Here is a 70,854-nt window from a genome sequence, read left to right as displayed (position 1 = left end):
TTTCTTTTTTCCATATTCATTATATATAATTCACATTCACCACTTATATAATCATTTATTACAAAATTATTTAAAGGATAAATCAACTAAAAGTGAAATCATTGATAAAAGATAATTAAATAAATATTACATCATAGTCAAATTTAATTTAAGTACAACATAAATATTCAACTTTCGCCTCTATTCTCCCATAAATGCTCGATTAATGCTTACGAAGTGCGAAATGCGCATCTTAATTTCAATTTTAATGTATCCTCCTTTGATGTACTTTAATTATAATATATTTTTATTTTATGTATTGTTAATTTTCTTTTTAAAATTTTAGTTTTTACTTTTCAATTTTAGCAACATTAGATATCTTACATTTGCAATTTTTTATTTTTAAATAATGGTTATTTTTCTTTTTATATAATTATAATAATAATAAAATTAACTTATAATTTTATATAAATATATATATATATATATATATATATATATACAAAAATTAATATATCAAAAAATAGGATATAAAATTAAAATTATAAAGATCTTAATATAAAAGTTAATTATATACACAATATATGATAAATTAAAAGTCCAAAAATAAAAAAAGTGAATAAAATAATATTAAACCAAATATAGAGTAATGAATAGTGTTGCACCAAATTTGGTGCAACACTATTCATGCTCTATAATAGAGCAAGAAATAGAGTGGCATTGGAGCAAGAATGCACTATTTCTTGCACCAAATTTGGATTTGGTGCAAGAAATAGAGTAGCATTGGAGATGCTCTAAGTGCAGAAGGGAAAATCTGAAAGGGGAGAGGGAAAAGGGAATAACTTAAAATCAGTGCACATAGGGGTATAGGGAAGTGGGGAATTTGCAAGAACACAAGAAGAGCAGGCTGATGGGCATACCTAGCAATGGGATGTGCTGGCATGCCCTCCAGCATGTTTTAGAGGTTAAGACCTCATTGATTCAGAACCCAGTTCATGGACAACAACTACTGTTGCCATGCCCTAAGTCACTACTCACAAACACATAGGGGTAATGGGATAGGGAGCAAATATTCACAGTAGAAACAGGCAATAGAACATATGCATGCTAAATTAAATATTGAACTCTACATAGACAGTAAAGTAGACATGGATATAAAGACTGTAAGTAAACACATTAGGGTGATGCTGAAACTAAAATTAGGACATACCAGTTTCAAGGAAACAAGTAAGAAGAGTAGTAGTCTTGTAAAAGCCAAAGTGCAGACAGGAAGGCAGAATACTTTTATGCGAGAGTTCGAAAGAGATTGTGAAATTTGTGTAGTTTGAAGTGTGTTCAATCGTGTGTGCTTTGTGAAAAGAGGGGTCGTGTATTTATAGTATGGAAGTCATGAGGAAATAAGGTAAGAAAATAATTGAAGACTGATTGTAAATCAATCACATAAGACTCCCTTTAATTAAGGGATTCAAATTCAAACGGGTATAAAACAATTAAGGAAAGAAACTAATCAAACACTTGTGTAAAGCATGCAATTGAGGGTAAATACATAAAGGTTATTTAAGGACAAGGTCTCTAAAATACGCGGTTGTACAATTTTAGGAAAGAAAATCAATTAACAGCCAAGAAATCACAAGGTCTGAGATTTGGTATGAATGAACCAAGNTTATAAAGATCTTAATATAAAAATTAATTATATACACAATATATGATAAATTAAAAGTACAAAAAAATAAAAAGATTAATAAAATAATATTAAATCAAATTTGGTGTTGATGAATAGTGTCACACCAAATTTGGTGGGACACTATTCACGCACTATAATGGTGCAAGATTTGGTGTTCTATTGGAGCAAAAAAACACCAAATTTAGATTTGGTACAAAAAATAGTCCACCCTTTGAGATGTCCTTAGAAACACTTTAGTCTTCTATATGAGACTTCCCCAATACGAATTTGAATTTGATCAAGTTTAAATATAGAAACGGAACAACGAACGAGAAACCGATTTAAATGCTTAGTAGGTGATAGGCTCAAATACTTAAATTTAAATGTAATAATAAATTGAAAACGATTGAGACACTCATACTTTGATAGTGAAGTAGTGGCCGTGTATACTGACGTTACGATACTTCATTGATTTCATTATGTTACTAGTTACTCACTTGGTGTAGTGTAACTACCTAACATTGCAATGTAATTGACTTGATCTTGGTGAAATAAAACATTGCTGTATCTTAGTATATTGAGACATTATAAACAATACAACTATCAAAAAGCTGTTATGTTAGACTGTATTTATTATTCTCGGACCCTACCACTAACTAAACAAAGAAGATGCTTTTTTTTTTTTGTTGTTGTTGTGGTAAAGTAATCTATCCGAAGAAGTTACAACATTATCTTTTGTTGTATGCAAAATACCTAACGACGGTAGTAAAAAAGCTGGCATTAACTTGTTTTCATAATAAGAAAAAAAAAATAAGAGAAAGAGAAATATTAAAATAATGCAGCGGTGGGTAAAGAAAGTATAATTAATTGAAGAATCTATTTTAGGTAGCTTGTCTAAAATTCAAAAGTATTTTTGTGTACGGGTAAAATTGGGGGCAATGTCTACCCCGATTCCCATATGAAAGAACGAAGGGGGACACAGATCTGTGAGATTGTCATCGGGGCCAGAGAACCATCGTATTGAGAACCGGGAAGGGTGAATAATATATCCGACACCGGACATGGTAAAAGGACGTACCCTGGACTGAGTATAAGTTCTAGACCTTGGGAGACACGGTGAACTGTTATGCACGGCAAATAGAAGACCGCAATACTCGCCCTCAACCAGATATCACGGCGAAAATTTCGCTCGATGTTGATTACGGATCAACAATTACTAAGAAAAGAAGATTTTTACTATTTTTTTTAGAGTTATCCTAGGATTGAGAGGTTCCTACTATATAAAGGTGAAGCTTTTATTATGACTGACACATTGTAACACGCAATCCAAGGCAATAAAAATTTACTTTGTTCTCTGGCTACTGTTAAAGACATTATTTTCTTGTTTTATTCTTTATTCGCGACTGGGTTCGAATCGAGGGTCCAATCGAGGACGGGGTCACTGTTCAATCTAAGATCACGCTTGCTCTTAATATTGCGAGTGGTTTGATCTTCATTTATCTACTACTCTAATTATTCGTGTTCAATTATACCATGTATCCTTTAAAATGCGAACAAATTTAATTGTTACCTAATTTGGGGAAAAATAGTTTGGCGCCCGCCGTGGGGATAAGGATAATAGTGGTGATTTAATACGAATCTCCATAACACACCCTATTTTACGTTTGTTCTTTGAATTCTTAATTTCTAGTCAGACTAAAAATGTCAAACTCGCAGTTGCGAAAATAATACTTTGGTGCCCAGCAACGATGTGCTTACTGCCGATCCTAACAGTGTCCCAGCTGCCGTCCCGACCGATGCTAACTCGCAGGTGGCCGTCAACATCAATTTGCCAATAGATCCCAAAAACAGTGTTCGTGGAGGACCCCGACCAACAACTCGGAAAGCGTCCGAAGGCGATGGTGATGGGGTGAGCCTACGGCTGATTTTCGAAATGCTGCATGCTCAACAAGCAGCAATAGCACAACTACAGAATCAAAGCCACGCCCCCAACAGCAAATGAGCTTGATCAACCCCCTTTGGAAGATTCAGGGACTTATAGACGAGGCAGATGGTCGAGGGAGAACCGAGGTGTTTTAGTATTGTTTACAAAGTGTTGGAGGAAAATTACGACCTTCCAAATGGACGGGTGAATCTACCCAAGGTAGACCTCGAACCTTTTATAGAAGTCGAGGATTATTGGGTCCATAAAGGCGAGCCTGAAGGGGTAAGTGTAAACACTTAAGTACCCATCTACGTGGGTGGTCATGTCTTTGTTGGGCCCGGGAACGACCACCTCCTTGCCCTCTCAATACGGTCTACCCAGACTGTGGGTAGTGTTTTCTTAAGAACGGAGCATATGTACCTCCATGCTCCCTCGCCTCGGTCATGTTGAATTGAGGCCTTCTCGACGTTGAAGTCGTTGCCGATGGAGCAGCCCCCCGGGTAGGAAGCTCTTCAAAAGAGGCTCCTGATCCACCTCAAGAATGGTCGCCTCGGCATCTGTGTAAGTGTTGGAAGATGAAGTGGCGATTTGCTAAGGCACAGATTTAGATGTTTTTGCTATAGGGATCTGGGAAATATGATGGTTTGAAGAAAATATATGAAAGTATGAAGATTGAGGATGAAGATATGAAGGTCTAAATGGCAATATACGAGGAATTGAAGAAGTTCAACGTAAGTAGGGAATTTGAGGGCAAGTCGAAGAGTTCTGGAGTCGAAAAATGGAGAAGTGAAAAAGGGTCGGAGTTTTTATAGGGGGAGAGCAGTCAATGTGCGAAGTTTCGCATTCAAGGACATTCAACCGACGACTGACATGATGTTCGAAGTCAGAACGACGCGTTTCGTTGACCCAACAACTCGGTTCGTAACATACGGAGGAAGGAACCCGGATTCACTTTTTGCTTCCCGTCGCTTCGATAAATCTACCTTCCGAAAAACGAGGGGACTATCTGTGTATGGGTAAAATCGGGGGCAATGTCTACCCTGATTCCCTGATGAAAGAACGAAGGGGAAACCTAGATCCGCGAGACTGTCGTCGGGGCCAGAGACCCATCGTATCGAGACCTAGGAAGGGTGAACGATATATCCGACATCAGACATGGTAAAACGATGACCGAGTATTTTTACGTGTCATGTCATGTCATATTTGTGTCTGATGTCATATTTGTGTGAGACTCTTCAAAGCGAGAAAGTTTTATGGTGTGTCTCACACAATTTACACTAGTTGTGTGAGGCTCATTTTTGTCTCACAAATTTGTGGACCCCAATCTTACACTTCTGAGTCCAAAAAAATGTGGGTCCACAAAACTGTGAGACAAACAGGATGCCTCATACAATTAATGTCAGTTGTATGACACAAAATAAAATTTTCCCTCCAAAGCTGGACATTTGGACTAATGGGTCCCACTTCTTCCACCATTTTCGTCTCCCTTTTAATTCGTCTCCCTCATCCCAAACAACCCCTTCTAATTTTTCTTTTAATTTTCCTTTCTACTCTACCAGAAAATTCTCCTTCACTCCCCCACCTCAGAACTCCAAGACATCACCCTCTCTTTCATTAGCCCAAAACTCGTCAGGAGATTGTTTTTCTATTTGCTCAACACTTTTTGAGTTTTATTTAAACATAGATTGTTCACTTTATTATTTTCAGAGAAGATTATGGATCTATATATTTTTCATTGTCATTAATGTGTCAGAAAACGATAACTCTTGGGGAATAAAATATGGATTGACAATGGAAAAAATATAATTTATGGGTAATGGGTTTAAAGTTTGTGAAGGGGTTCGAAAATAGGGTGAAAATGTTTCTTGCTTTTCATTCTTTTGTAAATAATGACGAAGAATCTTAAGAATATCAAATTTACAGCAAAATAATCTCTGTAATTTCATCAACTGCTTTTATCTCTTTCTGAAATAGAGTGAGGGAAGAATCAAAAGCGAGAGGAAACGAGTTTGGCTAAGGAAGGAAAATTGAGAGTGATGTCTAGTAGTTCTGATGTGGGGAGTGAAGGAAAATTTACTGGTACAGAAAAAAAAGGAAAATTAGAAGGGGCTATTTTGGGATGAGGAAGGTGAAATTAAAGAGAGAGAAAAATGGTGGTATAAATAGGACCCACTGGTACAAATGTCCATCTTTGAAGAGTCTCACACAAGTATGACTTGGCGTGTGAGACTCAAAGTAAAATTTCTCTTAGTTTTTCCAACCAAAAAAAATGAGCTTCCCTAATTTGTTGTTTATTACCAAAATTAGTTCCATCGGGTGCGACAGTGACAAGAGGCTGCCGACACTTATTTCCGAACCAACCATATTGCTTAGGCTCGGAATCAGGTTCAGTTTCGGGGCACCTTCCAAACCTCCGTCTACTTGTCTCTCAGTCTTCCTTTACTCTACTTACTCTGCTTCTTCTCTGTTTCTTTAAAAAGCATTTGCTTGCTCTGCCGCTTTAAAAAAATCCCATGCAAATCATACAAAAAACACTATAAATCACACAATTCATGTGGTTTTTTTGCATATGAAAAGAATTCCAATTTTCACGAGCTTATTCAAAATTAATTGAGTATAGTCTTGTTCAGAATTCTACTACTACAATTATACTAGGTTTAATTTGTTCGAAAAATGTTGCACACAAAATCAGAGTCAGATATAACAAGTTTAGCTCCATCTTCACCGTCAAGGTCACCAAAAAGGCCAGTTTACTACGTACAGAGTCCGTCCAGAGATTCACACGATGGGGACAAATCAACATCTATGCAACCGACACCCAGTTTCAATAGTCCAATGGAATCTCCTTCGCACCCTTCATTTGGACGCCACTCTCGTAATTCTTCTGCTAGTCGATTTTCCGGCATATTTAGGTCGTCGTCCGGTCGGAAAAATGGCCGGAAAAGGAATGATAAAGGGTGGCCGGAATGTAATGTGATTATGGAAGAAGGTAAGTATGACGAATATGATGAGGAAAAGGGAGTAACTCGGCGGTGTCAAGCGTTGTTAGCTCTATTGGGATTCATTGTTCTGTTTTCTATCTTTTGCCTTATCATTTGGGGCGCTGGACGTCCGTACAAGGCAGAAATTACTGTCAGGGTATGTTTCTTTACTCTTGATGAGCACAATTTATGGTCAAAATAGCACGGTATAGTCAGTTTTCGCACTGGTCAATCAAAAATAGCTAGCGTTTACTAAGTCAATGAAAAATAGCCACTATTTTGCTGCAACAGAAACCGGTCCCGTATAATATACGGGAGTTCGGTGCATTTGTGTACGAACTCCAGCATATTATGCTGGACCGGTATACTTTGCTGACTCCCGTATAATATACGGGATACTGGAGCACCGGTGTTCCAAACTCCAATATATTATACTGGACATTTATACTTGCTGGAACTCTCGTATAATATATACGGGAGTTCCAGCATAGTTATCATGGAACTCCCGTATAATATGCGGGAGTTCAAGCATACTTATGCTGGAACTCCCGTATAATATGCGGGCGTATTTTCCGGATTTTGAACAGTGCTTTCGCTCAGATTTATCTTTACATGAAAAGTGACTAAATTTCGATTACTTTTGAAACTGGGCTATTTTTGAATGATTATGTTAGGATTAGTTATATTGTGATTAGTTATTTTAGTATTATTTCTTATTGATTATTTTGTATATTAATCCTGGAATTATCAATTTAATAGTATTATTCCACCCTGTATCAAGTACTTCCTCCATTTCAATTTATGCGAATCTATTTCTTTTTTAGTCTGTGCCAAAAAGAATGACATGGTTATATTCAACAGCAAGTCCCCAATTAGTATGTTTCAATGGAAAAATCAACTATTCTGAGTTCAGTTCAAGAAAGTTGACTAATTTTATTTGTATGTTTTTCTTTTTTCAGAGTTTAGCTGTGAATAACTTCTACATCGGTGAAGGTTCGGATTTCTCTGGAGTTGTAACTAAGATGATGACAGTGAACGGCTCGTTGAGAATAAGCGTGTACAATCCTGCTACATTCTATGGCATTCATGTTAGCTCCACCCCCATCAATCTCATCTACTCAGATATCACTGTTGCCTCTGGTCAGGTAATTTCTCGGCATATTTCTTCGCTTCCTTTTCTTGGTAACAATCTCTCTCCTTCTTGGTGTTCTACCTTCGATTTGCTAAATGATTTGTATGTACCTGTACCAAGTTGTGGACTAGAGATGTCACCAATGTCATTCTCAGTTTCCTGTATTAGGAGTTGAAAAATGAAGAAACAACAATACTAAAGTTGACCTTTTTTTTATGACGGTAATGTTTAGACCAGCTTGCGCGCACCCGAACTATTCTACTGGATAGTTGTTACCTCCTACCAGCACAGACATTAAGTAGTCTGCCCACCATTCCGAGAAATCACATAGTGTATTTTGTTTATTATGGAATTCAAACTTTTATGTCCCATGGTTTTCATCAATTTCATCGACTGCTAGGTCACCACTTAAGTTGATCTTAGGTTCCTCGTTTTGAAACACACCTTATTTTATAAATATTTGAAGTTTGTGGAGAAATTTAGCCAATGCATTTATACCTTCGTAATCTTCATATTCTTTTTTGGTTTGCAGTTAAAAAAATATTATCAACCCAGGAAGAGTAGGCGGACTGTGTTAGTGAACATAGAATCAACAAAGTTTCCCTTGTATGGAGCTGGATCAGGTCTTGATGCATCAAATAATGGCGGTTTTAAAGTTCCATTAAAATTGGATTTTGAAATCAGGTCGCGTGGAGATGTGGTGGGGAAATTAGTGAGGACGAAGAACAAAAAGCAGATATCGTGTGATTTGGTCATTGACTCTACTAGCACTAAACCCATCAAGTTCAAGAAGAATTCTTGTGTTTACAGCTGAATTCACAATTACTGAATGCCTACTTTGTTTCCAGTTTGTGTGCAGCAACCTTCTGTAAAATTATCTCTTGCGAAATATTAGTTAAACTTTGAGAGTAATTTCGTACGAATAAGAGAGCTTTTCCTCTTGAATCCTTAGATGTTACTGTAAAAGTTGTTGCCTGTAAGCTGAATGGTGTACATAAGTTTGATTGGATTTTTGAATGAGAAGCATACATCAGGTTTATTCCAGGTATCATACTATTATGAGATGCGTATACACTATCCTCCCCAAACCACACATGTGAAAATATATTGAGTATGTCGTTGTATACTACAATGAGAAGCATAGATTATATATTACAAGTGATCTGGCAATCAGAGGTCGAGGTAGAGTGTTGGGTCTGGGTTCGGCCAGTAGCTTTTGCTTAGATCCTATATTTGTTTTAGGAAATTCATCAACAAAGTATAAATATCTAATTGTGAATCCGGTAACTAAGACGAAGTATGAGTTTGGTGGCCAGTTTAGAACCCATAAACTTCAAATCCTGGCTCCGGTTCTGCTTACAATTCTAGAGCTCAAAACTGAAAACTGCATTAGTCCTCTTTCTACTTTTACATTATTCGAGGAGGTAGCAGTGGAATAATAAATCTAGTACATAAAACTTTGCGCAAACAGTATTCACAGTTCTACTTGTACACTGAGTTCGAATATGAGGAGCAGGGGCAGATTTACCTCCTGACCTACGGGTTCACGTGAACCTAGTAAATTTTGTTCAAACTGTGTAAATATGTTCGAAAGATTTACTAAATCTTGAATTTATTCGAGATCGTTGCAGGAACGCACAAGTATCAAAACCTGGATTCGCCAATCCATGGCCAGATTCTATCCGAAATTAATGTTTGCTTTATTTGTTAAGCGGTGTTCAACTTTTTTGTGACTTTGTTTAGACTGGATTAGGTCACAGTGTAATTTGAGTAGCGACCACAGTCGAAGCTCAATCCAGCTGGATCAGAGGTCCAAAATTCTTTACTGTAATTCAATTTAACAAATTAGTACTAACCTAAATTGGAAGCCGAAACAACATAACTTACAATTATATGTTATCCAATTTAGCAAAGTACTATTATTCAACTAATTTGAGTTATTATACACACAAGGGAAAGTTGAAAAAGAAAAACGAAGGTGTTGAGAAGCTCTAGCTATGGAGGAACTGAAGGTTCTAGAAGATGAGACAGGAAGAAGAAGAAGTCTGAAATGAAGCTCTATATTATTCTTACAGAAAGAAAATGAAATGAAGCGTGAAAAAATACAACTGTTTAGTCTCGTCCTATTTATATACAATTAACTAACTTCTAACCAATGCAACTAACTCTAATACATTCTAACTAATTACACTTTGTATAAATAGCTGGAACCCACACTACTTAACACTCCCCCTCAAGCTGAGGGATGAAATATATCTTTCATGCCCAACTTGCCTAAAAGATACTCATGTTGTGGCTTGCACAGTCCCTAAGTTAACAGGTCAGCTAGTTGTTCTGTTGTTCTGATTTGTTGTGTCTGAAGTAAGCCTTGTACAATCTTCTCTCTCACAAAATGACAATCAATATCAATGTCTTTGGTTCTTTCATGAAAGATGGCATGAGCAGCAATTTGTATAGCAGCTTTACTATCACAATGAAGTTGTATAGGCTGCTCTATGTCTGTTCCCAATTCTTTGAAGAGTCCTGTTAGCCATACCACCTCTGCTACAGTAGAAGCCATGCTTCTGAATTCAGCTTTAGCTGAGCTTTTAGACACAATTCCTTGTTTCTTGGACTTCCAAGAAATCAGTGCTTCACCAAACTTCACTGCATACCCAGTCACTGATCTCCTAGTCTCAACACAAGCACCCCAATTAGAGTCACAATATGCTGCTTGCATGCTTTTGCAGGCATGAACAGTCCAAGCCCAGGTGCAGTCTTTATATATCTCACTACTCTTAAAGCAGCTTCCATATGAGACAGCTTAGGCGCATGCATGTATTTGCTGAGTGCTTGAACCACAAAAAGAATGTCAGGCCTTGTCATAGTAAAGTACAACAGCCTGCCAACTAGCCTCTGATAACTGCCTTTTTCTTTAAGTTCCTTATCCTCAGTAGTATTGTCATTTGGTATTTCTTTGTCAAACTCAATGGATGTAAGCTTATGGTTGAATTCAAGAAGTGTGACTGCTGGCTTTCCTCCTGCTAGGCCAAGCTCTGACACAAGCTCAAGGCATACTTCCTTTGACACATTACTATGCCTTCCCGAGATCTAGAGAACTCAATGCCAAGAAAGTATTTGAGTTCACCAAGGTCTTTCATCTTAAACCTCTCTTGCAACTTTTTCCTGACCTGTTTGATTAGTGCCAGATCACTTCCAGTTACCAGGAGATCATCTACATAAACTAGAATGACAACCAGTTCTGAGGCTATTTTCTGTGTTAATAGTGAGTAATCATAGTGAGATTGAACAAAGCTCATATCAACCAAAGCTTCAGTTAATTTTGGAATCCATTGTCTAGGAGCCTGTTTCAAACCATATAAATACTAATGAAGTTTGCATACCTGATGACACTCCCCCTGGCTTGAGATGCCATTAGGGACATGCATGTAAACTTCCTCTAGGGGATCTCCTTGAAGAAAAGCATTATGGATATCCATTTGAAACACATACCAAACAGAAGCAGCAGCTAAGGCAACTATAGCTCTGACAATGACCATTTTAGCCACTGGATAAAAGGTTTCTGTATAATCAAAACCTTCCTGTTGACTGTAGCCTTTGGCTAGTCTTGCTTTGTACCTTTCCACTTCACCAGAGGCTTTGTACTTGACCAAGTGTTGTTTTCTTCAAGAGCAGTAATCTCAGCCTTCATAGCCTCAATCCACTTGGGTCTTGACTAGCTTCAGCAAAGGACTTAGGCTCCACAATGGCTGAGAAACCAGTCAAAGAAGATCTGTAACTAGGTGACAGTTTATCATATGCCACATTATTGATCATAGGATAGGAGCAGACTGAATTCTTTGATGGAACTACATAGTCAGCTAGCCACACAGGTGGTTTAGTTAATCTTGAAGACTTCCTGAGTGGTACAGAAGGATCAGAGGATTCACAAGCTGAGGTAGGAGAAGGCACTGGTGAGGGCAAAGGAGAGAGAGATGTAGAACTGGGAGCATCAGCATCAGCATTGTTGAGAATATGAGATCCTGCTGGTGAGGGAGTAGCATTAGGAACAACTGATGACTGAGTAGGTTGTTCCACAAGCTCCAGCACAGGAAACAGAGGTGATGCACCTGAGGACATGCGCTTGAATGGGAACACTTCTTCCTTGAAGACAATTTCCCTACTAACAAAAAACCTTTTGGAGCACGGATCATAGAGGATGTAACCCTTTTGTGAAGAAGAGTAGCTCATGTGCACAACAGGAATTGCTCTGGGACAGAATATATCACCTTTTCTCACCTGAGTAGCATAACACAAACTTCCAAAGACCCTCAGATGTTGTAAGGAAGGGCTCCTTTGGAAGAGTTTGTCAAAGGGAGATTTCCCTTGTAGCACAGTACTAGGCAATCTATTTAGGAGGTAAACTACAGTAGAGACACACTCTCCCCAGAACCTGGGAGGCAAGTGAGCTTGGAATCTGAGAGCTCTGGCCATATCCAAGATTGACCTGTGTTTTCTTTCAACAGTTCCATTCTGTTGAGAAGTATATATACAAGAGGTTTGATACACAATCCCCTAATTCTTCAATAAGGTTTGTAATTGATCATCGAGGAATTCTGCACCATTGTCTGTTCTTAAGCATTTAAGCTTGCTATCAAACTGTGTATATATTAGTGCTACAAAGTTTTTCAATACTTCAACAGTATCAGATTTGGAATGCAGTAAGAAAAGCCAAGTATATCTTGAGTAGTCATCTACTAGGGTTAAAAAAATACCCTTTTCCATCATGATTAGGTACTCTATAAGGCCCCCAAACATCACCATGAACCATATCAAAAGCAGATTTAAAGTAAGAGGAGCTAACAAGAAATGGTAGTCTTGATTGCTTGGCAACAGGACACACAGTCCAGTGATGTTGTTTAAAATGCATGTCATGCAAAGATTTCACAGACCTCAAAACCTTCAAGGGATCATGACCTAACCTCTAATGCCATAAGGAGAATACAGGACATGACTTATTCTCTACTAGGTTATTACCTTTATTGATGTCATCTGATATGATATTTACAGTAAGTAGAAAGAGATACTAGTGAAGAGGAAGCTTGTTGATTGAGCACTTGCTGCCTTGAGGATATACAAACCAAACTCTTCCTTACCAATCCCCAAGACCTTCCCACTTGAGAGTTCCTGAAAGACATAAAAGTCAGGGTAAAATGCTGCAAGACACCTCAGTTCCTTTGTGAGTTTTGATACTGAGAGGAGGTTGTACTTAAACTCTGGAATGTGAAGGATATTCTGAACCTTCTTATTCTTGAAGAAAGAATAGATACCTACATGAGTGATAGACACATGTTCTTCAGTTGGTAAATGAACCTTACTCCTAGCATTCTCAGGTATTTCATCATAAGTCTCTAGCAAATTCAAGCTGTGAACCATATGGTTTGTGGCACCTGTGTCTATTATCCAGTTATTATGAACTAGATTAGTCATAAAAGCATGTGCAGTACCTGTTGGCCCTGCAGCAACAACATTGGGTGCAGATTCAACCTCCTTGTCCTTGTTCAACAGGTGCAGGATTTGCTGGTACTGTTCCTGAGTGAAGAAATGAGCTGGAGCTGGAGTAGTTGTCACCTGCTCTCCCTGTACTTGTGGCTCTGAACAACTAGAATTAACAACATTATTGGCTTGAGCATGTGGAGCTCCACCTCTTCTCTTGTTCTTGAAATCAGATGGATAATCATGAAGCTTGAAGCAATTTTCCCTGGTGTGGCCTTTGTATTTGCAATAATCACACCGGGCTGCAGATTTACCAGTTGTGTTTCTACGCTTAAGACTTCCATTTGAGTTATTTGAACTGACATTAGATTGTCCTCTACCATTGTAACTTCCAGTATACATCTTGTTACTCATCATTGCAACTTCATTGCTTTCAGCGTATGCACTTTTTCCACTAATCCTCTAGCTCTCTACATTTACTATCATGGCATAAGCCTGATTCAGATTTGGTAGGGGTCGAGTCATAAGCACTTGATTCTTGGCATTCTCAAATGATTCATTTAAACCAGCGAGGAACTGATATAGCTTCTGTATCTGGTAATGTTCTACATGTCTCCTAAATTCAGCACAACCACATAAAGGTGGTGATGTTAGTGTTACATACTCATCCCAAAGTTCTCTCAGTTTAGTATAGTATAATGAGACAGAAGATATGCCTTGAGTCAGTGTGGCAATTTTCTTGTGTAAATCAAGCCCTAGATGCATTATCCTTATCAAATCTCTCCTTGAGATCCTCCTAAACAGTGTGTGCATCAGAGGCATAGATCACAGAACTGATCAAACTAGGTGAAACTGTGTTCATTATCCAAGCAAGCACAATAGCATTGCATCTGTCCCACAATTCATGCAAACTAGCATCATATCTAGACTTTCTACAAGTGCCTAGAACAAAACCTAGTTTATTTTTACCATGCAAAATAATTTTCATAGATCTACTCCAAATTGAATAATTTTCTGAACCTTGAAGCTGAACAGAAGTAAGTACAAAACCTTGAGTATCAGAAGGATGAATGTAAATAGGATGATTGTGATCAACAAGCTCTGTAGTTGGCGTAGAAGCACCAGTTTCTTCATTAATCGCTATTGTATTAGAGACACAAAGCTTTCAGACTGTTAATTTCTCGCAAAATTGAGCTCGATCTGACTGTGATTCAACCAGATAATTGAGAATTCCCAAACCCTAGAACGAGTGAGAAGTCTTCTGTGTTGAAGAAATAGCTCGATCGATCGATAAGATTGAGAAGCTAGAAATGAATTGAATTACTCCAGTTCTATCACAATAGAGCTTTAGTCAGACGAGCACCGGGCTCTGATACCATGTTGAGAAGCTCTAGCTATGGAGGAACTGAAGGTTCTAGAAGATGAGACAAGAAAAAGAAGAAGAAGTCTGAAATGAAGCTCTGTATTATTCTTACAGAAAGAAAATGAAATGAAGCGTGAAAAAATACAACTGTTTAGTCTCATCCTATTTATACACAATTAACTAACTTCTAACAAATATAACTAACTCTAATATATTCTAACTAATTACACTTTGTATAAATAGCTGGAACCCACACTACTTAACAGAAGGGACTGATGGGATTAAAGACTTTCTGTTTCAAGCATTCTTAAGTAGGAAATAAAAAGAAGTTTAACTTTATCAAGAGAGAATTAATTCTTCATGGGGTTTAACTTTTTCCTAGTTCTTCAAATTAAATCTTAGCTCTTCTCCATTAAATTAGAATGGTTTCATCCTCATCTATTTATTACAAGTCCTAATTTGTCGAGCCGCTTACGTAAGTAAAGGAAGATGTCCTAATTACGGAATTGAGAGTCAAACTAGTATTTTTATCGGTAATTTTTTTATTTTATTTTTGCAACTACAAAAAGAAACCTTTTTATGTATTATCTTCTAATTTGTAATGCCGGTACCATAATGTAAGGGGGTTTTGACACAGTTACCCACAAAAACGAAATTTACCCTTGTCTACCTATTTGTTTTTCTACCCATAAACTAATTACATTTCCTACCCATAATAGTTTTTGTGGGAAATTTTTTCTTTATTCTCCAATTCTTTTTTATTTCTATGCTTCTTTTCTTTTCTTTTTTTCTTTTCTCCTTTTCTTTTTTTTTTCTTTTTTTCTTTTCTAATTTCATTTAACTTTTTTTTATATTCTTTTTCTCTCATAATCTAATTTCATTTAATGTTTTCACTTTTTTTTATCTTTTTTATTCTATTAATATAGAAAAATCAAATTGTGTACCAATTAAATGTAGCTAATAGAACCAAAAAATATTAACTAACATATGATACCAGTATACTATATATAGCTATACCNCTGTTTTCTACTTATTTTTTTTATTTTTAGTTTTTTTTTATATTTATTACTAAATGTAAAAAATTAAATTGTGTACCAATTAAATGTAGCTAATACAAACCAAAAAAATATTAACTAACATATGATACTAGTATAGTATATATATAGCTATACCAACAGGGTATACAATTGTACGCAATGAAGTTTAAAAAAAAATTAATTCAATTATTAAACTGAAATAATATCAGTTGTCAATAAAAAATTTTAAAAATTCTAAAAGGATCTAATTGTAAGAGTATACCGTTACATCATATAGCATACTATTTTTTTTTTTTTGGCATTTTCAATTTGCTCCTCACGCTGGGTAAAAGCTTAAAACAAATTAAAAGGGAAAAAGCAAGTGAATTTACGGGTAATAAGTATACTATTATAGTATATTGTATACTATTACAGTATGTTGTTACAGTATCTTGCATATTATTACAGTATACTATAACAATATATTGTATACTATAATAGTATACTGTTGCAGTATAGCTATATACTCCTACAACATATTGTATACCGTAGTAGTATACTATTGGGTAGTTGTGTTCTTCTTCGATTTTCAACTGAAAATTACGATCTCAATCACCTCAAATCAGCTCCAAATGCTATCAAATTTCAGTATGAACTTCCAGAATGTATTAGAAGCAATATTTAACAGCACCCACTTTGAATCAAACAAGAAATCTTCAAAAATAAAAATTTTAAATTTCAAACAAGCAATATACCATTTTGGTATACAGTACAAATCTGTCTTCTTTGCTAGTTCAACTCAATTTCAACCCAAAGTTTAAAAATCTAGTCTAAAATCTCCACCAAATTGACTCAGAATATAGCCACTTCCTCCAACTAATATTTCGAACATACCCAATTAGAATCAGATCAAAATAATTACAAACTCAAAAACCCAATTTATGAGTTTCAAGCTTCAAGGTCCTCCAATGGCAGATTAATGTTTGTCACAATTAAATCTTCAAAAAATCATCATTAACACCAAAACATGCCACAAAGAGTGTCGGCAATTAAAATTTGTTATTACATACATAACCTCACAAATTTGTAGCAAACTGAAATCTTAAAATTTTTTATCCTTTTTTGATAGATCTTTCTTTTTAGCCTTTTTTTTTGCTAGGACAAATGATAAAGATAGGAGAGAGAGGTAGATAAATAATATATTTAATGAAAAATTGTAAGGATATTGGCAAAAGGAAAGAAAGAGAAAGAGCAGAGAAAATGATAAGAGAAGAAAGCAAAAAGGAGGAGAAAAATTAGCTTTAACAAGAATAAAACAGGAAGAAGGGTTAACGGGGAATTACTTTTGGTTGCATAGGTATATATTGTAATTATTTCTAGAATAAGTAAAGACGGGTAATTATTTTGGATAGAATAGGTATATAACATAATTTGCTCTAATGTAAGCTGTAAAATTTCTAAACTCTATACTTCTTCAACCTTTAAGCTGCCTACTGAAATTGAAATCGTTACCATTGTAGTAGGATATCTCCAACCTTAATTATAGGTTTCGTGTTAGAATTCTCTGATAGGAAACATATTTCATCTAAATTGGCCTAGATCTCAATTGCAGATGTTAAGCACCAAGGGATGGTTTGGTTTGAAAACAAGTTAGGTAGAATTAATTATGCTTAGATTAATAATATTGAGGTTAATTATCTTGGAGTTAGTTATTCTAGTATAATTTTTTATTGATTGTTTGGTGTGTTATATTAATTGTTAATTTTACTGCTTTATCTTAGGATAACTTACATTTTTATCATCTGACAAGTATAAACTAGTATTATTTTTAATCAAATGTGTTTACCCGTAAAACGGTACATTTGAATTTATACGTGGTTTATAGACAAACGAATTAATTTGATCCTAAAATAATAGACGAATTAGATAAAAATGTAACACTTAGCCTTGAGATGGAGACGGAATAGCAGAAATAGTGATGCCGGGAGCAAGGCTTCCGGTACAACATCGCTGATATCAAAGAACAAAAAGATAAAATTGTATTAAGCTTTGAATAGAATATAGCATATATTTTCCAGAAAATTCATGTCCTTTACAATGATAACATACCTCACTATTTTATAACTGCATCTAGGGAACGATGGCCTAAGATCAATCCACTCGTTAATCAATTATGAGGGTCATTGAAGAATGTGTAACGGCGGGCATGAATGCCATATTCTTTCGTAATGAGTAATGTACTAAATGCTATAGAATATTTTTCATTAAATGCTACCAGATGACAGACATTTATTTCATCTTTACGAGTATCATTCTCTCCGGTAACAGACGAGATCGTTGCCTTCGATTTCAGCTATCCTCAATCTTCGACTTCACGTGTCACTTCCTTATGCAATCATTTAATACGACATATTTTACACCATACAATATGATAATTTATTGAAGAATTAGTACTAATAAATTGGTATCTCAAAATTTTTTTTTGCTTATCCATGTTAGTAGTTGGAAAACAAAAAATAAAATGTTAGTAGAGGGATAGCGCTAAACGGTGGCGCGATTGACGTTCAATTTAACTACTTTACTTATATAAACTCTGGTCAAACTGTTTCAGCGATACGCCCCCCACTTCTCCCGTGTCCTCACCCTCCTTTTTCATTCTCTCTCTCTCTCTCACTTCATCACTTTTAGATCTTCAACATTTTCCCCCACATTTTCATCACTTAAATCCTAATCGAAGTTTCAGTAGAAAACTAGAAATCCCAACTAAGAACGGGCTGATCTTTACACTCAAATACTTTATCATGTATAATCCAAAACCCACTTCAAGATTTATCCTTTTCTCCTTAGTCCTCCTTCTCTTGCTCAGCTTCTTGTCTCCGTCAATATCGTCCGAACTGGATTTATCTGATGAAGATGGTGATGACGTGGAAGCTTTAGAAGAACTCATAGCATTGGACGAACAAGAAGATTCACAGCAGCAAAACGCTGAATCTGAGTTTGTAAGTAAAGCCCAAAGAATAGTACTCGAACTTAACAATGACAATACTAAAAGGGCAATTGATGGGAATGAGTATGTACTGGTTTTGGGTTACGCCCCGTGGTGCGTTAGGAGTGCTGAGCTAATGCCGAAATTTGCTGAGGCTGCTACTGCTTTAAAAGAATTGGGAAGTCCTCTTTTAATGGCTAAGATTGATGCTGAACGTTACCCTAAGATTGCTTCAACTCTTGATATCAAAGGATTCCCTACTCTGCTTCTGTTTGTTAACGGCACTTCTCAACCTTATACTGGTGGATTCTCCGCGTAAGCATTTTATTTAAGTTATATACACTCACAGTGTAAATTTTAGGGATCATTACACAAATAACCGATTGGATTCGTTATATACTGTTGATTATATGCGGTTATACACATATTTAGGTTAATTCTTCTAAATGGCTATTTTTAGTTTAAGCTATTGGGTGAGCCACTATTTAGGTTAATTCTTCTAAATTTTAACCTGTTAGTTATACTATTTTTACTAGATTATCAATTAAGGCTAATCGAGAGATTTACATATAATTATCTAATAAATGACTTAGATTGTGTAAGTATGTTTTGACTGTCAGTTCACAAAGTTAAACTCTTTGATCATTTAGTTGGAGTAAGTTAATAAAATTAGGAGGACAGACTTATGTAGCTGCTTTATGTTGTACTTTTGTATGTGCATCCGATTTGTTGATTTATATCTGTGGCATCGCATGTCAATCAGGGAAGAACTTGTTATCTGGGCAAGGAAGAAGACAGGGGTACCTGTTATTAGAATTAGCTCGGATGCTGAGGCGAGCCAGTTTCTCAATAAGTATTCCATGTTTGTGGTTGGTCTTTTTGATAAATCTGAGGTAACATTTTAGTTCCTGAAATCTCTTACTTGTTCTTTCTTCTCTTTTGGCATCTAGTTGAGACATTTAAAATTATTGTCAGGAAACTTGTGTAATTTAATTATCCATTCAAAATTGAAAGCAAGAATTTATCATATCTACTAAGTTAAAATGTACTACGTTTTCTAGGTGGCTTCAAATCTTAAGCTGAGCATTAGGTTTGATTGAAAGAAGCCCTTTTCAACATCTTGGCATCGGGAATTATCAATCAATCAATTATACCTTTAACTTTATTTGGTATCTTCCTATCGGTAGCACATGAGCACAGTACTGTAACGCTCCTCCATTTCAATCATTTAACCACTCTGGGTTTGGTTAAAATCATTTCGTATATATAGTAATGGCAGTTGCCGTGTTTACATTGCTTCTTGTTTTAGTCGAATTTCCCTCATCTCAGCAAAATATAAACAGGTTACTGAACAAAAAAATTGTGGAATTTGCTTCTGACATGCAAATTGCCTCATGTATAATCACACAGGGACCTGATTATAATGAATTTACAAAAGCAGCCAAAATGGACAATGAAATTCAGTTTGTGGAAACTAGCAATGCAGAGATTGCCAAGCACCTCTTCCCCAATTTTAAGCCAACCAATCTTTTCCTTGGTCTTGTTAAAAGTGAGCCAGAGAAATACTCTGAATATGGTATGTTTTCTATTTTTAGATTCTAGAGTTGCTTTTTACAGCCCTTTCTTGCTCAAGCATTACCATTCTCTCACAATGGATGGTTGTTCCTGACTATGCCTGAAGCGGAGCAATTAAATCTACAACTACTTATTCATTGGATAGCTAAAAGCTTGTAAAGATAGATGGAAATATCATTCCTTGATTACTAGGAAAATTGCTGTTATGTTTGAATCTAAACTTGATTTCTTCTCTTTCAGTAGAATTGTGTTGCTTAATATAACCTCACTATTTGCATCTTTGATATGCTTTGCAGAAGGAACCTTCAGTACAGAAGGAATCTTGCAGTTTTTGGATGATAACAAGTTCCCCTTAATTACAGTACTTACTGAACTTAATGCTGCAAGAGTTTACTCCAGCTCAAACAAACTTCAGGTAACTGTTGTGTCTGACTCTTTGTACTTTATATCATCTTCTGTTTCCCAAAAGTATTTGACATCTCCATGTAATTATAATTCATATGCTCGAGCACTTCATAAGTATCTCATAAGATGAAGACTTGTGTTTCTTTATGAAAGAAAGGTGAAGAAAACAATAGGCTTGATCTCAGTCTGTTCTCCTATACTGTTGAAATAATGTTAGTCCATTGATATTTGTGGTGCACTTCCTATATCCAAGTGTTGAGTTCGTGTAATTCATATTTAGGCTGGTAAAGAGTTAGCAATTTTATCCATGAGAAGCAGAAGGTCAGCCGTAACACCAGTAATTTCTTCTTCTCTTTTTGTGTGGACATTTTAATTTCACCAATATATGTTAAACATCTATAGTAATAGGAGGAAACTACCGAAGAAGTTCGTTTAAACTGCGGGTTTTGGAGAAGCAACTGTGAGCCTCTATAGTTGTTTAAAATCAACCCTGGACTTAGCTTTTGCTGTCAGATAGAGATTTTGTGTGTATTAAACATTTTTGTGAGGAAATTCTCATCTCTCTAGCCAACACGTATAATGTATATCTAGTTCTTGCATTTTTTAAGCAGACTGTAATCATGCACTAATATGCTTGTGATAACTGTTGGATCTACCTATGCTTCAATGCCATATAGGTATTGATCATTGCTGAGCCTGATGACTTCAAGAAAAATGTAGAACCTTTGCAAGACGTTGCAAGAAAGTTCAAATCACAGGTTTCTTTCTTATCTGGATCTAGTGAAACAGATTACTCTTCCTTTCTGCGATCTGTGTAATTGACAGCTGGCTTTTGATTGCAGATAATGTTCATATTTGTAGATATTAGAGAGGACAATCTTGCAAAACCCTTCCTTACTATGTTTGGTCTTGAAGAATCAAAAGACTCTGTTGTCAGTTCTCTCATGAATTATTTTTCTCTTCTCGATACAAGCTATTTATTAAGTCTGCTCAGACAATCTTTTCCGTTGCATGGATGCACAGGTAATATCTTTCAACTACCGCAGCAACTTGAAGTATTTGTTAGAGTCAGATGCCACACCAACAAGCATAGAAGTATTAATATCGCTCTGTTTGTTATCTCTTTCTAGGCTTCTTTGAATTGTGATTTGAAATTCACATTGTTGATTGGTTTCTGCAGGATTTCTGTTCAGGTCTTCTGAGTGGGAGTGTGTCACCATACTACAAATCACAACCAATTCCTGATAATGTAAGTTCTTTTAACAATAAATCTCATGATTTCAGTTTATGTTTCAGCAATAGGAAAACATGATACCACAGTTCTTTAGCTTGCCTAATTCAAGTTATTTTAGTAGTATTGCTTGTATCTGGCATAATGGTCTGGTAATTTCCAAAATACCTGACTGAAAGATGCTCTGGATTTAAGGAGAATGTATCCACTTATTGGAATGACTTAATACTTGATGTTGATTACATGATAAAAATAACTTGAAGAGGAAACATATGAAAAATTACGCTGCTGTTTATTTAGCATTTGAACATCATAAGACAAATAGTTAAAACCCAGCGACTTCAAAATCTTACTTGTGTACTCTCTAGGTTGCTCCCTGCTAGCCAAGCCAATCCTATCCCATGGAACCATATATATATGCGTTGGGGAATATAGTTATAAAGGACGGGTACCTTGAACAATCTCCTTCTAGATGGAGCAATAAACATTCGAGGCAGTATTTTGAAAAATAAAATGGAATGGGGTTAATATTTATTTTTTTCTGATAAGGGATAGCCTATGGATTAATGTTTTCCTTAGTTTTCCTTTCCCGCCATCCTTTGCTGTGCAGAGAGAACCTTGACTAACCCAAATTGGACAGTGAGTTGGAGTCATCTTCAAGCAGACAAATCTGGGCACCTGCAGTAGATTGTCATTTGGAATGGCTAGTATTTTCTTAGGTTTCAGATATATCCTCACTTGATGAATAAAAAGACAGGAATGAAGAGCAAGTTAGATATATTGCAAGGAGAGATCCAGAGTCACTAGGATGAGGTAGTGAAGTAGCCTTAAGATAGGTATTTCATAGTTTTTCTGCAAGAATGCAAAGGAGGCAGCGGGAACTCCTATAATAACAGAAATCATGCTTTGCTGATTATGAAAAATGATCAAAACCAATCTGATAGTCAATGGCTGGTTGATTGGGATCATTATGGAATGATCTCCTTTAGCTGGCATTGATGGTGGTCACAACGACCAAAAAAAGTTTACTTGACAAACCTCAACTTTCTTATAACATGGCAAAAGAGGTGTCTGTGAATGTATTTGTCCTTCGCACTAAAGCACACATACTTCCATTCTATGAAAGATGATATCATACTCGTAATAATAGCTCAACAGGCATTCTGGAGCCTCCTTAGTGCCATAACATACTTTGTGGACTGCCTCATCTCTGCGCCAGATTTTTATGCTGTTTGATCAAGTTCTATTTTAGATCTAATCCCAAAATTGTTTAATCCCATACATTCTATTACAAATGCAGCTTATGTTGTTTTATCTGTTCCTTTTTGCTTGACATTAGCTAAGGGTAACATGATATAGTTATGTTTATGCAAGAATGTTTTATTAACTCCAACCTTTGCTTCGTAATTGCAGAAGAACATGAGCATTCTGACAGTTGTTGGTAAGACCTTTGATGAATTGATCATGAACAGTCCCGAAAACATTCTTCTAGAGGTTTGTATTTTTTTACACAGATCAGACACTTGTTAAGAGTTCAGTCTCACATTCTTCTGTGTTTGTTAGGGTTCTTGAGCATTTGGTATATGAATTATCTGCCGAGGAAAAATGACAGAAATATGTTGGGAACCATATTTCTTCCTTTATTGAGTAAATCACATTAAACATGTTCTGTGATGTGGATAATCTTATAGTTCCATAATAATCTATCTTTGCTCGTTTATTGAAGATATACACACCGTGGTGCATAACTTGTGAAACCACAAGCAAACAAATGGAGAAGTTGGCTAAGCATTTCAAGGGTTTGGCGAACTTGATCTTTGCAAGGATAGATGCTTCCCTAAATGAACATCCAAACTTACAGGTGAGGATAATCCTTTGCTTTAAATTGATAGTGTTCAGATCTTTAATGTTTAAGATGAAAAAGTTCAGCTTGAATATTCAGTCATGTCTGGAGTACACATTAAGCTACCTAAAACAACAACTACGCCTCAGTCCCAATTTTGGGTCGGCTATATGATCCTCACTGAGCATGAGTCCCATTTAAATTCTTCTCAGACCAAGGTTATTCAGAGCATGCACTAGGTTACCACTAGCAGAAAAAAACTGGTAGTAGTATATATGTGTTAGGAGTTTGCGGACGACTCCCTTTAGCATCTGTAGATATGACAAAATGTTAAGTTTTCCACTTCAGAGAAGTGGACCAAGTATAGAGCAAGGATGGAATAGACAATTCCTGAAAAGGGATGTCAAAATGACAAACCATTCCTCCAAAATTTACTTCAGATTGATGGTCCTCAAATTAATATCCACCACTAATAAGAAACTAGTGGCCACAAGCAGTATCTTAAAAATGCACCATAATAAGGAAAAGGCAAAATAAAAACAAGTCCCATCAAATGTAACGGAGATGGCTAGTATCTTACCATTTTGATGAGCTTTTAATATTGAATTTGCTCTTACCAATATGCAGGTTGATGACTATCCAACACTTCTTTTCTACTCAGCAGATGACAAGACAAAGCCGGTAAGTTTTAATGACAATACAATTTGATGATTTCTATTAATCTTGCTCGCCTTTTAATGGTTTCTGTATCGAATTTCCTTATGCAGATACAATTTCCTACAAAATCAAGTGCAAAAGATTTGGCTGCTCTCATCAACAAGAATTTGAAAGCACATGATCCTGAAATCAGAGATGAACTATAGGAAAAGGTTTCTTGCAGGGACAAGATAATTTGTTTGAAGACGAAGAAAATTATACAGCATACATAGATGTCGTGCCAGTTATATGAGTAGATATTTCATAGAGTTGCTCAATGAATGAATTGAGTTGAGATAGACGTCCACTGTTGAGTAGACTAGTAGTACTTCTCCAATTAGCAAATTAACTTTATTTAAATGAATATTTCTGTAACCCCTTCCAAAATCTGAATTTAAACTCTTGTAAAAACATGCAGACAGAATATATCTCGCTGGAATACCCAAGCATGGACGGAGCTCGTATAAGAGAATATGCTGTCAACAAAAAATGTTATGAAAAAAAATACAGTTTCCAGGCAAAAAAGTTATAAAACACATCCCTATTGAAACTTTGTAAATACATTGTAAATTTCTCTAGAGTGATAATTTCTAAATTCTGGGAATATGTTATGGCTAAATATTTCATAGGCGAAATGATTTGAGAAGCCTTCATCATGATTGCATAAGGCCAAATATTTCCAGAGCTGATTAAAGGGAACATCAATAATGACCAAACATCTAAATTCCCCCAAAAAATCAACATTTGGTACAAATATTGATATTAATTATATGCACAAATATTATCAAACCCCATATGTTGTCCTTCCTCGATCTTTTTAATTGTGTCTGTTATGCCAACTCCACCTGCACCCATTAACAGATAAATAAGCAAATAAATAAGTAGTATTACTTATGGATTTCCTGTGAATAGGTGAAGAAACCTACCTAATGATATAGCGCTCACAAAGATTGTGAAGGCCAAAATGAAGATAATCACAGATGCTCTTCCCACTATACTAATTATTCTTCGTACAACATGCTGCCCTACTAAAGCTGCAATACTGGCCACAGCAATAAAATACAGTGCTGCAACATTTCCAGAGAAAATAAATGCAGGTTAGTAAACAATAAAACTGATTCACAGGTTTCTTCATCATCAATCATTACTAGGAGCTTTCAATGTAATTGTTCAAATGAGGAAACTGCCCATAAAAAGTGATATCAGTAACCCGAAATATGATACCTTTTACCTCCTAAAACAGGTTAAAATACACCAATAGTCTCTCCTCTTCACATGTCCGAACCAGTCAGAGTATATAAGTTAAATCCTTGCTTGAATAATGAATACCATTTAAGGAGACACTTTTTAAGACGTTGAAGTTTCCTCCTTACCATATGGTACTGGAAAGCGTCTTAGCAAGTAATATTGTATGACGGACATGGAGGAGGAAAATATCATAACAAAGGCAGCAGTGGCACTTGACACCTGCATTGACAAAATTTCATTATTAATGGACATAAAACTGAACTAGAGGCAATATGATAAGAAGTGAAATGAACCTGGGGAGGAATTCCAAGCTCTAGAAACAATGGACCCAAAATGAATCCTCCACCTAGACCTAGCAGGCCGCCAACTATACCAGCCAAAATGCCGCAGCAACAGTAAAGAATCAACTGATGCACTTTCCATGTTATTACTGCTTCGCCGCTTGACATAATCATCCTTGATCCTTTATACAAGCAAACTGCTTCATATGCTGAAGCTCCAACAGCCACAGGGACCTGAAAAGTAGGAAGTAGAACATGTAACTTTTGTAGTCAAAATTCTCTGTTTAAGTGAAAGAGAAGCTCGTGGCTCATTTGAAGCGACCAAAAAGCAGGAGCAAGCTACATATTTACAATGTAAGCTTAGGTCATGCAACTTACAGTCATATTCATTTATGTCAAAAGGACATTTATAGGCGGACCTAGGATTTTAATGTGACGGGGGCAACACTATTTGCTCAACTAATGCCCCCTAAAGACTTTTAATGTTCAGGATACCAAGTTATTTATATAATCATTTTCAAGGCATACACATAATATATATATTACCTGCAAGAGGCTTAAGATCCAATATGTCGTTGAACAAGTTGTTGTATAATTCTGTACAAAAAATAGCTCCAAATCAGTAAGCCAATGTTGCATGAAAGCACAGAATGCAATCATCAATTTCTTGAAAAAAGGCAAGCAATAGTAAAAGCAAGAACCTTGGAGATATGCAGAACTAGGATTATGATCCAAACAGCAATAAGTCTGGTGATATCCTTCCAGTACATATTGTCAAAAATTGAGACCTAAAGTAACTCAAGAAATCAGCATTCATATATATTGGGACGGGGAAAAAAGTTATCTGGGACAAGGGGATGTATTAATTACCTCAGTTGCTTTATAAACTTCATTTGTAAAATTAGTAGAACCATTGTTTGGACCTCCAGGTATAATTTTGTATGCAACTTCTTCGCCACCAGCACCTGATTTTCAGTTCCAGAATATTACGCAGAAATAACTCATCAAATATTTCTGTTGTAGTGTAGAAGATATATAGGTACTCACTGTTAGATGTCAAGCGCCTAACTGCTTCCTGGACATGAAATTAGAATTTAAAATCCATTATTCTCATCTTGTACTCTACTATTACAGGAAATTAAACGACCAAAGAGACAACCTTTTTAATAATAGTTTCTTTCTTCCATGTCTCGACACCTTTGAAAAATGCCTTTGTTGATGCAGCTGCAATAAGTCCCATAATAACAAATCAGATTACTTACTCTGTACAAAATTGATAAAATTAAAAAGGGCAGCCTAGTGCACAAGGCTGTTTCCACGGCTCAAACCCGTGACCTCCTGGTCACATGGCAGCAACTTTACCAGTTACGCCAAGGCTCCCTTCACAAAATTGATAAAATTGCAGCTGGAAGTTAAATAGCAGTGCTTACCTAAGAAAAGAATGATTAATAAGGTTGTAACCATCCACTCAGCGAAAATTACATTTAGTACAACTCCAATACTGATCCCTAACAACAACATTGGTTGGAAAAGAAGAGCTAAATCATAATCAATGATGGGAAGTTCAAGTAATGGATGCCTCAGCTTAAGACTGTAGTATACAGTTGCACCCGCTGCACCTGTGATCATACCTGATCACAACAAAAGCAAAAAGCTCAAAAATGGCGTAATTAAAGATGACCTAATATATGACGCGTTCAATCTAACAAGTACTAGTAGTAGTTTCTATGCAAATAAAAGGGGAGCATAATATAGTGGATTCTTACATTTTGATATTGCAGTTGATGTTTTCGGATCGAATCCAATGATCAAAGTAAGCATGGGAACAAAGATACCGCCTCCTCCAACACCTCCTACGCTCCCAAAAGCAGCACCAAAGAATCCAATCACTGAACCAACAATTACTCTCCAACCAAACTCCAGTTCCTGAAATACATACAAAACTTTAGTGACAACATCCATCCCCTTCATTACAACGTCAATATCCTGTCCAAAACTCAAACATCCAACAAAAAGAAGCCCCTTTGAGCAAGTCAACCCTCACATAGGTGGATTCAGCTTTATGCATTACGCGTTCAACTGAATCCAGTATTTCGACACGAAACATATGTATGTGTGTGTGAGTGTGTGTGAAAACCCACTAAAATTTCAGCAAGTAATAAATTCTGAACTCATAATTTCATTAAGTCCAAAGAGCCCTAAAGATTGAACTCTTCATGTTTAAATTATGGATCCGCCTCTGGACCGTCAGGGCAGTTATCATTTCATGTCATAAATATGCCCTGCTGCTTTCGAAAAACTAATCTTGGGAACAGTTAATGAAGGGAAGACTTGCTGTAGCAGTGGCGAAAAAGAAAGAAAGAAAGATACTATATAATACAATGAGTTCAGTACTAAAAACCTTATAGATTGAACCTTCAAGTTCAAATTATGGATCCACCTCTGGACCGTCAGGCTAGTTATCATTACATGTCATAAATATGCCATATCGCTTTCGAAAAACCTAATCTTGGAAATGGTCAATGAAGGGTAGACATGCTGGAGTAAGAGAGAAAAAGATAACAAGATGCTAGTAGTAGTAAAAGTAAATGATGAACTTACAGGCCAAACATGGTGGTAATGCATGTCACTATCAAGATTGAATAGGTGAAAGAAGTTATATGATTCAGTGCTCTGAGTTGTTCCATTGTTGCTCAAAATAGTCTCATGTAGAATTTGCTCCGCAGATACAACGATAGCTAAAGCTAGAACAAGCACAACAACTGTATATGCTGTCAAACCCTCCATCAATTGCTAAATTCCCACCTTGTTTTTGCTCCTAACTGTCACTCTTCTGAGATAATCAAGACTAAAAGATTGACCCAAAGTCACAAATCTCAAATTAGGAGTAAGAAAATCAAGAAATATCTAAGTAGCTATAGAACAAGAACAACTTTAGGGAATAAAATAAGGAAAAAAGGAAGTAACTTGGGAGTTCAACGCCTTCAATCTTTATACAGAGGAGACAGAAACATCTCTGTATAAAGAAGTCTTTTCATTGCAGCAGACGTAAACTAACACTCAGTTTGGATTATTGTTCCCTATCGTTTTATAATGTATTATATCGTATCGTATCGTTTTATGAAGACAATGTTTGGATAGATTGTATTATTTGTTATTGTTAAATAATATTTTACTGTTTGGTTTGACTGTATGGTACTGTACTGTAACTGATAAGTTTACTAAAATGCCCTCAATTGTTTTTATATATTAAATTTATCTAAAATTATGCATACAAATAATTTTAAAAAACAAAACAGAAGAACGCAAAACACCTTAAGAAAGCAGAACAGAGGAGCGAGAAAGAAGAAGGCAAAACAAAGGAGCATAGCTAATTAGAATCGAGTTAAAAGCAAATTAGGAGAAAATATAAAACAGAAGGCGTTAAAACACCTTTAACGTTGGCGGCAGAAGTTCTCGAAAAAAAAGAGTAGGTTATAGGTTGGAGATTTGGAGTTAAAATAGAAAAAAAAAAGGTAAAGGGTAAAATAGAATTGTGGAGTAATAAGTTAGGGCATAATTGAAAAGAAAAATAGGAAACAATCCCACCACACCAAATCGATTGTTTAAAAAAAAGGGACATTTCATTGTTCTGGAACAATGAATTTAGCAATACAATACAACCAATTTTAATGAAATAATCAAAATAAATATTATTTGGGATAACAATACAATACGATACAACGGGTACAACCAACCAAACAAGGAGTAAGATATGGAAACTCGTGGTACTCAAATTATTGCGTTTATTTTTTAAGTTTAGCACTAATCAATGAGCATTTCCTCACGTAAAAATGTCAACTTCAACGCAGTCGTAATAATTTTAACATAAATGTAGGGTCCCCTTAGTATAGTTTTAGGAATATTTTTGTTTTGGACAAAAAGATGGGACAGACTAGATGAGTCATCCTCGTACATTTGCGCAAAGTCATTCACTAATGGCTATCATTAAATAAGATTTATACTGTCTCTAATTAGAAAGAACAGATCAGTATATAAGTAAAGAGAGATAGAGAGAAAAAGATCAAACAGATTTTTTACTCCGTGGTAAACGTAAAATAATTTGCAGTAAAGAGTATGTGACAAAACCATTGATGCAATCATATTGTACCAAATTTATGTTATTATATAAACCCAATATTAATTTTAGGTCTACATTTAATGAAGTCAGCAACATCTACCAGCTAAATCCAACCAGACAAGTTTCATATGGCATCATGACCACACTTTCACTATTTTTAATTTAGATGGTTGGGTTGATGAGGGGAGCCTTGGCGTAACTGTTAAACTTATTGTCATGTGATCAGGAGGTCATGGGGTTCGAATCGTGAAAACAAACTCTTACAAAAATGCAGTAAGGTTGCGTATAATAGACTCTTGTGGTCCAGCCCTTCCCCATACCCCGCATATAGCAATAGCTTAGTGCACCGAACTGCCCTTTTTATCGTTGAGTTGATATCCTACTAACTTGTATTTGTTTATGGAAAAATACTTGACTTCTTTGTGCAAGATGTGTGAATGTGTCAACTTAATAATTGAATACTCAGTAATAAATATATGGATCTCTACTACCACTGCTGAAACGGAGTTACTACAAAAACGTGTTCCATGTTTTTGCACTTGTTGGCCAAACAAGAATTGACACTCTAACTTAAGAAAACTATTCTATGAGACTGACAGTTGAGGATCATTATTGATTTGCTCTTACTGCTGCATAAACACAGGAGCTTTCTCTGTTTCATTTATTTAAAAAGAGGAGGATTAAGGTAGATAGGCAATTAGAGTAAAACTAATAATTTTTTGATAAATTTTCGCAATATATTCTAACTTGCTTTGAATTAAGGCATAATTGTTATTGTTGAATAGTCATTATAACATGCTATAATAGTGAAAAAAAACAATAGATGGAGGACACCTTCCTCATACATCATCACGTTACCAATTATTAGCATCGAAAAGGTAGTTTTATATCCTTAATTTTTAATGAAACAATTGGAGAAGACATTAACTTAAAGCAGAGAAAAGAGTGAATAGCCTTCTTTTTTTTTTTTAACCTTCTTACCCAGTTGTTTCAACCCCCCATTAGTTGCATCACATTACCCCGTCTTCGTATATGATTGTACCCCAAATATTAATGCCATGTAGTCTCATCAGGTGTGAATCTACCTTGCGACCTACGGATTCACGTGAACTCGGTAACTTTTGTCCAAACAGTGTAAATGTGTTCGAAAAATTTAATAAACATCTATAAATGTTTCAATGTGAACCTAATTACTATTGAAAATTTACTCGAGATCGTTGCAGGAATCCATAATCATTAAATCCTGAATCCGTCTTTTAAGTCTCATTACATTCAATTTCCCAGTTTCCATGGCTCTGTGGTATTCCAGTAAGTAGTAACATCAAGTAATCAGCATCAACAACCCCAGCCAACCCGACAAGTTGAATCAGATGGCATCACAACTCTAACTCCAAATTCAGATTGAAAAACCTCGTTTAATGCAGAAAAATTATTACAACTCTAAGATCTCAACTACCGCGTATGAGACAAAAGACTGGCATATTGATTGCAGAGAAAACGTGAACCTTATTGTACCTCGTGACCAAATATGATTTAAACATATTCAACTTAAGCAAAGCCTAGGAAAGAGTTGCGAACCATTCCTGATTCCCTGTAACTTTCATTTTCTTACTGCCACAAATGCAGAAACACAAGTTTTAACTTTTCACTTATCTGATTGCAGAAGGTTTAAAAAAACAAAAAAAACAAAAGAGGCACCTTCGAAAAATAGAGTAAAAAGGGGCACATGATTACATAAATTCATCATTTTTAGCGTTAGATACACAAACTTTTACATAGTACTATCTAGTACTACTAGTACTAAATTATTCATGAAATTTACACAAAATTAGAGTTATCTCGTACAATTAATACATTCATACAACATAACCTTCAACTAGAGTCGGCTTCTCACTTCCTTCGTCTTCCTCCTCCTCTTTCACTTCCTTTTTCTTTCCGCCTTTGCTTCCAATCTCCAACCCCTGCAACCCATCCACACACGATTCACCGCCTTCCGGCAGAGATGGCTCACCGACCAAATCTCCGGTGTTCTCCTCCTCCTTAGCACCGTCTACAACTACCACATCAGTCGTCCCCTCCGGCACTTGACCGCCGCTGCTCTTCTCAGTAATGCATTTTCCTGGATTTTCCTCAATACCCTCAGTGATCCCTATAAGAGCATCCTTAGAATCCTCGATTGAGGATGGAGTCTGCACACACTGCCCTTCGGATTCGTCTTCGTCGTCCGACGCTGAAATTATAGATCGTACGGCAGTGGCGGCTTTAAGAAATGCTTCTTTGATTGATTCGGGTGGCAGTGCACAATCTTCGAGGCCTGCGTCTTCGAGACGAGGAGGTCGGATTTTGTCGAGCAAACTCTCGGATTCCTTTGTTACCTCCATTGTAGGAGAAAAAGCCCTAAGTTTGTTGAATTGGGAAGACTAATGAGAAAATCGATTGTGAGTCGAGAATTGTGGACCAATTTTTGCTTTTGTAGAGGGCGAATCGGTGCGTGTCGCCGTTTTCAAACGGTCGCATGTGTTGATAGAGGACACTATGTGCCTAAACCGACAAATTGTGTCGGTTAAGAGTCCGAGAGCCCGTATATCACGTGACATCCGTAGCCTGAACAATTTTGTTTCGGGAAAATACTACTGCTACTACTTACTTATTCCGAGTTGTAACAAAGTCATGCTAATTTATTAAAATTATGGTGTAAATTAAGAAGAAGAAAAATGCTTATTGTTTAATCAATATAAACCTTATACGAAGAAAATGTGTCATTTTCGTTTTGACAGATGCACTAAGTTGGAACAAATTTTTGCCCTTTTCGTGAAATTGGCCTCAATTTTGCTTCGTGATTATTGTGTTTACACCAACCTCCTTGAGGTTTAGAGCTTGTTTGGATGGTTGCTACGCATCGTTTCATAATGTATCGTATCGTACTGTATTGTATTGTACTGTATTGTTTGATAAATACAATGTTTGGATAGATTGTGTCGTTTGCCATTGTTTCATGATATCACGCACCAGCAATATGAAGAATAAACTTGCAATATTGTAAAGACAAATTATGATACAAGATAAAATTACTATATAAAAAGGTAGGGTAAATGATAAAATAATATGATTTAATAATAATATAGGGCGAGATTGAGAGAAAAAGACAAGATAACGACGCGACCAAACCAAATCGGTCGTTACATAAAGTGGCACATTTCATCGTTATGTAACGACGAATTTTAACGATACGATACAATAAAATTAAAGTAACAATCAAAACAAACATTGTATTTAAAGTAACAATACGATACGATACAATGGGTAACAACCATCCAAACAAGCTGTTACTCTGATTACAAATATCTTTCTTGTATTTTGCAGAATATATCTTATATGACATTTATCTAAAATGAGATTAGTTTTGTGCCATTGGCCATTTCAGTTTTCTACTTTTCCCTGAATTAATATTGATTAAGAAAGCTTGAAATGACTAGAAGTTCAAGGAAAACGTTTGCAAAACTCTACTTGGAATAATGTCTTTAGACAGGATTATTAATTAGTCAAATATAAAAGTTATTTTTTTTACTTCTCCGTATGAATTAGTTTTCAAGAGATATATGTTTATCATTGATAGCTACCCCTAAAACTATTTAGAAAAGTTAAATTATACTTATAAAACTCTTTAAAACAAAAATCACTTATTTGACCAAAAGATGTCAAAACCTTTTTGATTTAAATAATTAATAATAATGATGAGGTCAATCTTAATCAAGCACAATAAAATCTAGATCAAATGATGGAAGGAGTAAGCAAGATGAACGATATAACAAGTCTGTTCAAATCGAATAAATACTCAAAAATGTGAAGACTTAAATGCAGAATCAAACGTAATGAATGCGATTGACTTAGATAGGAGATGATGTTCAGATGATGGTAGGATCCTGAATCCTTCTTATATCGAACAAAGATGTTAAGTTTCAAATCTGTAATCAATGACAAGGTTCTCTTTTGTATTCACTCTGAAATGGTTCTTTTACAAAGTGTTCTTGTCTCCCTCCTCCTTCTTTTTCTCCACTGACTTTCCCTATTTATAAGGGACAAATCTCTTTTGAAACCCTAAAAAGGTACAACATAAAGGATATTCGAAAATCATATCCCTACTGTCTCCTACTAAGCTTACACTACTGCAGACGTCGTGCGTTAACTAACCACTCTTGGTCGCTGCCTTTTATCACAATGACCATGGGAAGCTACACCATGATGACCTCGTTCCTCGTCGTACTCAGTAGTGGTCGTGGTTGTCAAATTTAGACCTATACAGTTAGTCCCTCCGCTTGTCGAGGTTGCGGCCCGGTGCGTCCTTGATAAGCGGACATCGCCTATACCTGCGGAGAAATTTGGCTAGCGAATCATAACGGTTTGGTCAATAACGGAAGAGCAGTGCACTTCATGATATCTTGGATGGTGTGACCTATTGGGAAATGACGTCACTTCCACGTGCGTCATCATTACGCGTCTTTCCGAGACAGAGACTGATGGCTTGTCGCTTTGGTTTTTGTGCCATTGGCAGTCTTCCGCTTCGATTCTGGCGCCACCCAACCTTATAAATAGGTGAAAGGTTTGGTTTTTTCAAAAACTCTTAGCCATCTCCTCTTTGGTGTATGTATTGCTTTCCTTGGTTATTTCTTCTTGTATCTTCAGCTCTGTTTTTGCGATTTCTTCGTTTCCTCTCTTTCATTTATCGTTCTTGGTTTTTCATTTTATCAACACATCTTCTGCCATAGATATGCCTAGAACACACCGATCACACGAGGAGATTTCTGACGCCACCCCGTTATCCATGGCACTTCCTTCTGGTGGTGAAGACACGGCGATAGAGGAAGGGGACAGTTTTCCCACCGTGGAAGAGGTATTACCGAGACACCCCATGTCTAGAAATGATTTTCTTAAAGAACCTGCCCTTACTCCCGCTCCGGTAGTGTTTGAGATTGAGCAGGCTCATATAGATGACCTCCGTACTACGCATAACATTCCCCCTCATGTCGAGATGGTTCCAGCGGGGAGGAACCTCGTGGAGGTCCATAGACCGGGATATTGTGCTTTTTACGTATATACCTTCGTGATCGGTCACTCCTTCCCCCTTCTTCCGTTAGCGGAGGAATTCTGTCGGTTTTATGAGGTCTGCCCGGCGCAGCTTTCTCCGTACACGTACAAGATATTTCTGGTATTGACGAAGTACGCGGAGTTGGCGGGGTGCGAAGTTGGCATTCAGCACCTTTTGCACTTGTTTTCCCCTAGTTCTCACAGGGGTACTATGGTACACTTGAGGCATCGTGGGACCAAGGGGCTGGTGGTCAGAACAGACGACCGGGCAAGCCGCAAATTTTGGCATAAATACTTCTTTGTCAGAACCGAGCACATTGTGTCGGACCCCGCTGGATTCCCTGAGCGGTGGAATTATAATCGTAGGTGTTGGAACTTGTTTACTTTTTTTTTTTTTGTTCAACTTAGTATTTATCTGTAGCTTTCCTTTGCAGTTGTGGGGCATACACCCTATCCCATCGTCGGTTAAAGGGACTGGGTAACCCGTTTACTGCCTTACGCGGTGGAAACTCAAGATTGGCCTACTTTTATAAAACGCTTTGGGCCGAAGGTCCCATCCGGTAAGTGTTTTCCTCTGTGTCGATCTTTGGCTATTCGCCGTTGTTTATTGATACGACTCCTTGTGATGACAGGTCATAGGGCTTCTAGAAGGAGGGCCCCAGTCCCTGCATTTTGTCAGGCCATCGCATCGGCAGGGATGCAATTTACCTTGGAGGAGTCCGTCCGAGGGGGTCGTGCTCAACCGGTACAGGTGAGGGACTCCTCTCGGGATATGGTTGTATGGGATGAGATCTCCTCTCGACCGGTCTATCACCTCGTGGATGAGCCCTCTAATGGGGACGAATCTCTATCAAGAAAAAAGAGGAGGGTAGAACTCGGGAAAGACGTTGTCATTGATGCTGGTAAGAGTAGAACAGGTGCGTCGGAGACGGCACCTGTGCCTGTGGCGGACGCTATCTTGGCAGGGAGGTCCCCCCGGGCTGAAGGAGTATACCAAGGAGGGGGGTATATGCGCTCCGCCGGGGGTGGTGCATCATCTACCGTTGGAGGAGGCGTACACGCCGGGGGCGACGTCTTGGGTTCAGACGTCGACCCAGGAGATGTACGAGAGTTCTTGGAGCGTCACACTCATGTAGAGGTTAGAACGGAGGGTTCTGATCGGCACATAGTCGTCCCTAGGGACCACGACTTATTGTCGAAGTGCGATCAGGTGGCATCGGTGTTTGCCCCTTTATGCGCTACTCCTGAGAGCGCGACACTTAAAGCGATGAGTGATGCAGAGTTGTCACGGAGCGTTTCCAGCATGGCTCTACGGGTAAATGCTTCTCTTTTCTTTTCGTTGTTGGATCTGTTTCGTATCCTTGGCCCATTCTTTTGTTTTAACTTTGTTTTTCATATTAGAACCTCATCATGGAGATCGAGCATAAACGTCGGGAAAGGCGGAGGACGGTTGTCTTTGGGAAGATGTCCTCCAAATATCAGGAGTACCGCACCAAGCATCATGCGATGGCCGACATCTTTACTCAGGATCGCGACTTTCAGTTGTTCCGCGATGGGCTTAAGCAAAGGGAGGATCAATTGGCGCATAAGGTCGAAGAACTGAAGGAATGAGATGAGGACCTTATGAAGGCCATTGCCCATTATAGTGAACTTGAGGCGGCCCTTAAGGTCAGGGAAGATGAGCAAGGGAGTGATTGCCAAAAATGCCGACCTCCAAGTACAGGTGGCCAACTTAACTGTCGATCTTGACAAGAAGGCGGCGGAGATCGTCGACCTTAAAGGTGAGCTGAGTGCTAATGCTGATGGGTTGGCTCACGCCGAAAGGGATAGGGAAACTGCCGTCTCGGAGGCAGTGGCTTTGGAAGAAGCCCTCCGTGTTTGTAGATCAGAACGGGACAAGGAAGTGGAGGCATCTGTGCTTAAGGTGGCGAGATTTGAGGGGCGTATCCGAGATCTGGAGGCGAAATTGTCCGCATTAAATGAACAAATTGCCGCTTTGAAGGCGGAGGACGTACGACGACAGTCGCAGCCTTCTACTTCCCATGCTTCGGCCGACCCTGTCATGCCTCGAGATTTATATGAGCTATGGGTTCATGCCGAAGCCCAGCTTGACGTATATAAGTCTCTTCACGCTGATGGGAAAATATCTAAGGTGGAACTCCGAGAGGTGCATATTAAAGCGCCTGCCGCTCGAGAGGCGTGTGGTTACGACTCTACCACGCCTGGCGGAGACGATGTCGATTTCGACGATGCGAACAAGCTCGCCTTCGACTCTTGGTACAATGAGGAGTATGCCACGGGGGGTGATGTGGCGTAGGGCTTGGCTGGATTTATTTTGCTTTGCCATTTTTGTGGGGGCGTTCTTGAGCCCTTTGTAAAAAAACTATTGTAATATAACAGTTGTAATGGAGTAATTACTTTTTATTGTGTACCTCTGAATTTTTTTCTTATTGTGTTTGTTTATTTGGTGACGTCCTTTGTCGTAGTCGTGCTTATTTCGAGTTGTCGAAATGTTACCTATTGCGTTTCGAGCGATATTGCTCTTATGTCGAATTTTTTCCTTTAGTAATGGCCTTAGCCATAGGGATGTTGCTTTCGAGCTAATGTCGAAGTGTTATCCCGTCGTGTTTCGAGCGATGTCGAATTCATTTCTATGACGATAGCCTTAGCTGTGGGGTGTCATTTCGACCTAATTTTGAAATGTTAACCCGTCGTGGTTCGAATGGTATCGAACTCTTTCGTGGCGATGGCCTTAGCCGTGGGGTGTTATTTTGACTTAATCTCGAAATGTTAACCCGTCGTGGTTCGAGTGGTGTCGAACTCTTCTATGGCGATGATCTTAGCCGTGGGGTGTTATTTCGACGTAATGTCGAAATGTTAACCCATCGTGGTTCGAGTAGTGTCGAACTCTTCTATGGCGATGGCCTTAGCCGTGGGGTGTCATTTCGGCTTAATGACGAAATGTTAACCCGTCGTGGTTCAACTAGTATCGAACTCTTCTATGGCGATGGCCTTAGCCGTGGGGTGTTATTTTGACTTAATGTCGAAATGTTTACCTGTCGTGGTTCGAGTAGTGTCGAACTCTTCTATGGAGATGGCCTTAGCCGTGGGGTGTTATTTTGACTTAATGTCGAAAAGTTAACCTGTCGTGGTTCGAGTAGTGTCGAACTCTTCTATGGCTATGGCCTTAGTTCGCGTATGCCTGTTTCATTCATTCATTGGAGATACTTGTCGATTTCGTACATTCATTGGAGTAATTTCATTCATGCGTTGGAGATACATGTTGGTTTTGTACATTTAACGGAGTAATATCCTCGTATCTAGTCCTTTCATTGCTCGGCCTAGAGATGCTATCGGCAGGCTGGGCGATGAATTATACTTTGAACATTGAGACGTCCCCCTCGTCGCCTCATTAAAAACCTCCCCGAGAAACCCGATTGGGAGAAAACCCGGGTGAGGGAAAAAGACTGCGACTTAGGTGGCGTCATTTCTCAGAAGTGGAAATATCTGAGGTGTGCGATATTCTAGTTATTTTGTAGTAGTTTTCCTTCCATTGTTTCCAATTGGAATGCCACTTTGCTTGCTGCTGCTATGATTTTATATGGCCCGTCCCAGTTTGTTCTCAATATTCCTTAATTTGGGTCTTTTGCTGCCTATGTTTTGGCCTTGAGGACGTAGTCCCCGACTCTGAGTGGTCGTACTTTGGCCTTCTTGTTGTAGTACCTTTTTGCTTGTTGTTTTTGGGCTATCATTCTTATGTGAGCCGTGTCCCTTCGTTCTTCTACCTCGTCCACGTCTTGTATTCTGTTTTCGTCGTTACTCGGTCCACTCTCATTGGAGTACCTCAGGATGGGTTCTCCGACCTCAACGGGTATAACTTCGTCGGTACCGTAGACCAGTGAATACGGCGTCTCACCTGTGCTGGTTTTTGGCATTATGCGGTAGGCCCATAATACCTCTGGTAGCAGTTCCGGCCATAGCCCTTTGGCGTCCTCGAGCTTTTTCTTTAATATATTCAATATTGGTTTGTTGGACGATTCTTCTTGACCGTTGCCAGCGGGGTGATATGGCGTGGAGAGTATCCGCTTGATGTGCCATTTTTCGAAGAACTGAGTCATCTTTTTCCCGATGAACTGAGGTCTATTGTCGCAACTGATTTCTTTGCGGATGCCGAAGCGGCATATGATGTTTTTCCAGACGAACGCGATGGCTTCCTGTTCGCGTATTTGAGCGAACGCACCTGCTTCCACCCATTTGGAAAAGTAGTCAGTTTAAACCAAAAGGAAGTGTATCTTACCTCGCCCTGCTGGGAGGGGTCCGACGATATCCATCCCCCATTTTATAAACGGCCATGGAGAAGTGACGGAGTGCAGGAGTTCGCCCGCCTGGTGTATCATAGGGGCGTATTTCTGGCATTGCTCACATTTCTTGACGTAATCTGCGGCCTCTTTTTTCATAGTGGGCTAGTAGTATCCTGCACGAATAAGACATCTGACGAGGGCCGGTTGCCTGTATGGGCACCGCAGTGGCCCTTATGTACCTCTTCGAGCACACGCCTTGTTTGATTTGGTCCAAGGCATTTGGCCAAAGGACCGTCGAACGTCCTTTTGTAAAGGTCGTGGTTTATGAGGCTGTACCTGGCCGCTTGTATTCGAAGCTTTTTGGCTTCTTTTTTATCTTGTGGGAGTGTTCCCTCCTGAAAATATGATATGACGCGGTTGCGCCAGTCCCAACTTAAATTTACAGAATGTACCTCGACTTGGTCTATTGATGAGTGGAGGAGGGTGACCACGTTCTCCTTGGTGATATTTTTAGCTGCTGCTGCCAGCTTGGAGAGACCGTCTGCTTCGATGTTTTGTGCCCGTGGTATTTGGTCGAGTCGACATTCGTCGAATTCTGGTAACAGCTTGTGCATTTCGGTCTGGTATTTCTATAGCCTCTGCTCTTTGATATGGAAAGTCCCAGTAACTTGGTGTACGACAAGTTGAGAGTCGTAGCGGAGGATGACTCGTCGTGCACCATATTTGATGGCCAATTTTAGTCATGCAATTACGGCCTCATACTCGGCCTCATTGTTAGTCATTTCAGGGAACCGTATGGATTGGCGAATCAATTCGCTCGTTGGGACTTCGAGTACGAGTCTGAATCCAGATCCTAACGCATTGGATGTGCCGTCGGTGTAGAGGACCAAGAGGTCGGGTCACCCAGGGAAGGCGCGAAGCGCTTCTTGCTCGACCTTAGACAGTATTCCCGCGCTAAAGTCAGCGACGAAGTCGGCGAGTACTTATGATTTTATCGCAGTTCGCGGTTGATATGTTATATCGTGCTCGCTTAATTCTATGGCCCATTTGGCCAACCTACCTGACAGCTCGGGTTTGTGCAGGATGCTCCTGAGGGGAAAAGTCGTCACCACCTTTATGGGGTGACACTGAAACTATGGTCTGAGCTTACGTGAAGCTATGACAAATGCCAGAGCCAATTTTTCGACGTGGGGATACCTCGTTTCGGCATCGACTAAAGTTTTGCTGATATAGTAAATTAAAGATTGCGTACCTTTATTTTCACGGACCAAAACCGCGCTCACCGCGACTTCGGAGACGGCTAGGTCGACAAGGAGGCATTCGCCTGGATCTGCCTTGGCGATTAACGGTGGTGAGAACAAGTAGGTTTTTAGTTTTCTCAGGGCGTCGACGCACTCCGAATTCCACTGGAGCCCGTTATCTTTCTTCAGCACACTGAAAAATTTATGACACCTGTCTGACGACCGTGAGATGAACCTCGATAGGGCGGCTATCCGACCTCTCAGTTTTTGTACCTATTTTTGTTGGTTAACATTTTCGGTATTCCTTCGATGGCTTTAATCTGATCTGGGTTGACCTCGATGCCTCTTTGCGATACCAGGAAACCGAGGAATTTGCCCGAGGTTACGCCGAAGGCGCATTTTTCAGGGTTTAGTTTCATGCCGTACTGCCTTAATATGTCGAAGGCTTCCTTTAGATGATCGATATGATCTTCTTTCCTTTTCGACTTAACCAGCATGTCGTCGATGTAGACTTCTATTATTTTTCCGAGTTGGTCTTTGAACATCTTGGTGACCAATCTCTGGTACGTCGCCCCTGCATTCTTTAGTCCGAACGGCATGACCTTATAGCAGTACGTTCCTTGGTGAGTGATGAAAGTGGTTTTCTCCTGGTCTTCTTCCTCCAAGAGGATCTGGTTGTAACCCGAGTAGGCATCTAAGAAGCTTAGCAACTCGTGCCCTGCTGTTGCATCGATGAGCTGGTCGATGTGTGGCAATGGAAAGGAGTCTTTTGGGCATGCCTTGTTTAGGTCTGTGAAATCTACACACATCCGCCACTTTCCATTTTTCTTCTTTACCATGACCACATTGGCGACCCACTGGGGATATTTTGACTCTCGGACGGAGCCATTTGCGAGAAATTTATCGACTTCTTCACTGACGGCTTCGCTGATTGTGGCGTTGAACTTCCTCCTTATTTGTCGCACTAGCGGGTAGAGGGGGTCAACATTCAGTTTGTGCGTGGCGATGTCTTTCGGGATACTTGGCATATCTGCATGGGAGAAGGCAAACAGATCGGCATTGTCAGTTAAGAATTTACGAAACTTACCTGGTTCTGAGAGGTGCCCGATATAAGCCTTTTTTGTGCTGTCATTGCCGTCTAGTAGGATGGGATCAAGATCCTCTATTGTCGACTCGAATGCTTCCACGATGTCGGGGTCCTTGATAATGTCTATCCGTACGTCAAGTTTGGCTCCTGACATCGCTGATTGCTATGCTTCCGCACTTCCCCTTTTAGTTGTTGGGTGTGGGCGCAATCCTGGGTGATGCAATAGCATTCCTGTGCGGTACGTTGTTCGCCTCGGATGCTGAATACCCCCCATGGAGTAGAAAACTTGATTACTTGATAGAGACTGGACGGGACTGCTCGCATGGCGTGTATCCACGGGCGCCCTATGATAGCGTTGTAGGCTATATCTTAGTCCATGACGTGAAACGTCGTTTCCAGGGTGACTTCTCCGGCTAGGACGGGTAGCACTATCTCTCTAGAAGTCCGCTCGATTGCATTATTAAAACCTGTTAGTGTTATGCAACGCGGTATTATTTTATCTTCGAGTATCATCTGTACGAGGATGCGAGGATGGATAATACATGCGCCGCTCCCGTCATCTACCATTATTCTTTTTACATCAGTATCTGCAATACGTAAAGTGATAACAAGAGCATCAGTGAGGGAAAGACAAACCGTCGATATCTGACTTATCGAAGACGATACTATCTTCGAGGTCATTATACCGTTCATGAGTGATCAACCGTTTGAGTTTATGTGTGGTGGTGAACTTTACATGATTGATTGCTGTGTCATCGCCCCCGCCGATGATCATCTATATAGTGCGAGCGGGAGAAGGCAGTTTTGGAGGTCCCTGAGGTTGTTTGCGTCCGCGGGCAAAGTTAGCTCGTCCTCGATCACTCAGCAATTCTTTCAAGTGTCCCTGATTTAGCATTCTCACTACCTCCTACCGCAATCCTATGCAATCTTCGATTTTGTGACCCCTTTCCTGGTGGAATTCGCAGAGAGCGTTCGACTTCCGAGTGCTTGGGTCGGACTTCATCTTTTACGGCCATTGTACCTTTGTACCGAGTTTCTCTAGTGCGTACACTATTTCTGAAGGAAAGACACAAAAATTGTGAGCAGATAGGAGCGGAGGCTGATGCCTTTCTCGGCCGAGACGGGGCCCCGACCGATCTCTTCGACCGTCGTTGCGACGATCTTTCCTTGCTTCAGTTTGAAGTGACGTCAACCGTTGGATCGGACCGTTGAGTTCGTCCTCGTCAGCTCTTACCTCGGCGCAGTAGGCGTTATGGATTTCTTCTCAAGTGGTTGGAGGGTATTTCATGAGCCTGCTTAACAATTTTCTGGTCGCTCTCGACCCGCTCCTGTTTAGTCCGCTCTGGAAGGCTGCTACTGCCGTTCCTTCTAACACATTTGGCAAGCTCATTCTCACCCTGTTGAACCGAGCTAAGAAGTCCCTGAGTCCTTCGTCGTGCATCTGCCTAACAGCAAATATGTCGTTTACTCTGGCTTTTGCCTTTTTGGCTCATGCATAGGCGGTGACAAACTTGTCTGCCATTTCTTCGGACGTTGCTATCGAACGTGCCGGTAGTTGGGAGTACCAGGTCAGGGCTCCCCCTGTTATGGTTTCGCCAAACTTTTTCAGTAGCACCGATGGTACCTATTCTTTCGAAAGATCGTTACCTTTTACGTCTGTGACATAGTGGATGATATGATCTTCTGGATCGGTAGTACCGTCATATATCTTCAGGTATGGTGGCATTTTGAAGGTCTTTAGAATGGCGTAGGTGGTCGCTTCTTCATTGTATGGTTGCTCGATGAATCGACCAACGTCCCGTTTTGGCAACAACTTTGGGGCGCCTGGTATTTTGTCAACCCTCTCTTGGTGTTCCTTCATCTGGTCACAGAGTGCCTTATTCTCATTTTCCATCTCCTCCATTTTCTTTAAAATGGCTGCGAGCGTGTCATTACCTGCGTCAACAGCAATATGAGTGTTACCTGTACGGGGGACATCTCGCTCATCAGCGATCGTCGTGACATCTACATGTGCAATATCTCTGTTATCCCTTTGGGCGGGTTTATCAAGTATGTTGTTCAGAGTAGTTGTTAGCCATTCTTCCAGTAGTCTTCTCACTGTCGGTGGTGCCTCTCCTGTTGTAGATATGGAGGCTTCCTTCTTGCGCAAAGCAGTTACGCTTTCGTGCGGGGGAGGTGAAGCGTCTCCCCTGGGTGTGGTGTTTGGTGTCACGTTTTCGTTATCTTCCCTGCTGTCTTCGTTGATGGTGTTCAGGATGTTGGTTGTGACACCTACTATTGCTTTTAGCCTTGCATATCCTTTCCCTGCCATTGTTAGTTTGTGAAAAGCTAGGAAGAGGTGACTATCCCTTTCTATGATCTAGATGAAACTGAAATCTAAACTGAAGAAATTCCCACAGACGGCGCCAAATTGTTTGACCGAAAGATGTCAAAACCTTTTTGATTAAAATAATTAATAATAATGATGAGGTCAATCTTAATCAAGCACAATAAAATCTAGATCAAATGATGGAAGGAGTAAGCAAGATGAACGATATAACAAGTTTGTTCAAATCGAATAAATGCTCATAAATGTGAAAACTTAAATACAGAATCAAACGTAATGAATGCGATTGACTTAGATAGGAGATGATGTTCAGATGATGGTAGGATCCTGAATCCTTCTTAATATCGAACAAAGATGCTAAGTTTCAAATCTGTAATCAATGAACAAGGTTCTCTTTTGTATTCACTCTGAGATGGTTCTTTTACAAAGTGTTCTTGTCTCCCTCCTCCTTCTTTTTCTCCACTGACTTTCCCTATTTATAAGGGACAAATCTCCTTTGAAACCCTAAAAAGGTACAACATAAAGGATATTCGAAAATCATATCCCTACTGTCTCCTACTAAGCTTACACTACTGCAGACATCGTGCGTTAACTAACCACTCTTGGTCACTGCCTTTTATCACAACGACCATGGGACGCTACACCATGATGACCTCGTTCCTCGTCGTACTTAGTAGTGATCGTGGTTGTCAAATTTGGACCTATACACCACTCAGAATAAAAAAGATAAAAGGCAGATCTGGAACTGCAACACAAATATTCAAGTTGGGCAAGTTTCATGATTCTAGAAAGGAAATTTTACCTCCTATAGCAAAGCTTGATACCTTATTTATTATAAATAAATACCCTTTTAAAAAATTATCTCTTATAGCTATCTTTTAATTTTTATAGCAAAATATCTATTTATGACCACTTCCTACCTTTAAGCCATTAGATACAATGTGTATTATTTTTCTCTCTCCCTATCTCCTCCTTTCTCTTTCCTCTTTCTTCTCTTTTTTCCCGATTTTTTCTTTCCTTGCTTTTAGAAACCCTAGTAGGGGCTGTGTTCCACCAATGACAGATCCGGCCGGCGAACATTTCCTCCTTCCTTGTTGTGTCACCCCTAACCCCCTCCTCCGGCCGGCGATTTCTTTCACACAGTTGCGTTACACATTCTAAATTTTTCTTAGATTTTGCATTGATTGTTCATGTTTGCCTTGTGAGATCTGAAGAAGTTCTGTCTCTAGTTTTCGTTTGATTCTTTAAATTGTTGCTTCTTCAACAATTGTCTTCATTTAACCGGCGGCGACGCTCCACGTAGCGGTGGCCTGGATATTAGTGGATTGGGGATGGAGTTTGGGGCTGAGGAACTTGAAGAGATTGTTACCTTTTATTTCATTGTATTTCAATGTATCTCACTGTATTTCATATATTTCAGTGTATTCACTGTCTTTAGTTTTTTCTACTTTTTCAATATATTCACTGTATTTAATTCTATTCAATGTAATTATATAATTTCAAAGCTTCACTTTGTTTCACTGCTTGTCCAGCAGTATGTATTCAATGTATTGTAGAATGTATTCATATATTTTTTTAATTAATATAATTTATGTATTCAGATGTATATATGTATTCAAATGTATTTGAAGTATGCATTCATATGTATTTGCACTATAGATGACCTGTTATACTTCATGTATTCAATGAATTTTTATGTATTTAACTGCATTCAATGTAATTATATAATTTCAATATATAAATCTATTTGTAAAGATACCACTAAAAAATATTTTAGTAAAGATACCACTAAAAAAAAGAAAGGATGGATTGAATTTTTGAAGATTAGGGTGTTTTTCGGTTGAGAATCTTTTCTATAACTGGAAATACAAATTGTTTGTATTATAATTAGGGGTGTTAATGGTTCGGTTCGGCCGGTTATTTTATAAAATTTGTATCATACCAATTTTTCGGTTATTCTATTATGTATAATAAAAATTAGACTTTTCGAAACCGTCCCAATCATGTCGGTTTCTCCTCGGTATCGGTACGGTTTGGTAAATATCCGGTAATTTTTTTAAATGTCATGTAAAAATCACTAGTAGAAGTAGAATGCAATAACATACGTACTTTTATAGGACTTAGCAAAACTCTCTAGGCATTTTTACAGTTTAAAAGGTGATAAATTAAGAAAATATAAAAAATGGTAGAGTATAGATCCATCAACTATTCTACATCAGCGTAAAAGAAACTAAGCAAATACAAAAAAATATAAATCACATGAGTGGAAAGATATTAACCAAGCTGGGTCTCAAGAATAAAGTCTATAGAAGATTAAATATTCAAAAAGATAAATCTAAATCATACGAAAGGAAACATATTCATTACATTGTAGTTTGCTACTCATAATCGCTACAATACCTTGTGTTTTGCTAGTGAATATGCTGGAAATAATTTAGTTTCAATAGGAGTAGCATAATAAGTTTGGGAATTAGAATTTTAAGTTTATTTACTTGTTGGCTTGTAACTATTTCATAATTCCAATGCCCCAGAAAAAATTTAATGCTATATTATTTTTAAACTTAATAGATAAATATATTTTCACATTGTAAATTTATTAGGCACGGTTTGGTATTTTTTCGATTTATTTTCATAAAATAAAAACCCTACCCTAATTATCGGTTCGGTTATAGATTTATATAAAAACCTATGGTTTTATTAAAAGAAACCTAAAAATCGGTTCGGTATGGTACGGTTCGGTCGGTTTAGTCGGTTTTTAAATATCCATTGACACCCCTAGTTATAATTGTGTGTGTTGAGTTATATTAGGAGTCTATCGCGTTAATTGATTCACTTACCATTTTTAAACAGCTGAAGAACTTTTTTTCTGCAAATTTCGTTATTGTATTCACGAATACAGTCGAATACATTCTCTGCTTAGCTGGACTCCCCTGTTTTCCGCCGAATTTTGCTACTGTATTCATAAATACAGTAGCAAAAATACATCGAATACAGTTTATAACAACTGAAAACATAACTATAGAAAGTAATTTAGTAAATGGTAGCTATAGCAAGCTAATAGTCACTAAAACATAGTGGTTTCTAGAAATTTCTCTTTTAGAAACATACAGGAGGTGTTCGTGAAATTACTCATCAAGGAGAAAGGAGCATTTGCATCTATACCCGCTTTTTGGGTCACGTTTTAACTTGTACCCGCTTTGCAAAAAAAAATTGCAAGCGTACCCACTTTTTCGCGTAACTTCAGCATACGGGCCTGAAGTAGCAAAGACAATCACGCAAACTTCAGCATTCTAGTAGACGGACCTGAAGTAGCAAAAATTGCTGAATCAAGTGTACTGAAGTTTTTGTTTGTAATTGCTGAACTTAAGCATTCTAGTGCTGAAGTTTTGTTCTCTATTTGCTGAAGTTTTTATTTGTAATTGCTGAACTTAAGCATTCTAGTAGCTGAAGTTTTGTGATGCTGAAGTTATTTTGTTCATTTGTAAAAACTTCAGCACTAAATAAGCTGAAGTTTTTTTGTCCTTGATTCATTAGTTTTGTCATTAAGCTTTTTCAAAAACTTCAACAGAAGATGCTAAAGTTATTTAGTTCATTTGTAAAAACTTCAGCACTCAATAAGCTGAAGTTTTTTTGTCTTGGATTCATTAGTTTTGTCATAAAGCTTTTTCAAAAACTTAAGCAGAAGATGCTGAAGTTATTTAGTTCATTTGAAAAAACTTCAACACTATATAAGCTAAAGTTTTTGAAAAAGCTTTCTAACATACTAGATAAATAATCACCTTATTCTTTCATAGTGTATTACTACTATAAAATAATCAGATTGCCAACAGTATCTAAACCATAAATTTTGAAAACAATAAACGTGAAAAGAACAGAATTATCATGAAAAGAATCACTAAGTGTGAACTTCCCGTACGTGGAAATATTCACAAATTATTGTCTACTAACTTACGTAATTATTTATAATTTGTTTTTAAATAATCTGATAAACATACTTATGGCAATCATCTCATGAACTGAAGTTTCATAGCAGCACCAACAGCAACAGAAGAAAAAAGAAGAAGAAGAAGAAGAAAACGAAGGAAGGAGGAGAAAGGGAGCTGAAGTTGTTTAAAAAGTGGGTACAAGTTAAAATTTTTTTAAAAAAATGGATATATATTAAATGGGAGCGACCAAATAGGGCGCCCCGTGCAATTTTTATCAATTTGTCTTGTCCGTTGGAGCTAGCTTCGGTCATATATGACCACGAAATACCTCGGTGTTCAAACATCTCAGAGCAACATTTACTAAACCACGACTCTCACATGCTTAGAAAACAAATTAAGGAATCTTTAGAACTTCCACAAGTTGCGTCTTAGTAAAAGGCTTACGCAACTAATTTGAATTATGCAAGAAATACCCATGCCAAATGGATGATCATTTTACATTTGCGTGAACCAATTAAATATTCTTTCTCTGATCCTCGTTTCAAATAGGACGGTTGCCGGTAGGGATGTCAATGGTTCGGTTAGGCCGATTATTTTATAAAATTTATACCATACTAATTTTTCGGTTATTCTATTATATATAAAATTAGACTTTTCAAAATCGTCTCAATCATGTCGGTTTCTCTCGGTATCAGTACGGTTCGGTTAATTTTCGGTAATTGTTTTAAATGTCATGTAAAATCACTAGTAGAAGTAGAATGCAATAACATACATACTTTTATAGGACTTAGCAAAACTCTCTAGACATTTTTACGGTTTAAAAGGTGGATAATTAAGAAAATATGAAAGATGGCTAGAGTATAGATCCATCAACTATTCTACAATATCGTAAAAGAAACTAAGCGAAAAATATGAAAGATGGCTAGAGTATAGATCCATCAACTATTCTACAACATTGTAAAAGAAACTAAGCAAATACGAAAAAATATTAATCACACGAGTGGAAAGATATTAACCAAGTTGGGATTCAAGAATAAAGTCTATAGAAGATTAAACATTCAAAAAGATAAATCAAAATCATATGAAAGGAAACATTCAATACATTGTAGTTTGCTACACATAATCGCTACAATACCTTGTGTCTTGCTAGTGAATATGCCAGAAATAATCTAGTTTCAATAAAGTAGCATAATTGGTTTGGGAATTAGGACTTTGAGTTTAATTACTTGTTGACTTGTAGCTGTTTCATAATTCCAAGGCCCAAGAAAAAAATTCAATACTTTATTATTTTTAAACTTAATATATAAATATATTTTCACACTATAAATTTATTCGGTACGGTTCGATATTCTTTCGGTTTATTTTCATAAAATAAAAAAACCTACCCTAATTATCAATACAGTTATAGATTTATATAAAAACCTACGGTTTTATTAAAAGAAACCTAAAAATCGGTTCGGTATGGTATGGTTCGGTCGGTTTAGTCGATTTTTAAATATCCATTGACACCCCCTAGTTGCCAGGTCATATACAGAGTATCAAACAATCTAAGTAAGCACTGCTTTTCACAAATGCATTCACAGTGCAATAAAGCTCAGAGCAATTTCTTGCTATCTCTGAAAAAGGGCAATTGTTTTTAAAACATGTAGTCAAGTGTATGGATCATGAATAGTATATTATCATGTATCCAAGGAGAGGGGAAAAAATTTAAGGTGCAACGTCATAATTACAGTTTAGGAGTAATCCAGATCTCAAATCAAATACAGAGGATTTAACGGTGTTGTAGTAAATAAATATCAGATGATTCAAACAAAGGGAACTTGCACTTGCAACCAAAGAAACCCTTCAACATTCACATCCTGTTGATCTTGATTGATTTCCGCCAGCAACATCGATAGTATCCGGAAGGTATCTACAAGGTAAAAGATAAAAAGAGCAATTAACTTCAACCAAAATCCTTGAGATCTTAAAGGGTTTTGAGATGCAAATATTGGCAACTTCACTGTGTCTCTCAGATGATTTTCAGAATTCTACTTTTATTATAGACATGTTAATATATTTCCAATTTCAAAATGGATTCCGTCAGATTACCTCTACATGTGAAATAGCACAATCAAATTGGAACCGAATAAGTAATTTCAAGGTCCTTGTTTTAACTAATCTTCTTTTTTCTCAAGGTCCCTGTTTTAACTTATCTTCATCAAGCATATCTATCAAGATCAGGACTCCTCGGATTTCTGAGATCATCTCTAGCTTAAACGACATTGATTCTTTTAAAAATAGCGCTTCAGACACTTCCACTTCGAAAAGAATAAAGCACTTTTTGTTTCCTTTAGTCATAAGCCAGGCGCTTAAGAACCAACTAGGGTTCAAAATATTTGACAATATGGCATGCTGAATGCATCCCCTACCTACATGATTTGGTAAACTAGACATCCTAATTGGAAGGGGAGTACTCACATTTCTTCTTCAGGCTCATTTTTCAGAGCATTTTTGGCTATACATTGGAAAGCTGCATCCACATTGAATCCCTCCTTTGCGGAGGTCTCAAAGTAAGGTATCCCCTTGGAGGCACACCATGCCTTGGCTTTCTTCTCAGAAACCTGCAATCCACACAACCAATTTTATGACAGCAATGAACCATCCATCTACGCGCCGCCCAAAGATGCCAAAGTCAGTTAGAGCATCACTCAGTGAGGAAGATTTATCAGGAGAGAAGTTGACTAACCACTCGACTGTTGCCACCATCAACATCTATCTTATTCCCCAATACAACAAATGGAAAGTTCTCAGGATCAGATGGGCTGGCCTGAACATTAAGGAAAGAACTTCTCAGAAATCAATTCTACACGTCAGAGCTTGCAGCTGCAGCCAAATTACAGGTTATACTACCTGGATCAAGAATTCCTCTCTCCAGTTGTTAAGGTTCTCAAATGACTTCATTACATTCACATCATACACTAGAACACAACAATCTGCTCCACGGTAGAAAGCCACACCAAGGCTTTGGAACCTTTCCTGCCCAGCCGTATCCCATATCTAAGGCAAAAACAATGAAGCCCAGTAGATTAGAAGGGAAATGTGTCAGCAATTCTGCAAAAGTATTCAGGATTTCCGATTTCCAGCCATATCACTTAAGTACCATATATTTCAACGTGTCAATCATTAAAGTACCATATATTTCAATCTGTCAAGTCATTAAAGTACCATATATTCAATCTGTCAAGTCATTAAAGTACCAAATATTCAATCTGCCAAGTCATTAAATCAATTAAACCTGAAAACCATGAATTTAGGAGTGCTAATTTCCAGTATAGTTGAAGAACTGTTTGTTCGAAACGGATATAATTACACTACAGACTACATGAAAATTTTATTGGCTTTGACAAATATTGCTCAAGGAAGAAGGTTATTAATGTGCATTAAGCTTGTCTATAATTAGAGTTTGCAAAACAAATACATTGCTAGATTTCAAACTCACCTATGACACTGGATGTGGTAAATGATAAATAGATTTATCAAGAATAGATTTTTTTCCTTTGAGCTAATGCATCAAATATTTTCGCTGCATCTTTCTTGATCTATTGCTTTTAAAGCAAAGCCTCTGGATTATTGGTGTAACGTGTGTGGATAGAGAAAAGATGGGAATAAAGGAAATAAAAGAACTCAAGAGTTGTTTTTACTGCCAACAGCCTCCAAAATCCTGTTAGGTGACTCAATAATTTGTTCAATCTTGAGAGGCATTCCATTTTGAGTATAAAACACCCCAGTTCAGGATGAGGATACCATTGAAGAACTTTTGTCATTCCCTAGAGTTCTACAAATCCTGAAATATGAAGCTAAGTTCTTCCCATTTGAAAGGCAAAACGTAGAATTGGGACTTGGGAGTACGAAGCTACAGAAAATGTGACACAAACACATTCAAAGATATCACATTAAACTCCTAAAATGAAATCAGCGGACTTGTCTTAGTGCAGAAAACAACAGTATCCTATGAGAAATAAATCATGTTATCGTTATTACACAATATGGATATTTAACTGAAAAGCAAGAGGAACTCTGTCGCAAACTACTTCTTAAAGTAAGACGCTTGCTATGGAGATACTGCTAGGATAAGCAACCTTGGCATTGTTGGTCAATACAAAATATGCATTAAAGCTGCAGAGTTAATGGTCAGTCTAGAAGGGGACATACGTGATTTAACACATCCAAACCATGTCCCTTTTCTAGCGAATAAGCACAGCAACTTTTCGCAGGCACTACTCTACTGTAATTTAATCACATGTTGACACATGTGTTTGTTGATAGAAATGTAAGTCGTGAGAATTATTAGATTGGAAAGTAGTGCTAATGAGTAATGAGTACTAAACAAGGAGAAAGCAGTTTCACGGAATACAAGAAGACTGGGAATATTTTATTGGATGCTCCTGTGTCTTGAATCTAACCTGTAATGTGTATAACCTATCCTCAAATTGAACTTCTTTTGTCAAGAAATCAGCTCCAATTGTGGCTTTGTATTGGTTGCTAAACTTGCGATTCACATACCTAAAAGTAATTATAGAGAAAAGTATATAGTAAGAAGAAATCCAGAAAAGGAAAATGAAGAATATTTACTTTACAATTCAACAGAGAGAAATTCGAGAGTACTGGTTCATCAGAGATGTCTTCCCCACCCTACAAAAGGATAAAAAGTGAGTTTGTAATAAACTTTAGATGATAAACTAGCATACATTAAACTCATGAATTTATTGCACATTAGTAATTTAAGGCTTCATGAAGAGGTCTACTAAGAAAAGTTCAAATCAAACAGGAATAGAAATCAAAGAAACTTAGAAATGCAATGATGTCAATATATCATACTCCGTACTAATAGTTTTTTGATTACTTTTGATCTCATCTAAAAGCTTAAGTTGTTAGAGAGAATAAACTTCAATATGGTATTAGAACAGGCTAAGGTCATGAGTTCGAGTTCGAGTCTCAGCAGCAAAAAGAATTTCCGCGTGCTTGGCTCATCGAAAGAAATCAAGCCCACACATGAGAGGCGTGTTAAAACATAATTAAGTAAATAAAAATGTGTTCTCTCTAACAGCTTTAGCGTTTATGTGAGATAGTCACACTTCAATAATTACAACTTCAAACAAACTATTTTCAAGCTACACACTGTTACTATAAAATCAAAAGGGGTCTCATTTTTTATCAGTCAAAGTAAAAGGCAAACTCTGCTGCTATACAACGTTAACAACAATCTGAAGCTCCCAGATTCTTTTACAATAAATTTAAAGAAACCGAATCCAAGGGAAACAAGTCAACAACCATGGAATTGGGCTTCAATTCGGAAATAAAAAAAAAAATCCAAAAATTATAGGAAAAGTGATAATGAGATCGGAAAATATGTAAGATGAGAATTTAGGAAATACTAACCCGCTATCACCGAGGATTATGACCTTGAGAAGCATCCGCCTTCGAGAAGCCATAATTTCTTTTTTAATCTAAAAATGTGGAGATTAAAAATTCAATTAAAAAAAACAGAGATATTGGATTGAATTTTGAGAAGATGAACGTCTTGGTAGGATCAACTATGTAGACAGAGAGAAGGGGAGGGATTGGGTGGACACAAATGAATTCTCCTGGTTTCTATGATTAGTTTAAACGGTAGACAAGAACAAGGTTAAGAAAAAACAAATGTAAATTTTTTGAGTGCTAAAGTGCCAACTCTAATGATTCAGAAACTCAATCGTTACATCACTATTACAGCGAGGATTGCGCTTGTAAATCGAATATTCTTCTTTATTCGTATTCTGTGTTTACCCAGAACTTTTACTCAAGGCTAATTACACCCCAAAACTTTTTTCTTTTAATAACCTGACCCAATAGATTTACATCCATGGTCTTTTGTTCCCATGCTAGCTCACTATAGATCGGTTTAATGATCCATTTCAAATGTTCTTTTAGTTATAATTTTTTATAAAAAAATCAGTAAAATTTAATACTTACAATTAATTTTTCTAAAAAGAAAAAAATCAAGTGTTTCCTGCAGGAAAAAAATACTAGTGTTGAAAACCATATACTTCCAATCTTTCATCCTAGAACAACAACAACAACATACCCGGTATTTTTCCACACCGTGGGCTAAAGCAACATACTCAGTATTTTTCCACACCGTGGGCTAAAGGAAGGGCAGTGTGTATGCAGATCTTACCCTACCTTGTGAGGATAGAGAAGCTGCGGCTCAGGAAAGCATAAGCACTACATTAATGAAAATATAGACAAGAAGGAACAGTACAAAAAAAACCATATAAAAGCAAAATAATCTTTCATTATAGAAATGAGGGGGAAATTGTACTTATTTCTTAAAACGGAATGCTCATTGGTGTAATAATATAAGTTGATGTCTTTTTAGCATAATAATTGAATAAAAATAGAGAAAGGCGGAGTCTTCAAGCTAAAAACTTACTTCAGTGGCATAATTGTGGCAACAAGATAACGACAAGAATGATAACAATCACGTTTTTTGAAATTTGAATATTACCTGTACATCACAATGGCCATGAATTCGGGTCCAGATTACTACTGTTTGGACAATAGTGCATAGGACAAAATAGAGCAGGTCAAAACAACATGAAACCAAGCCAACTGCTTCATTTTATATTCCTACATGAAAGTATAGTCAAAATAGCTGTGCTCCAATTAACTCCAAACCCTTTGCCAATGGACACAGTTTCAAGGGTCACATTTAACTGTAACTACCGGCTTATAAAGACCACGCTTTTAATAATGGTTAACACTTTCACCTAGTGAAAGTTCTCAAGACTACCTGAAGTCATTCTATCTTTACATGTAACAATAAAAAATTTGCAGTAGTACCTAGATCAATTGATAATTACAAAGAGCAATGGCATATAAAAGGTATGCCAAATTCAAACAATTCTCTAACCGAACTACCACATCCAACAAATTTCTGATAAGAGTTCATCACATTGCTCCTTTTCTAACCGAAAAATTCACTCTTTTCTGTTTGCCTTCTACTCTATTCTAATATCTCGTCGACCATCAATACTAGGGCGTGTATTTTGAGTTGTTCTTAGGCCTTCACTACTTGAACCAGAGGGATGTGGGCCGAATTCACTGGTAGGTCCACTGCATTCACTCGAGTTCTGCGCCTGGCTTTCTAGTGCCATCTTTCTAAATTTCTTAAGGTCTTCCTTGTACTGAGCAGAGTCGAAATCCGAGCTCCCATAAGATTCATATATACCACTATGTCCAGGTCTAAGTCCTTCATTTAAATCATCCAACGGCAAATTTCCTTCTAAAGCTCTGACAATCTGCATAAGAAAATATTACCTTTGAATATTAAGCCAAGACAATTCTTCTTTGACAGTATTTACAAGATACCCAAAAAAAAACGGTAAGCATGAAATTTAAAGGCAAAAGCCATTCGAAAAGAAGAGTAGATGAGGAGAGAGGAAGACTAAGTTTTCAAGTTGAGATCTCAAAAATCAAGTATAAAGATTTACTTTGGCTTAATTTATATTAGAAAATATAGCCAAACTGTATTTCTGGAACTAACAAGAAGAACTGGTATTTCATATGCTTCCTAAATACTCGAATATAGTGTAACCACCTTGTTCAAAAAAGATGATGACAGATTCCAAATTATTTCAGTTGTATAATCAAAGCTTCCGCTAAGCTTGATGCAAGCTGAAGCAGAATGCATGCGACTCTTAAAAGTTAATGAGGATGCTATAGTGGATGTATAAAACTGAGCTTGCAGAAGAAGCAGAAGATACCTGACTCATACGAGGCCTGCGACGTGCCAGATGGCGCACACAAACAGCAGCACAAGTAACCATGCGGGTCATCTCAGTAGAGTCATAATTCTTCTCCAACCTTGGATCGGCTAGAGTATCAAAGTTGCCATCATCCAGGGCCTGGGTAAGCAAAGGCCTCGCCTAATTTCATGAGAAAATTGTTACTTTTTCAAGGAACTAGTTATTTTGCTTTTATATTCAGTAGGGGATGGGGAGCAGGAAGTAGAAGAACATGGATGCTCTTGATCATCTTGACGGTTACAAATAATAAACAAAAAGACTGAACAGTCCTTTATAACAAGTGCACCAGTGAAAGGATATCATCATGATACTTTTGTTTACAACTAAGTGCAGATAATATAACGGCAAGCACTGCTACCAATTTGCGTTAGGAAACGAGGTGGAAGATCGGTCAAATTCTAATCCACCAACATGCCAGTTTGATGGGAAGAGAGTTACAGTCTCTGGTCAATATGCAAGACAAAGTCCCAGCTTGATGGAGTAGAAAGATGAAAGAAAGCTAAGCAGGCTAAGAAAAAAAGAGGTTTAGTAAGAGAGAAACCTGAATGCCAACACCACAAACAGAAGGCTCGTAAAAAAAATGGCGGTGAAGTAGTAGCTAAAGAAGACTTGCCCTATTGCTGCACTTTTCAAAGTAGGCTGATGTTGTGGAGACTGGAGAGAGTTCACAGAGAATTTTGGCAACTATGTCTTACTGCCAAATGTTAGGTGGCATGAGTTACTCGTTCTATTTTGTATAGACTTAGTAGAAATAAGATGCCTGTCCCGTTGCCTTTCGTATAGACTCAGACGTAAATGAACAGCAGCTATAATTAGTAAGAGAAAAGATTGATTAGTAAACACATTAAATTGACAAGTAAACCTAAGTTTCACTGAAACATGATATCCTTTATCTTGTTGTAATAAGATATAGAAACTAATGGCATGGTGCAGCTACACCTTCTCACTGAATCAGCAATAGTAGAGAAACCAAGATGTATCTGCAAAATTCCTGGTAACAACATCAAAACTCTACACTGACATAGATTCATCCAAAATGGAAACACACAACAAACAATAAAATAGAGCTCCGACCATTTAATATACCAAAAAGTTCTAATTCACCAAAATATCGAAGTAAAGAGGACAATCAACTCCAAGGAACAGAATGCATAAACTCGTAACTCAGGAAGCACGTGGTGTATTAACCTCCTGCCCATTCATGAGTTTCGAGGAAAAGAAAACAATGCTGCGCACGCATGAGATATGTCTGAACAATATTTAGTTGACCCAGATTACTGCACCACTCAAGAAACAAACTTACCCAGTCAACAATATTATCATCAAGGTAGTGTTGAGCTTTATCAATTGGCCGTCGTCCAGTTATAATCTCCAAGAGCATGACTCCAAAAGAGAAGACATCAGACTTGTCAGTCAATTTCCCAGTAAGAGCATACTCAGGAGCTAAGTACCTGCAAAAGATAAGATGTTAATGAATGAAAAGCTATGGAGAGTTCAAAGCTAACCCATAAATGAATTAGGATCAAATATTGATTCGATGTGCTATAGTAACTGCAAACTAATACTGCACGAGGAAATAGAAAACGTCTTTAAGAGATATGCAAGAGTATTACCCAAAAGTTCCCATTACTCGTGTGGAGACGTGAGTATCAGTGTCATAATTCAACCTCGCAAGCCCGAAATCAGCCACCTGGAGCACAGATAACAAATGCATCTAGCAATCAACTTATCAAGTACAAAGGGGGAAAAAAGGAGGCTATCACTGCTAACGCAACCCAGCTCTAAACTTCAGCAGCTACATGATTAACAACACTCAGATCACATTTGATTATCTGTGCTTTAGAAAACCAACCCAGCTGACAATATTTAAAATTCAGCACAATCTAGGTTGAAATAAGAAATTTGAAGGCAAAAAGAGCAAGAAGAACTTATTATTATTTCTTCACTTTAGATCGTGAATACAAATCCACAGAAGATTTTTCACATTTAGTAGTTCAACTTGACAGGTAAAGGCACAATTTCCATATTCCCCAGCATGTAACTTTGAAGATACTTTCAGCTCTACATCAGGTTCCATCAATTTTCTGTGTCAAATGGCGTAATTCTTATTTGAATATTGTACTCAAACAAAATGTTGACATTTCAAAGAGAGAAGCATATATCAGGTTCTCAGAGCTGCCAATCAATGTATGATCTGATGTCTATTGTTAAAATATTATCTTACTGCAATAATAATAAACAACGCTCAGCAGCAGTTGATCCACTGTTGTCAATCAAAGTGCCGAAGTAAACAAAGGAGAGAAAAAAGCTCAGCCTTAATTGGCAGGATATCATTGCATTAAGGATCTTTTTTTTTTATAAGCTAAGAAAATATTATTAAGGCAAAAACCAAGATCGAAACAAATTTACAACATAACAGAAATCACCATATAGCAATTAAGTACACTCATTCAATGAATCTGAAAAGTCTAAAACATCAGAGAAGTCTTCTACTGTCCTCTCCTTACACCACTGAAACAGATTTTCTTAACAATTATACTTTACAACTGCTATATGTTTCCGCTCTCCATCAAAACACCTCCTATTCCTTTCCCACCATATATTCATTGCATTAAGGATTTAAGGGCAAAACTTTTCATTTAACCTCAACATTATATGTTTCTTATTTATGATGGCTGTCCCTCGTAGCCAGGCATTCTCCACGTGAACAAAGCTCTTGCTTTTTAAAGTAGATCATAGTGGAAAGTAAAGGCATGTATTACCAGAAACACTAAAAAACAACTCCACATTGATGTACACACCATACACACAGAGATGCAGAATTGTGTACTCCACCTTTGCATCAAAATTGTCATCAATAAGAATATTGGAGGCTTTGATATCGCGATGTATGATCTTGGGATGACCTGCCAAGATAGAGAAATTTCAACAGATTTAAATACTTATCAGGAATTTTCCTAACTAAAACAAGAAAGATAATAATCAATTAGTAGAATTCTGCAACTCATGAACATACAGTCTTCGTGCAGATACGCCAATCCTCTTGCAGAGCCTAAAGCAATTCTCAGCCTAGTTTCCCAGCTTAGTGGAGAATGCTCCTTGCCTGCTGTTATGTCTCCTTTTTCTTTGTATTAAAATATAGGTAAAAGAAGTATCAATAAGTGAAAGGTAAAAAGTTAACAATAAAGTTAACAAATTCAACCATTCACAATAGAAACATTTACCTCTTGAGCAACAGCCATGGCATGATAAGACACCAATAGTCTGATGCATCAAGGTTGCTAGGTACTATGAAAGTCTTTTCTTTTTTATAAGGGGGTACTATGAAAGTTTAAAACTCACACTTGAAAATAACAAAAAATTAGCAGTTCCCTGCCTACTTTTCTAGGTGCAACTAGAAAGATCCAATGGCAATTAAGCTCAACGATAAGGGATATTTTCCAGGAAATGTGTTAAAAACATAATAAAGAAAAGAAAAAAAAAAGTGGGGAAGGAAATAGGTTGGACAACCTGGAACATATACTTCATAAAAGTCTTATTCTCAAATAACGAAATAGATTTAACAAAACGCTGAAACTCAAAGGAGTTGGCATCATAAAGTTATACTTCTTGGTTGTAGCTTTCCAGCTTGCCTGTTAGTGAAATATGTCAATTTCTTCTATACTTGCATGTTAATTTGGAGGAAATTAAGTAGCATTCTTGTTCTTTCTCCTTTAGAACGCACTGATTTGGGGTGAAAAGTTATGGGGCAACAAGAAGGGTTGGGTATTAGTAAAAGAGGAAGGAATGCAACCTCTTCGAAAATGGAGAAAGAGGATGTAAATGCTTAGTTATTCCCTTCCAGGCGTACCAGACCACTTGAGGGGAAAAAAGCCTAAGGCAAGAAAATCTCTGAACACCCGTTCCCTTACCCTTCACATCCCTCTCTTTAAACAGCACTAAGTGATTGGTGCTTATTTGTGCACATCAAAGCTTGGTTATTTGTAATAGCTGTTCATCTGCAAACTAATTTTCTCCTACTAATTAAGCTTAAATTTAGATCATATGGTGAGGACTTCATCTGCTCCATGAAATGACTAAGAAGAACTTTTATTAAATGCAAGTAATACAGCCGAAAGATGGCAGAAATTTGGAAACCATGTTGCCCATAAAATGTAGAAAATAAACGATATGAGACCCTGAGAACTAACCGTGCAAGTGGAACTCCAAGGTTTTGTTTGGGACAAACTCATAAACTAACAACCTCTGGACCCCTGAAATGCAATGTCCAACCAATGAAACAAGATGCTTGTGATGAACGCGACTAATAATCTCCACCTCTGCTTGAAATTCACGCTCTCCCTGCCCACTTCCAACTTTTAGTTGCTTAATTGCAACCTCCTTCCCATCACGGAATACTCCCTTGTATACATATCCAAAACCACCCTGACCAAGGAGGTTGGTAACAGAGAAATTTTCGGTAGCATATGCTAATTCTTGATAGGTAAATGTAGTTCTGGAGAGACTCAAGTTGGAATCAGGAGTTGTTTGTAGAAAATGTTTGTCAGAACTCAAGTTACTGCCAGTAGAAGGTGGCAGTGGAGGAGTAGATCCATCTACTGACGATACTTGTGAACCTGATGTAACAGCTGGTGGAGGAGAGGGATTTAGTGGTATCCTCACCATGTTTTCTGCTGATGGAGGAGCATTTTGTTTCCATTGATGATGTTGACCTCCAAAAAAATTATCTGAGCATGAAACAAGCAGGAAAAAAAAACCATATTAGGTAATAATTATGATGATGTTGTTGTTGCTGATGAAGATGTTGTTGTTGTTGTTGTTGATGATGATGATAATAATAATAATAATATCATGGGAAGATTGCAAACAAAGATTAATGCGGTCCCTTCTCTGACGAAAAGGCAAATTACAGACAAGACACTCCCCAAAGGTGCATTCAACTGAAGTTGGTACTTAGGACATATAAGTGAGAAATACCATAAACTGAAAGTTGGTCTTAGCACATATAAGTGAAAAATGCCGCCAAAATTTTGAGCACAAAACCCTGATATAACAATTTCATTTTGTTTTTTAGCTTCCATTACTTATTTCTAGACTCTACTTCTGGAAATATTAATCCGTTAAAAAGTACTAAGCTGACAGCAAAATAATGTGGTAAAGCTAAAACGTAATGATTTTGCATCTAAAAAGTGCTGAAGAACTGGAACATCAAATATACTCCCTTCCAGCTAATAATACCAATAGAAATAAGAATATGATGCACTGAGGCTTAAATCTTCATTCAATCATCATAAACTTATTATAAAACACGAATATATTTCTCTTAGTTGATTATTCCTGGGATAAACAAGGATAATATTCAAAAGATCTCATCCTCCTCAATCATAACCAAGGACACAATTTGAATTAGTTATGCAGTAAGGGATGATGAAAATTAACAGCTTTGTTGTTGCCAAAATGCATAAGAAAAGTTTTGTGATAGTCCACTGTCCCTCAAGTTCCACAAATAAATTGAAAACACAGTGCGTAAGTAATAAAATTAAGAGCAACTGAGGGCAACTGTTCCACTAAAGAACATGACAAACTCAAATAAGTAATAAAATAGCATGAAACAGAATCTCCATTTTTAGACAGGTGCTAGAGAACAAAATATCAAAACGTGCCAAGACTAAGGTCCAAATGCATATTAAATTTAGAATTAAAAAACACTTGTGTACATTCAGATTATAATTAATTATTCATAATCATTTTCACCCAAATGACCCCCAATAAATGTTATACTTAACAAGTAAAATTAATGACTAGCAAGAATGGATGACGACTTCATTAAGCAGCTATAGGCGTTGTATCAACCTAACTAAAGTAAAATACAAGACTGATATTACTAATATTGCAATAAAAGAAATAAATAAGTTAATACCAAAATCGTCATCAGAACCAATAAGAAATAATCACAAAGTTTCACCTTTGGGACCTTGTGAAGGAGCATGACCAAAACCATCCAATCCAAGACGCCTTTTTCTCCTCTTATACCAAAGGGCAAAAATGCCCACGCAAATAAGCACAAGTGCTCCCCCAATCCCAATTCCTACTCCTAGTGCCACTAAAGTAGTACTGTTAGACGACGGAGCACCCGTTCTAGAGGTTCCATTACCCGATGTAGGCGGCGGAATTATCAAGGTCGCCGGAGACGGTGGACTAGCAACGCCTGTAGACGGAGGAGTTATACTGGGGTCCACCGGAGGTGGCAGAGCAGTTGCATTATCCGACGGCAAAAACGGCAACGTTGGGCCCGACGCCACTACCGGAGGCCCAAAAGACATTACAGGACTTCTCTTTTTTTTTAAGAAATTTCTTTTAGCACTCTGAAACTAAGATCTTGTAATTTTTTATTTTATTGTTGCTATTTGTTTTTTTGGGGTGGAGTGGAGGATTAGAGTGGACAGTTGGAGTAGCGACCAGACATAAGAAAAAGGTTTAAGACATGGTGGAGAAACGTGAACAGTGAAGAAGATGCAGAAATGGAAAATGTGAAACGGCGTCGTTTACAACTTGCGGAATATAGAACACCTGCCTTTTTTAAATACAAGGGGCGCTTGTTTTATGACAGTACTTTGAAGCGTTTAAATCGGAGTCTGCGCACAAATATGACGATACGAAGAATTACGGTTGAAAAAGAAAAGAAAAAGGTGGAAATAAAATAAAATAAAAAAGGAAAGCTGATCGCGCGTGCGATTACAGCATGTGATTGGAGCTTTTGTCGATAGTTAGTGGACTACTGCCCTTCCGTAGGCTTCTTGATCCAAGTTGGTGAACGACCATCAACCTTTTGCCTAGAAGAAAAATGTAGCCTATTTTCGTGAACCGTCACATCATCATACTACGTAGGTGTCATTTGGTATATATTAATACCATGTGAAAGCTTACATATAAAATAGAATAGCGCTTGTGAGAAAGTTGTAGAGAAATATAAAGGTTTTCCTAGGAAGACTCTAGAACTCTACAAAGCTTCTTCAACCTCAAGGACCGGATCCAAGATTGAAGATCTTAAGTCCTTAGGTTTGTTGAGTCTTTGTTATTTGTTCTTCATTGTAACTCCTATCTTGCTTTCTTAGAAGCTGTTTTTAGGAAACCCAAATTCGTAAACTCTCCAGTTTATGTTGTGACTAGGTTTAGTCATAAGTTAAAGTCTTTGTAATTAGAGAGTTATAAAGTGGCTTGTAATAGTGTTATTACAAGTTAGAGTGATTGAAGTCTTTGTAATAGAGTTATTACAAAGTGGCTTGTGGTGAGAGTATCACAAGTTAGTCAAAGTCTTTGTAACTAGAGAGTCACAAAGTGGCTTGTGGTGAGAGTACCACAAGTTAGTTGAATTGAATCCTTTGTAATAGAGTCATTACAAAGTGGCTTGTAATAGGGTTTTACAAGTTAGTGAAGTTGAAAGCCTGCAAGTGTAGGTCGTGGTTTTTGTCCCATTGAGTTGGGATTTTTTCACGTAAAAATCCTTTGTGTTCTTTACTTACTATCGAGCTACTGCGAGAACAATTAGAGAACCTGATTCCCTATACTGGTTGATTTTACAGTTTGTTGCTTACAGTGGGAACTTATAGAGAATCTGGTTCTCTATACAGTGGGAACTTATTATGTGTCTCATTNGTACATAAAGGTTATTTAAGGACAAGGTCTCTAAAATACGCGGTTGTACAATTTTAGGAAAGAAAATCAATTAACAGCCAAGAAATCACAAGGTCTGAGATTTGGTATGAATGAACCAATCACTAGTTTGAAAACCTTTTTGAAGAAGGATTCATCACATATAAATCATACAGACACGTTAAACATGAAAGAAACTTGTCATAAAATCAGTAGAAATTCCAGTATATGAGAGTTCAGCAAAAATTCAGAATTGTATGAAAACAAAGATGTTCAAACTTGGTTCAGAGACCCAAAGTTAGTCTGAAAGAATTAGGGGGTCTTTTGAGCAAACCCTAAAGCAAGGATGAGAGGGCAAGAAACTGAATCGAAATCATGTTTGGAAGCTTCAGAACTCATGAGAAACATGATAGCAAAGTAACATGCAATCACAATAGAAGGATTCAAAGAATATAATGGTAAATACTAATAAGAACAGTAGAAAAAGCATGCTTAGAAGAAACTTAAACAGGGCTTAGTAGAAGGCAAACAAAGAAACTTAAAACTTAGCAGGAAAATACAGTAGAAGGGCACAAGAACACCGGAAAAGTATAGCAGAAAGCATATAGGAAAACACAGTAAGATAAACATATCAGAACATGGTAAAAAATACAGTAAAGAAGCATATCAGAACATAGTGGAAGAAAAATAGCAGAACATAGCATAGAAAACACAGTAGAAGGAAGAACGGAATATAGAAAGCAGTAGAGGAACACACGTGNCTGGTCCTTCAAATTCTGAAGTTCAAGTATCCAACTAGAAGCAAAAGAGTTCACATCCCTTTAAAATGTAATCACATCCTTAGACTCTGGTATTCAACCTAGTTCTAAGCAGCTATGCAAGAAGAGCTCCGTCAACTTGAAAGGAACAGTGTGTGGAACCTGGTTCCACGACCTGCTGACAGAACTGTTATAGGAGTCAGGCTCCCCGTGCTTGGTGTGAAAGGTTGTCAAAATTCCTTCTAGAAAATGGCTTTACAAGAGGAAAAATTGACAACACTCTTTTCCTGAAGAAACGAGGAAGGAACCTACTCATTGTGCAGATCTATGTTGATGGCATCATCTTTGGAGCAACAACTGACTCATTATGTGAAGAATTTGCTAAACTCATGGGAAGTGAGTTTGAAATGAGTATGATGGGGGAAATGAATGTCTTCTTGGGTCTTCAAGTGAAGCAGTTCAAAAGGGGAACATGTATCAGTCAGCAGAAATACATCAAAGAACTCTTGAAAAGGTTTGATATGGAAGCATCAAAGGCCAGACATTGTATTTAGTGTGGGATTATGTGCAAGGTTCCAATCAAATTCTAAGGAATCTCATCTGAAGGTTGCTAAAAGAATTCTGAGATATTTTAAGGGCACACAGAACCTGGTTCTGTACTATCCTTCAGAATATGTTACAGCTGCCTCATGCTGTGCTCATTCACTGTGGATCAAGCAACATCTTGAAGACTTTGGTGTATTTACAGCTTGAACCCGGTACAACACAGGAGGACAAAGCACGTTGATGTGCGACATCACTTTTTTTTTTAGGGATAATGTTGAAAAAGGTTCTGATTTGTATGAAGTTCTGGAAGACGGAAGACCAGGTAGTAGACATTTTCACCAAGGCGCTGAGCGGTGAACACTTTGAAAGAAATCGTCTGGAGTTGGGGTTGATCAAGCTTAACAGAGGTACCTGGTCCCTCGATGATTGGCTATGTTAAAAAGGAAAGGTACAATGCTAAAAAATGTTTCTCGGCGACATCTAACTCAAATCTATATTGTTACAAGTATACACATATGGCAGTACACATATGGAAGTTTCAGGATAAAAACAAGTAAGAGTGACAGTGCACTTCTAGGAGTCTTTGCTCAAATTTTCAAAAACTATCAAGGAACCTGGTTCTTGTCACTCAGGTTAGTAGTCTCTTAAATACTTATATGCCTTTTTAACTGCTGAAGTATAATGTCATTAATTTATTCCCGCCTCTCTCCTAACTTTTGAAGTCTAAAATGTTAAACCTTTTCTGAACTGACCCGTTACCCCCAAAAAAAACAAAAGACACTTCGTTATCTTACACCCAACTAAAACCAATTCTTATCTTCAAAACCAAAATCAACCCTGTCTCAAAAAGAATCCTTCTCTCCAAATGCAGAAGTGAACCCAACTCTATCACTTTCCCAAATCCTAACTCCATCTGAATCAAAACCCCAAGAAGTCTTTGGTAGATTTTGATGGGAGTTTAATTGAAAGGGAACGGGGTAGATATCATATTCTAGAGCGTGAGGCTGAAATTGTGGTTGGGTTTGTAGAAGTCTTGAAGGATGGAGGAATTGGTGAACGTGCTAAAAAAGGGGAACTGAATGAGGGACCTGATCCCTCAAGTCCTTCCTAGGATGCTAATTTTGTTGATGATCTTTTTTTCTAGAGTTCTGTGTTTAAACGAACCTCCGATCCAGTAAAAAGGATTGAGAAAAGTAGGCTGATTGATGATGAAGTGGTGTGACCTGCTGATGTGGTGACTGTGGAAGAGAAAATGAAGTGGACAAATCTCCATTTGTGAGAAAAGAGTTCAAAAAAAAAATGGAGAAAAGAAAGTTGGCTCAGAAAGATGCAGCAGATGATAAGGGTGAACAGATTGAGAAGAAGAAGAGGGAGACATGGACGCTCTGGGAAAGAGAGGGTAGTATGAGTGAGGAACCTGGTTCCTTACAGAAGCAAAAGGTTGAGTCATCAGGTTTGGAGAGGTAAAAAACTCTGAAGTCTCAAAAAGTGTTGTTAGGCAGAGTGTTGACTAATATTGCCAAAAAAAAAGGAGGAACTTCTTGACATTGTTGAGTTCCAAAAATAGAATCACCTCTTTGTTCCCCCAAGTCCCAACGTTTATGCAGAAGAAGTAAAAACTTCTACGTTTTGTGTGATACTCTGATGCTATATGTGCATGGGACTGAGTTTGTTCTTGATGAGAAGAAGCTTGGGGAGATTCTTGGTGATCTGATTGATGGTTCAGCCTACTCAGATAGGTTGAGAACCTGGTCCTCGTGGACCCTTGGCAGAATAGAATGCTAATTTTGAAGGGTGAGAATCAAAGATTGAGGAAACAAGTGGATGAACTGAGAGAGCAGATGATCATTGATCAAATGAGAGTGAATGAACAAATGGACAAGCTCATCAAGGCCTTAGCCCCTTACTTTTCCTCCTGCCCAGTGATCCATGTCTTTCACTCCTTCCAAATTCCCTTGAATTCTTATCCTCCTTTGATGACATTGGTACTTTAGTTGTTTAAATTGTCATATTATGTATTGTTGACACTACTGTGCTTTTATTATAATTACTCTACTATGGAAAATCACTCTATGTTGTGCAATGACATTCACTTGTTGTTCTTGTTATTGTTTATGCTGTGTTGCCCGAGTGGCATGAGTTAATGTTGCTGAACTTCTTATTGGCTGTGCTTCTTTTGTTATTATTTTCGATGATGCCAAATGGGGGAAGTTAAATAGGTGTCAACATGGGGGAGGAACATAATCGAATTGATATGTTGTGTTGTGCATGAAAGATAGCTCTGCTTAGCAGGGGGGACGTTGCTGATAATATGTTGATTAGAGGTTTGATCCGCAAGAAACATGTGAAAAATCTAGTTCTCAAGAGTTATATTAACTTTGGGTTTGTCATCATCAAAAAGGGGGAAATTGATAAGTTATGGTATTTTGAGTTTTGATGATTTGCCAAACAGTCTTGAGGAACCAGTTGTGATCAGTTCCTTAGGTTTGGTTCTTAGGAGGAATATGGTTGATTCGTAGGGGGAACAATGTGGAGATCTGGTTCTTAGGGGGAATATCAATTCTAAGTTTGTCATCATCAAAAAGGGAAAAATTAATAGGTTACAAGTACTTTGGACATAAGTACTTTACTTTATGTTTTGATGATCTAACAAACTTACTATCCAAAACTAGATAAGGAACCTGTTACACATTTACAAGACCTTGAGATCATAAAGTTCCAGGTTGAGATCCAGCGTGGGATATAACTCAACTCTTCAGAGTGGAAGGAACAACTGAGGGAACAGGTCCCTATCAGTTCCTGAGGAGACTGTATGAAGTCAACTCTCCAGCTGGAAAGTTGCTGCCTGCACACGCTAGTGTACAGGAATAGTCCAGCAGTCAACTTTCTATGGAAAGCTTTTTACCTACCTTGCTTACATCGTTGTAAGTGGTGTCACACATGTATAAATACAATCAAGGAAGGTAAAACAACTTACTTCATGAGAGAATCAGATAAAGGACCTGAAGTATGCCTGGTACAATCATTCAAGTTAATCGACTCAAGACTAGGCAGTGTGCCTTTAGATTCACAAGAACCAGATCAGGGACCTGATCCCTTGGTGTTCCCCTGACAGAAGTATGAGTCAACTATACAGATGGAAAGCAACTGCGGAAAGTGACTGCCTGCAACTGTACACGCAACAGTGCAGCAGTCACTTCCCATTGGGAAGAGGCATGTATTAACCAAGACTTGACATCACCATTGTGAATTGACATCACCATAGTAATGTCTTTTTTAGTATAAACCTGGTGCAAGGCACAAGACAATCTGCCAAAGACTTGCAAAATCAGAAACGAAATTATTCTCTCAAGTGCAATAACAACCTCTCTCAAGAACAAAGCTTCTTCAACCTCAAGGACCGGATCCAAGATTGAAGATATCTTAAGTCCTTAGGTTTGTTGAGTCTTTGTTATTTGTTCTTCATTGTAACTCCTATCTTGCTTTCTTAGAAGCTGTTTTTAGGAAACCTAAATTCGTAAACTCTCCAGTTTATGTTGTGACTAAGTTTAGTCATAAGTTAAAGTCTTTATAACTAGAGAGTTATAAAGTCGCTTGTAATAGTGTTATTACAAGTTAGAGTGATTGAAGTCTTTGCAATAGAGTTATTACAAAGTGGCTTGTGGTAAGAGTATCACAAGTTAGTCAAAGTCTTTGTAACTAGAGAGTCACAAAGTGGCTTGTGGTGAGAGTACCACAAGTTAGTTGAGTTGAATTCTTTGTAATAGAGTTATTACAAAGTGGCTTGTAATAGGGGTTTACAAGTTAGTGAAGTTGAAAGCCTGCTAGTGTAGGTCGTGGTTTTTGTCCCCTTGAGTTGGGATTTTTCCACGTAAAAATCCTCTGTGTTCTTTACTTAATATCGAGCTACTGCGAGAACAATTAGAGAACCTGATTCCCTATACTGGTTGATTTTACAGTCTGTTGCTTACAATGGGAACTAATAGAGAATCTGGTTCTCTATACAGTGGGAACTTATTCTGTGTCTCATTTACATACTGGTTCAGTAGTTAGCACTGTGGGAACTTATATAGGACCAGATCGCTATACAGTTTGGTTCATTAGTGTTTCAGTGGAAACTCATAGAGAACCTGGTTCTCTATACAGTCTGGTGGACGCTTAGTTTCTAACAATAAAGGTGACCGGTACCTTGTGAAATGGGAAGGCGAACCGCCCCATAGAGCATCATGGCTAATGGACAAAGATCTCCGGCGACACCAAGGCGATGTGCGCGTGTACGTGTCGATGATTTGTGCCGAGGGCGGCACAAAATTGGGTGGAGGAAAGTGTCATGAACCACCACATCATCATGCCACGTAGGTGCCATTTGGCATATATTAATGCCATGTGGAAGCTTACATATGAAATAGAGTAGCACTTGTGAGAAGGTTCTAGAGAAATATAGTGGTTTTCCTAGGAAGACTCTAGAAACCTATAGATTTGCTAGGAAAGTCCCTCGAAGATTCTAGTTATGTAGAGAATTCTAGAGAAGGGACTTACTTGCAAATAATAAGGGACTTATGCAATAATTAATATTTACATACTAGCCCCTAGGAGACTAGTATATAAAGGGGGCCATTCATTTGTAATACGCCAAGCAAGCAAATCAATTTTTCTCTAATACAAAAGCTTCCTTTGGAAATTCTCCTGTATTCTAACATTCCTTAGCCATCTTAAGTATCGTAAGGCTAACTTGGCATAGCAAGAACGTGAGCAAGTTGTGCAAGAACGTGAGCGAGTTGCCAAGTGCTGCACGTGCTCTTAGTTTAAGACTAAGGACGTGACACTCTTCTCTCTTTCTGATAATTGCAGTTTGCAACATTATGAGCCCGTTTGGACATAAGAATCTTTTTTATTTTATTTTTAAAAAATTCATGATTTTTCGAAATCAGTGTTTGAATTTTGGAATTTTTCAAGTGAATTTCACTTGAAGATGAATTTTGAAATTTTTCGAAAATTTGAAAAACTCCAAAAGGTTGTTCTTCAAAATTTTCACTCATATCACTCACAAAAATTCAAAAACAACCCAAAATTATATTCATGTCCAAACACAACTCTAATTTTCAAATACTATTTTCACTTAAAAAAAATTCACTTTTTATTTGGAATTTTACAATTCTTATTCCCAAACGCCCACTACGTTTATTTTATCATTTAGAAATGATTTTTAACATATAGTGAATAAAATATTTTCGGTTGAAGAGTGACTTCCTAAAAATAGTATATCGTACATTTTTTAAAATAAATAAGAAAAGTTAGTAAACAAAAAAAATCATGATTCTATGTGATTAAGCATAATTCTTTTCTTAGTTCATGATTAATTTCACTTTTTTCTCTTTTTGTACCTTGTATTGGGGAAAATTTGTATTCATATATACATGATGACGTGTCCTGACACGTAGAATGGATAATGAGTTGTGATTTGCCACGGTTCAAGAGTTACAAACAGGTACGGGTAAAAAGAGGCACGAGACGAGAGATTCAGCGCCTCGTTCCTGTTTAAGCTTATTTACATACGAACAATGAGACGAATGAACCTGGTTAAAGAAAAAGATGCAAATGCGGCATTTAAAGGGTATTAAATGCTGGGGCCATTAAGGAATATATACATTCAATGTAATGATTATGTAATGTAGCATTTAATGTTATTAATTACTCATAATAGCCTCATTATGGCTTAGGCATAACGTGCATCTCCAAAGATTTTCAAAGGGACCTATAAAAGGAGAAATATGTAATCACTGGAGGAGAGACGACTATTGAAATATACTCTGATTTACCAGCTTTCATACTTGGCTATTCTAAAATTTCTTTCTTTATTTACTTTTCCGATTATTAGTAACCCGATTTTTCTAATTTCTAGCTTTGACTAAAAATTTATTTTTTGGTTAAACAAATTGGTTCCGTTACCGGGAATCTGATAATCAATTATATTTCAATTTAATTTTCTTGATTGCATCAATCATGTCAAACAACAATGACAACACTCAAGGAAACCCAGAAATTCAAACAATCCAGCAACTTCAGGGAGACTCTCCACGAGGCTCTCCACAAGGCTCTCCACGAGGTTCCCCACGACGGTCTCGTGAAGGCACTCCTGATGGATCTCACACAGATGGACAGGCTCAATTCGAAAATGTTGAAA

General features: G+C 37.5%; 7 protein-coding genes across 7 annotated transcripts; 2 read left to right on the top strand and 5 right to left on the bottom strand.

The window, feature by feature from the left end:
- Positions 6,018-8,723, top strand: LOC109224018. Its single transcript, XM_019388552.1, has 3 exons — positions 6,018-6,704; positions 7,507-7,692; positions 8,212-8,723. The coding sequence occupies exons 1-3, from the start codon at positions 6,240-6,242 to the stop codon at positions 8,491-8,493; spliced, it is 933 nt and encodes a 310-aa protein (XP_019244097.1). The 5' UTR covers positions 6,018-6,239; the 3' UTR covers positions 8,494-8,723.
- On the bottom strand, positions 11,367-13,568 carry LOC109224467. Its single transcript, XM_019389045.1, has 3 exons — positions 12,727-13,568; positions 12,457-12,640; positions 11,367-12,191 (listed from the first exon to the last, which is right to left on the bottom strand). Exons 1-3 carry the CDS (start codon positions 13,566-13,568, stop codon positions 11,367-11,369), a joined length of 1,851 nt encoding a protein of 616 aa, XP_019244590.1.
- On the top strand, positions 18,130-24,741 carry LOC109224016 (protein disulfide isomerase-like 1-6). Its single transcript, XM_019388550.1, has 12 exons — positions 18,130-18,834; positions 19,283-19,412; positions 19,930-20,095; positions 20,391-20,509; positions 21,177-21,257; positions 21,342-21,431; positions 21,523-21,594; positions 21,680-21,748; positions 23,144-23,224; positions 23,457-23,591; positions 24,201-24,254; positions 24,341-24,741. The coding sequence occupies exons 1-12, from the start codon at positions 18,335-18,337 to the stop codon at positions 24,434-24,436; spliced, it is 1,593 nt and encodes a 530-aa protein (XP_019244095.1). The 5' UTR covers positions 18,130-18,334; the 3' UTR covers positions 24,437-24,741.
- On the bottom strand, positions 24,734-28,832 carry LOC109224017. The gene is made up of 12 exons (XM_019388551.1): positions 28,400-28,832; positions 27,565-27,724; positions 27,229-27,429; positions 26,958-27,022; positions 26,846-26,873; positions 26,669-26,763; positions 26,500-26,586; positions 26,345-26,395; positions 25,811-26,032; positions 25,643-25,736; positions 25,196-25,336; positions 24,734-25,114 (listed from the first exon to the last, which is right to left on the bottom strand). The coding sequence occupies exons 1-12, from the start codon at positions 28,583-28,585 to the stop codon at positions 25,032-25,034; spliced, it is 1,413 nt and encodes a 470-aa protein (XP_019244096.1). The 5' UTR covers positions 28,586-28,832; the 3' UTR covers positions 24,734-25,031.
- LOC109224015 lies at positions 31,616-32,613 on the bottom strand. Its single transcript, XM_019388549.1, has one exon. The coding sequence runs from the start codon at positions 32,297-32,299 to the stop codon at positions 31,775-31,777; it is 525 nt and encodes a 174-aa protein (XP_019244094.1). The 5' UTR covers positions 32,300-32,613; the 3' UTR covers positions 31,616-31,774.
- On the bottom strand, positions 49,468-53,698 carry LOC109224014 (ras-related protein Rab7-like). The gene is made up of 7 exons (XM_019388548.1): positions 53,306-53,698; positions 52,532-52,558; positions 52,330-52,429; positions 50,777-50,923; positions 50,613-50,693; positions 50,345-50,487; positions 49,468-49,796 (listed from the first exon to the last, which is right to left on the bottom strand). Exons 1-7 carry the CDS (start codon positions 53,356-53,358, stop codon positions 49,730-49,732), a joined length of 618 nt encoding a protein of 205 aa, XP_019244093.1. The 5' UTR covers positions 53,359-53,698; the 3' UTR covers positions 49,468-49,729.
- Positions 54,507-62,670, bottom strand: LOC109224013 (proline-rich receptor-like protein kinase PERK15). Its single transcript, XM_019388546.1, has 8 exons — positions 61,679-62,670; positions 59,904-60,440; positions 58,730-58,837; positions 58,549-58,619; positions 57,327-57,403; positions 57,017-57,164; positions 55,672-55,833; positions 54,507-55,206 (listed from the first exon to the last, which is right to left on the bottom strand). The coding sequence occupies exons 1-8, from the start codon at positions 62,034-62,036 to the stop codon at positions 54,907-54,909; spliced, it is 1,761 nt and encodes a 586-aa protein (XP_019244091.1). The 5' UTR covers positions 62,037-62,670; the 3' UTR covers positions 54,507-54,906.

Source organism: Nicotiana attenuata, chromosome 3, assembly GCF_001879085.1.
Source record: "Nicotiana attenuata strain UT chromosome 3, NIATTr2, whole genome shotgun sequence".
NCBI classification, from domain to species: domain Eukaryota; kingdom Viridiplantae; phylum Streptophyta; class Magnoliopsida; order Solanales; family Solanaceae; genus Nicotiana; species Nicotiana attenuata.
Note: the sequence above shows the minus strand (reverse complement) of the source record. Positions and strands in the feature narration are given on the sequence as shown.

Excerpts from the sequence above, each read along its gene's own strand:
- LOC109224017 (XM_019388551.1), bottom strand. The coding sequence starts at position 28,585 with ATGGAGGGTTTGACAGCATATACAGTTGTTGTGCTTGTTCTAGCTTTA. Across the intron at positions 26,874-26,957 it reads AAGAAACTATTATTAAAAAG|GAAGCAGTTAGGCGCTTGAC; the intron begins GTTGTCTCTTTG and ends TTTCATGTCCAG. Across the intron at positions 26,033-26,344 it reads GGATCTTAAGCCTCTTGCAG|GTCCCTGTGGCTGTTGGAGC; the intron begins GTAATATATATA and ends CCTACTTTTCAG.
- LOC109224013 (XM_019388546.1), bottom strand. The coding sequence starts at position 62,036 with ATGTCTTTTGGGCCTCCGGTAGTGGCGTCGGGCCCAACGTTGCCGTTT. Across the intron at positions 58,620-58,729 it reads GGCGTATCTGCACGAAGACT|GTCATCCCAAGATCATACAT; the intron begins GTATGTTCATGA and ends CTATCTTGGCAG. Across the intron at positions 57,404-58,548 it reads ATGACAATTTTGATGCAAAG|GTGGCTGATTTCGGGCTTGC; the intron begins GTGGAGTACACA and ends TCTGTGCTCCAG.
- LOC109224015 (XM_019388549.1), bottom strand. The coding sequence starts at position 32,299 with ATGGAGGTAACAAAGGAATCCGAGAGTTTGCTCGACAAAATCCGACCT.
- LOC109224467 (XM_019389045.1), bottom strand. The coding sequence starts at position 13,568 with ATGAGTAACAAGATGTATACTGGAAGTTACAATGGTAGAGGACAATCT. Across the intron at positions 12,641-12,726 it reads AGTATCTCTTTCTACTTACT|GTTAGGTCATGATCCCTTGA; the intron begins GTAAATATCATA and ends ATGGCATTAGAG. Across the intron at positions 12,192-12,456 it reads ATGTTTGGGGGCCTTATAGA|AATGGAACTGTTGAAAGAAA; the intron begins GTACCTAATCAT and ends ACTTCTCAACAG.
- LOC109224016 (XM_019388550.1), top strand. The coding sequence starts at position 18,335 with ATGTATAATCCAAAACCCACTTCAAGATTTATCCTTTTCTCCTTAGTC. Across the intron at positions 23,225-23,456 it reads CCGAAAACATTCTTCTAGAG|ATATACACACCGTGGTGCAT; the intron begins GTTTGTATTTTT and ends CGTTTATTGAAG. Across the intron at positions 23,592-24,200 it reads ATGAACATCCAAACTTACAG|GTTGATGACTATCCAACACT; the intron begins GTGAGGATAATC and ends ACCAATATGCAG.
- LOC109224014 (XM_019388548.1), bottom strand. The coding sequence starts at position 53,358 with ATGGCTTCTCGAAGGCGGATGCTTCTCAAGGTCATAATCCTCGGTGAT. Across the intron at positions 50,694-50,776 it reads GAGAGGAATTCTTGATCCAG|GCCAGCCCATCTGATCCTGA; the intron begins GTAGTATAACCT and ends CTTAATGTTCAG. Across the intron at positions 49,797-50,344 it reads AATGAGCCTGAAGAAGAAAT|ATACCTTCCGGATACTATCG; the intron begins GTGAGTACTCCC and ends TTTACCTTGTAG.
- LOC109224018 (XM_019388552.1), top strand. The coding sequence starts at position 6,240 with ATGTTGCACACAAAATCAGAGTCAGATATAACAAGTTTAGCTCCATCT. Across the intron at positions 6,705-7,506 it reads AGGCAGAAATTACTGTCAGG|AGTTTAGCTGTGAATAACTT; the intron begins GTATGTTTCTTT and ends TTCTTTTTTCAG. Across the intron at positions 7,693-8,211 it reads TCACTGTTGCCTCTGGTCAG|TTAAAAAAATATTATCAACC; the intron begins GTAATTTCTCGG and ends TTTGGTTTGCAG.